The 72,089-nt window shown below is 39.8% G+C and overlaps 1 protein-coding gene across 2 annotated transcripts; it reads left to right on the top strand.

The window, feature by feature from the left end:
- The first annotated feature begins 19,214 nt into the window (after positions 1 to 19,214).
- Positions 19,215 to 53,267, top strand: sf3b3 (splicing factor 3b, subunit 3). 2 transcript variants are annotated; one of them, XM_061970263.1, is made up of 27 exons: positions 19,215 to 19,268; positions 21,190 to 21,330; positions 23,644 to 23,799; positions 25,199 to 25,369; positions 25,482 to 25,654; positions 25,849 to 25,990; positions 26,232 to 26,344; positions 29,227 to 29,364; positions 29,704 to 29,807; positions 29,919 to 30,084; positions 32,688 to 32,783; positions 34,362 to 34,434; positions 37,310 to 37,461; positions 37,629 to 37,784; positions 37,900 to 38,055; positions 38,649 to 38,792; positions 41,394 to 41,516; positions 41,627 to 41,781; positions 41,941 to 42,115; positions 42,448 to 42,653; positions 44,319 to 44,475; positions 48,405 to 48,530; positions 48,836 to 49,048; positions 49,405 to 49,503; positions 51,710 to 51,853; positions 52,297 to 52,401; positions 52,477 to 53,267. In XM_061970263.1, exons 2-27 carry the CDS (start codon positions 21,261 to 21,263, stop codon positions 52,615 to 52,617), a joined length of 3,654 nt encoding a protein of 1,217 aa, XP_061826247.1. In that variant the 5' UTR covers positions 19,215 to 19,268; positions 21,190 to 21,260; the 3' UTR covers positions 52,618 to 53,267. The 2 variants fall into 2 exon arrangements, with proteins under 2 accessions (XP_061826247.1, XP_061826246.1); XM_061970262.1 differs by having other exon boundaries at positions 19,226 to 19,362.
- Positions 53,268 to 72,089: the final 18,822 nt, after the last annotated feature.

The raw sequence follows: 72,089 nt of genomic DNA, 5'->3' as shown, positions 1-72,089 counted from the left end.
AATGATCAAGTATGACACATAGAATGGATCTGCTATCCCCGTTTGAATAAAAAAATGTCATTTAAGTAGGCCTTTAAAAATCACTTGCTGCGATATTGACCACTTTTCATAGAAAAAAAGCAAATTAATGTTGAAAAATTGGTCGACCATATACTGTCGACATCAGATTAATCAGGCACTTTTTAGTACTAATAGGAACAATGTTAACCAAGACTTGATGAGTTGGTCCATATGGACAAGTTGTCGATACTCGACTTTAGCGAGACCAACCTAAACAGGTTCCAATGTGCATGTTTCCCTTTCACATCATATTATGTAAATGTATTCATGCAGGTGCTTTCATGAAGGCTCCAAAAAAGACTCGACTGGAGGCCATGAACCCTGAAGCGGTATCTAAACTGCAGACACATGATTTTTTTTCTCAGCTCATCAGGTACTAAACTTGCTGTCACTACCACATTTGCTCACTTAAGGCGCCATGTAAAAGGTTTTTTGATTGATTGATTGAAACTTTTATTAGTAGATTGCACAGTACAGTACATATTCCGTACGATTGACCACTAAATGGTAACACCCGAATACGTTTTTCAACTTGTTTAAGTCGGGGTCCACGTTAATCAATTCATGGTACAAATATATACTATCAGCATAATACAGTCATCACACAGGTTTCACTAAGAAGTCTGCAGGTTAAAAATAGTCCATTTGAATCTCATTTCCAATGCAGATTTCTGTGCCGAAATTTAATTTCAGTTCTTATTGTCATGATCCGTGGTCCGGATCATGTTTTGTGTTTTGTGTTAGTTTTGGACTCCTTTAGTTCCTGTTTGTGCACCTCTGAGTTTGGCTATGTATTATTTTCACCTGCCTCTTGTGTTCGGGATGCTCACCTGTTCTTAATCAGAGACATTATTTAAGCTTGCCTTTGCCAGTCAGTCGGTCTGGCTTCTTTGTTTGCTTCACGCTCCTGTTACGGACGTTTTGCTTGTCTCCTAGCCCATGCTAAGTGTTTAGCTTTGAGTGCGATTGGCACGTATTTTCTTTCGACTTGTTTTCTGTTCTTGTTGGTGCTTTAATTTGTTCAAGATTACATAATGTTCCTACCTGCAAGTCCTGTCCGGAGTCGTCCGTTTGCATCCCGGGAGAACGAGCCGCGCAGTAAGCTGCAACCCCGCCGCAACACTTATATGTCTTGTACATGTTTAGAATGGACAATAAACAGCACCTTGAACCTTGTAATAATTTAGAATTGAATCCATAAGATTTAAAGCATACGTTGACTAACTGAAGTAGTTTTCCCCCACTTTCCAGAACCGCCAACCTTAAAGAAAATTTGAGTACCTATACCCCCTTTTATAGTTCTCGTTGTGAGCTACCACAACTCCTGTCTACTATTTAGCTTGTTAGCTTCCTTTCTCGGAGACGGCGTGATGGGGTTGGGAGAGTGGCCGTTCTAGCATCCTGAGGGTTCCTGGTTCGATCCCCACCTTCTACCAACAACGTCACGTCCGTTATGTCCTTGAGCAAGACACTTCACCCTTGCTCCTGATGGGTCGTAGTTAGGGCCTTGCATGGCAGCTCCCGCCATCAGTGTGTGAATGTGTGTGTGAATGGGTGAATGTGGAAATAGTGTAGGGCTGCAACAACTAATCGATTAAATCGATTAAAATCGATTATAAAAATAGTTGGCGATTAATTTAGTCATTGTTTCGTTGGATCTATGCTATGCGCATGCGCTGAGGCTACGTTTAAAAAAATATATATATATATTTTTTTTTTAACCTTTATTCATAAACTGCAACATTTACAAATAGCTGAGAAACAATAATCAAAATAATAGGGGTGTAACGTTACGTGTATTTGTATCGAACCGTTTCGGTACGGGGGTTTCGGTTCGGTGCGGAGGTGTACCGAACGAGTTTCCACACGGACATATTAAGTAGCGTACTGCACGTTGTGTAAACAATACTCAAAATGCCGGACATTTGAGGCATTTAAGAAACCCTTTTCACCGGACATGTCCTCTTTTGCGGCGCTGTCAGGGCGGTGTTTCTTAAATGCCTCAAATGTCCGGCATTTTGAGTTATGGTTGCGTGTATTAACAATTCAGGGTTAAGAAGGGGTTAAAAACTAAACATATTGTGCACGCAGCAGCATTCGTGAGGGAGGGGCAGAGACAGAGAGCGAGAGCGAGAGAGTTATGATAAACGCGCATGCGTCGCCAGGCTCTGCTTTTTATCGATAGATTTATCAGATTTAATTTTTTATTATCTATAGCAGGGGTGTCAAAAGTGTGCATTTTTGTAACATTTTCCTTGTTTTATTTGGCAAGTTGAAAGAACATGGCACCAGTATGCTGTTTTTTCCCCCCAATAAAATACTGGAAAGGATAGAAATGTAGTTTGTCTCTTTTATCCGATTATTAATGGATTAATCGAAGTAATGATCAACAGATTAATCGATTATCAAATTAATCGTTAGTTGCAGCCCTAAAATAGTGCCAAAGCGCTTTGAGTACCTTGAAGGTAGAAAAGCGCTGTACAAGTCGAACCCATTTACCATTTATCATTTATTTGTCACAAGCAAACAATGGTAATTAAAGAGACAGGGGGACTGTTATTGCAGCTGGAACTGATTGATGTTTTACAACAATCATTTTTATTGCAAATGTTGATCCGAAATTGGAGTAGAAGGCGCCCACGGAAAAGGACTGCAAGCCCACTAAACGAATCGTACAGGAAATAATGTAATACAAGCCGACAAATCTTTTGCGAGGAGGTGCACTGTCACGATGCCGCATTACTGGGGGAGTCGTGACCCCATCATGCGGAGACAGGAGACAAGGTGCCGGTGAGGAAAAAGTATTTAATTACCAACGAGTGCAACAGGGGTGTGCACAGGAAGCATACACACTAGAGATGCGCAGTTTGCGGACACAACCGCGGAGTCCGCGGATTATCCGCGGGTCGGGCGGTTGAAATAAAAAAAAATTAAGATTTTATCCGAGGGTCGGGTCGGGCGGTTGAAATAAAAAAAAAATTGATTTTAAATAGATTCAGGCGGGTGGCAGTTAAACCAATTCGGAAATATATATACATAGTTAAATGTTGTTACCCACATACGAAAAACGAGCAGGCACCTGCAGCATGCCACAACAGAAGAAGAAAAAAAAAGAGATGGCAACGCCGGCAGCAAACGAGGTACGCGACAAACTAAAAAAGGGAATACTAAAGACCAGAGGAAAAAAAGGCCAGAAAAGTTCAGCGTGGACTCGTTTTTATGAGGTTGTAAATCAGGATGATAGTAATGCTGGCTACGTGATTTGCAAGAGCTGCGACGCTGTTTATGTCTACGACAGTCACAAAACCGGGACATCTAACATGGTGCATCACATTTGTGCAAAACCCCGCACCTCCACAAACACCCTGAGCATGAGCAGTTTCGTCCGCCGTGATCCCAGAAGAGTGCCACAGGATGTTAAAACAAGATAGAACGCAGCTGCCTGCAGCAGTTTGAGTGGCGCGAGCGCGCTTGGAGGTGCGCTCAGCGCGGCTCCCAGATGATTGCGCACTGGTGTGCGTCTGGGCCGTGACAGCGTGGCACACATTGAATGTCTCTGCTGCATTGGATCAGTCTCCTTTCTTTAACAGGCAAAAGCTTTATAACCTCACTAATGCCTTGCATCGTCTATATTAGATATATAACAACGTGCGGGTGGCGGATGGCGGGCGGGTGCGGTTTTGATTAAATGTTAGTTTGGGTGGATGGCGGATGGTTGACGACTTTTGTGATGCGGTTGCGGATTAAATAATTGCCTATCCGCGCATCTCTAATACACACACAACGATCTAGCCCCGTCTGAAGGGCAGGGCTAACATATAAAGAAGCTTGATTGGCAAACTGGCACACCTGTTGCAGGTTGCCAATCAGGCCAGATAGGTGAGGCCAGAGGAGTGGTGGAGTCAGACGGGAAGTGTAATAAAAATAAGAGCGCTGTTACAAAAAAATGAACCGCAGGACACAGTCAGACCTGTCTGACAGGTCGTGACACGTCCCGCTACGCAAGGTTTTGCAGGAAGAGGAGGGAGCCGGTGTAGCGTTCATTGGTGCCTCCACACAGACCCATTAACCAGGCTTCAAAGACTTAACTCCAAACTGAAAAATGTTACGGTATTTTGCGGTCTGAATTTTTTATTGCATCTTTTACAAAGGGTTTTATTTCTCGCTTGTCTACACGACTCCCCTCCTAGGCTACTTATGTCGGCGGAATCACCTTCTTCCCTTATTCCTATTGATTTGTTGGATTTCCTAGACTACCATGACATTTTGATACGCTCTAATAAATAATTCACCATTTCCACAGACAATTGCGTGTGTTAGTGCGTGTGTCCATGGCTGGGTCACCAGTCGCACGCAGGCTCTGAGAAAACTTACAGCTTCAACAGAAGGGATTTACATTTCAAATCTGTTTCCAAGATTCTTAGAATGAACAGTGGTCTAATGAGTGTGTGTGAGTGTGTGTGTGTGTGTGTGTGTGTGTGTGTATGTGTGTGTGTGTGTGTGTGTGTGTGTGTGTGTGTGTGTGTGTGTGTGTGTGTGTACATATGGTTTAAATCCTATTACTGGCCTCTTTGCTCTGTGCTTCGACACCTTGATGACCCATGACCCCTGTTGGCTTTAGCTTTGTCCAGTTCAGTGGAACCAGTTTAAGTCAGCCCACGTTTACATTGACAACACTACCATCTCATCAAGTCCTGGTCTTATAAAATACAGTACAGGCCAAAAGTTTGGACACACCTTCTCATTCAATGTGTCTACTTTATTTTCATGACTATTTACATTGTAGATTGTCACTGAAGGCATCAAAACTATGAATGAACACATGTGGAGTTATGTATTTAACAAAAAAAGGTGAAATTACTGAAAACATGTTTTATATTCTAGTTTCTTCAAAATAGCCACCCTTTGCTCTGATTACTTTTTTGCACACTCTTGGCATTCTCTCAATGAGCTTCAAGAGGTAGTCACCTGAAAATGGTTTTCACTTCACATGTGTGCTTGAAGCTCATCGAGAGAATTCCCAGAGTGTGCAAAGCATTATTCAGAGCAAAGGGTGGCTATTTTGAAGTATAGTCATGAAAATAAAGAAAACACATTGAATGAGGAGAAGGTGTGTCCAAACATATGGCCTGTACTGTATATTCGTTAACTCTCACTCACTTGTATTTCACATTGGCAGTATGCTGGCCTGGCAGGACGTGATTATGCTAACATCACATGAGCAGCTTCACTATGCTGGCATGTCTATTTAAATCACTCTTTATTTTGTGTCTTTTCATTTTGCACTGGAAAAACATTGGATTTACAAAAAATCACCAGGATTTCAAAGCATTTACAGTATTTAAAAAATAATACTGTAACCTTACAACAAATGACACCCTTATAGATCACATCAATGAACTGTTATTTCACAGTAAATTAAATTAAATTGTAATATCTCAACAAATTAGTGGTAAATTCAAAGTGATTTCTCTCTTAAGAGGTTTTGTAGACTACATTGGACACACTTGTACAGAAAGTGGTGGTATGCTGTTAAAACGAGAGCGTATTTAACTACTGTGAAACAATTACAATTGAAAAAACCTACAGCATTTAGTTGTACCATGAATTGACTAACGTGGACCCCTTAAACAAGTTGAAAAACTTATTCGGGTGTTACCATTTAGTGGTCAATTGTACGGAATATGTACTGTACTGTGAAATGTACTAATAAAAGTTTCAATCAATCAAAACCGTATTTTTCGGACTGTAAGGCGCACTGAAAATCCTTTTATTTTCTTAAAACCCGACGGTATGCCTTATAACTCGGTGCGCCTAATGTACAAAATAATTTTGGTTGTGCTTACCGACCTCAAAGCTATTTTATTTGGTACATGGTGTAATAATATGTGTGACCAGTAGATGGCAGTCACACATAAGAGATAAGTGTAGACTGCATTATGATGGCAGCCACACACAAGAGAGAGGAGTAGACTGCAATATGACTCAAGTTCAATCAATCAATCAATCAATCAATGTTCATTTATATAGCCCTAAATCACAAGTGTCTCAAAGGGCTGCACAAGCCACAACGACATCCTCCGTACAAAGCCCACATACGGGCAAGGAAAAACTCACCCCAGTGGGACGTCGATGTGAATGACTATAAGAAACCTTGGAGAGGACCGCATATGTGGGTAAACCCCCCCCCCTCTAGGGGAGACCGAATGCAATGGATGTCGAGTGGGTCTGACATAATATTGTGAGAGTCCAGTCCATAGTGGATCCAACATAATAGTAAGAGTCCAGTCCATAGTGGGGCCAGCAGGACACCATCCCGAGCGGAGACGAGTCAGCAGCGCAGAGATGTTCCCAACCGATGCACAGGCGAGCGGTCCACCTCGGTTGGTTAACACCAACATTTTATATGTTCCATAGAAAATATAGAACATTACACAGGGTGCTCAAAAATCTATCAAAATGTTTTAGTACGACTTTGGTAAGCTATGAAGCCGCACCGCTTGATGGATTGTACTGTGCTTCAACATACAAGTATTATTATGGTGTGTGTATAAGGTAAGACATATTATCTGGCATTTTGTTTCGCAATATTATGCAAAAGCAACTTTTCTTACCTTCTGGTACCTGCTGATCTGTATTTGGGATCTGCATAAGTCCTTAATATTTGCGCGCATCCGCCTTTGTAGTCCGTGCCAACACCGTAGTCGATAAGCATCTTTTTTTCTCTATCTTCTTGTTATGGGACATTCATCCTCCGCTGTTGCCATTTCTAATATAAAGTAGTGTAAAGTTCTTACTTATATCTGTCAGTAAACTCGTCATGAAAGCGCTAAAACAAACCGATGCAGTGAATTTACATTATTCACCCAAGGAACTTTAGTCATTAGAGAGTTCCGGTCGAACGGTATTTCAGTGAGCCACGGACGAGAAGATGCTGCTCCGTTATTGATTGAAGTAAAGTCTTAATGTCATTAAAACAGTTAGCTCCATCTTTTGACACTTCTTCCACTCCCGTCCTTGCACGCTACACCGCTACAACAAAGATGACGGGGAGAAGACGCTGTCGAAGGTGAGCCACGTAAATAAGACCGCCCACAAAACGGCGCATCCTGAAGACTATCAGAAAGCGACTTGAAAATGATCTGTAAAACATCATCTATGCAACATTTTGACCAAAGAACCACCATTACATGTTATGTAGACCAGTGGTCCCCAACCACCGGGCCGCTGCCCGGTACCGGTCCGTGGATCAATTGGTACCGGGCCGGACAAGAAAAAAAAAAAATATATATATATATATATATATATATATATATATTAGAGATGCGCTGTTAGGCAATTATTTCATCCGCAACCGCATCACAAAAGTCGTCAACCATCCGCCATCCACCCGATCTAACATTTAATCAGAACTGCACCCGCCCGCACCCGCCCGTTGTTATATATCTAATATAGACGATGCAAGGCATTAGTGAGGTTATAAAGCTTTTGCCTGTTAAAGAAAGGAGACACCAGTGCGCAATCATCTGGGAGCCGCGCTGAGCGCACCTCCAAGCGCGTGGAGGTGCGATGTCCCTCGCACACGCGGCGGCTCCACCCGGGCTCGCGCCCGAGGCTTCAGCGCGCACCGCGGCGGCCATCCTACTCGTCGCGGCCTAGCCCTCGCGGCTCTCGCTGCCGGCGACGGCCGGGTATGGGCCCGACGCTCCAGCGCCATCCATTTTCAGGGCTAGTTGATTCGGCAGGTGGGTTGTTACACACTCCTTAGCGGGTTCCGACTTCCATGGCCACCGTCCACCGCGGAGTGACCCCTGTTACGCGCCCCCGGCAACGGGGGTGGCGGGCAGGTAAGCTGCGCGGGCGGAGCGCGCGGAGTGACCCCTGTTACGAGCCCGCGGCCACGGGGGTGGCGGGCAGTTAAGCTGCTTACCTGCTGCGCGTGACGCCAGCCGCAGCGAAGGCGGACGAGGCGGGGTGTCGGTGCGGTGGGCGCGGTGGTGACCCTGGACGTGCGTCGGGCCCTTCTCGCGGATCACCTCAGCTACGGCTCCCGGTGGGGCCCTCTCAGGGGAAGGGGCCTCGGTCCTGGACCCCGGGGAGGCGTCCCTTCTCCGCTCCGTAAAAGTGTCCATCTCTTTTTTTTTCTTCTTCTGTTGTGGCATATGCAGCAGGTGCCTGCTCGTTTTTCATATGTGGGTAACAACATTTAACTATGTATATATATTTCCGAATTGGTTTAACTGCCACCCGCCTGAATCTATTTAAAATCTAATTTTTTTTTATTTCAACCGCCCGACCCGACCCGCGGATAAAATCTTTTTTTTTTTTTTTTTTCAACCGCCCGATCCGCGGATAATCCGCGGACTCCGCGGTTGTGTCCGCAAACCGCGCATCTCTAATATATATATATATATATATATATATATATATATATATATATATATATATATATATATATTATTTTTTATTATTTTTATTAAATCAACATAAAAAACACAAGATACACTTACAATTAGTGCACCAACCCAAAAAACCTCCCTCCCCCATTTACACTAATTCACACTCATTTCCCCCCCCCAATGCCCGGTCCGCAGCTACAAAAAGGTTGGGGACCACTGATGTAGACCACAAGGAAGTGTTTTACATTTAGAAAAAAATAATAATATATGACCCCTTTAATGCGCCCTATAATCCGGTGCGCCTTTTGCATGAAAATAGACTTGACTAGACCCGCTCATCGGCAGTGCGCCTTATAATCCGGTGCGCCCTATGGTCCGGAAAATACGGTAATCATAATAATAAAAACAATGTATTTCAAATATGTTAATCACATTTTTAAAACGTCAAAACCCTAACTAAAAGGTTGCAATATTGTGTTGTTAAGTGCTTGTAAACATGCTTTAAGTAGCTTGAAGGTAGAAAAGCGCTGTACAAATTAAAACCAATTTTCCATTTTCCAAGTGTGTGTGTATGAGGCGGCAACGTTGGGTTTAGGGTGGGATGGGGGGCCCAGAATTTTGTGCTACGCCTCGAACAATAATCGAGGTAAATGTACAACAATGTACCCAGAGCCTTGTTGCTGGTGCCCGGGGTATTCAGAGCTCGATAAGTTTATTTTATGGAAAAAAACATCAGTGATTAATTCTGCTCAGTTTGCCTGCACAATCCACCCTTTGACATCCAGAACAAAGGAGGCACACACGCGAAATAGTGGAGGACTGTGCATTCCTTACTTGGTGTAGCATAGTAACACACAACATTACCATTCCCCCATTTTCTTATCGAGACTAGAACGCTCACCCTTTCTGACCTGTCAGCCTAATCAGACATTAAATGACCCGAGCAAAAGAAGAAAGGGTGTGGAGAGGAAGTCCCATTCCTGCCTCTGAGCAAAGTGCCCGGTGTTTTTCAACCGCTGTGCCGTGGCACGCTAGTTTGCCGTGAGATACGGTCTGGTGTGCCGTGGGAGATTGTGTAATTTCACCTATTTGGGTTTTTTGCAAACCAGTAATTATAATATGCCGTTGTTGAGTGTCTGTGCTGCCTCGAGCTCGGCAGAGTAACCGTGAAATACTCTTCCATATCAGTAGGTGGCAGCTAGTATCTAATTGCTTTGTAGATGTCGTGATCACAATATGCAGACGACAGCTGGAGGCAGCGTGCAGGTAAAAAGGTATCGAACGCTTAAACCAAAAATAAACAAAAGGCGAGTGCCCCTAAGAAAAGGCATTGACGCTTAGGGATGGCTATGCAAAACGACAGTAAAACTGAACTGGCTACAAAGTAAACAACAACAGAATGCTGGACGACAGCAAAGACTTACAGCGTGTGGAGCAGAGACGGCGTCCACAAAAGTACATGACATGACAATCAACAATGTCCACACATAGAAGGATAGCGTCCGCACAACTTAAGTAGTCTTGATTGCGAAAACAAAGCAGGTGCGGGGAATCGCGCTCAAAGGAAGACATGAACCTGCTACAGGAAAATACCAACAAAACAGGAAACGCCACCAAAATACAAGCGCAAGACAAGAACTAAAACAGTACACACAGGAAAACGGCAAAAAACTCAAAATAAGTCAGGGCGTGATGTGACAGGTGGTGACAGTACACCTACTTTGAGACAAGAGCTATAGTGATGCATGCTTGGTTATGGTTTGAATTCATATCCAACACATGAAATATCGCAGACTGTCAATATCAGCGGCTGAGTTTCATTTTTTTATGATTTCTGCTGGCGGTGCGCCTCTGGATTTTTTCAATGAAAAACATGTGCTTAGGATGAAAAAAAATGGCCTATCCTTCACTGCTCTCTGGCTTACTGCTGTTGTCTCTTAGCAACGCTGCAAGGCAAATCGATGAAGGGGAAAATAGAAAGACTTGGAGATAAACGCGGGATGATGAGACAGGGGGAGGGGGGGGTTAGAGGACAAATAAAAACGGGAAGAGGCTGCAGAGAGCAGATTGGTGTCAAGTGAAGACAGGAAGGAGAGGGAGAGGATGTTTAAAAGTGTCCATATTCAAGGTTAGGGGGCCATTGGGTTTAATGATGATTTCAGTGATACACGTTTATCCAACTATATTCTCCAGCAAACTACACCACCAACCTTCCTAGATTCCAGTGTCTTCATTCACATTGAAAAAAACTTTTTCAAAAGAAAATTTCATCTGGAAAAACAAGAGGTTAAAAAAGCGTTGTATCGCCATCTATTGGCCCGGCATGCATAGTAGTGTTTTTAGTGGTACGTACACATGGCTCTTTTGACCATCCAGGGGTGTCCAAACTTTTTCCAATTAAATGTGGAATGCCGCTGTCAGGTTTGTCACTGACAGTTTAGTTATGTTTTGAGTTTTTCCTCTGTTTGTCTTTATTTCCTGTCGGCGCTCTTATTTTGGTTATTTCCTACTTGTCTCCCCGAGTGCTGTGTCCCCTCAGCTGTGGCTGATTGGCACCTGGCCACACCTGGTGTCAATCAGCCAGCTGCTATTTAAACCTGCCTTCTCCTCCAGTCTGTGCTGGATTATTGTCGTTCCGACCTGTCGTGTCGATATCAGTGTAGCTGTATGCGGTAAGCTTTATTTTGTAACTGTTTGTAGCTTACTGTCTTTTTGTTCCTAGTCCCTGTTTGCTGGATCCCTGTTCACTGTTTCCAGTTTGTCCATTCCTAGTTCCTGGTTTTCCCGCACAATGCCTGCCGCCTTCGCTGCATCTTGGGGTTCGTCACCTACAAACTCTGACAGCCGCAGAAAGATTTGACGTGATTTCCATTTCTTTTTTGACTTCCTTATAGTGGGACCGTCTGTGCAGCTTGTCGTTCCAACTACATACAGGGCTTTTTAAAGGGGAACTGCACTTTTTTTTGGATTGTTCACAATCATTATGAAAGACATGATGATGGATGTTTGTTTTTTTTGCATTCTAAATATTAAATAAATGCGATCAAAAGTCTGCTTACAGTGGAGCCCATGGGAGCCACGCAATTCCACTTACAAAGCCCTTAAAAAAACATCCAAACACTTCCATTGAGGTTTTATATACATGATGTAAGCATAGGCCCCGATCCCGTCGGTGCTTCGGGGCCCGAGCACCCACGGGTAATGCCGAGCACCCACATGGGATTGATGGCAACATTCAATCTTTAAATTAGTTTTTGAAAAATCAATCTTGTCGTTACTTTTTACATAATAGATAAGTCACAGATCATAATGTCTATAATTAACAAAGCCTAATGAAGATTTTATTGTGCCCGATAATGAACTATTGACACAATCATCTTGACTGTGAATACAATACACACGAGCGAAAGAAGGGCATACTTAGTCAACAGCCATACATGTCACACTAAGGGTGGCAGTATGAACAATGCCAACACTGTCATAAACATGTGCCATATAGTGAAACCACACCAAACAACAATGACAAATGCATTTTGGAAGAATATTTGCACCGCAACACAACATAAACACTACAGAACCAATTCCCAGAATTCCCTGCAGCACCAACTCTTCCGGAACACCTAACATCCACTGTAATAATACCACGTACAATAGCGTATCGAGTCGATACTACTATGATTACATCGATATTTTTTAACATCACAAAATCTTCTTTCGTTTTTTTAAATGCATATTATGTTCATAAACTCAGGAAATATGTCCCTGGACACATGAGGACTTTGAATATGACCAATGTAACTACTTGGTATCGGATTGATACCCAAATTTGTGGTATCATCCAAAACTAATGTAAAATATCCAAACTACAGAAGAAAAAGTGATTATTACATTTTAACAGAAGTGTAGATAGAACATGTTAAAAGAGGAAGTAAGCAGATATTAACAGTAAATGAACAAGTAGATTAATAATTCATTTTCTACCACTTGTCCTTAATAATTTTGACAAAATAATAGAATGATAAATGACACAATATGTTACTGCATATGTCAGCAGCTAAATTAGGAGCCTTTGTTTGTTTACCTACTACTAAAAGACAAGTTTTCTTGTATGTTCACTATTTTTTTAAGGACAAAATTGCAATGATATTAATGAACCGTAAGATTTTTTAGTTAAAATAAAGCCAATAATTACATTTTTTGTGGTCCCCTTTAATTAGAAAAGTACCGAAAAGTACCGAAATACTTTTGGTACCGGTACCAAAATATTGGTATCGGGACAACACTAATACACACACACCGAGCACCCACTGGCAGTAATGTAGATCGCCGCCTATGGATGTAAGTATATAGGTTATTAAGTAACAGGCACATTTATATCGTTTAATATTTACGTATATTTACATCATTTTAAACATACGCGGCGCATTAACTTCAAAAACGCATCACGTTTGCTTTTTTTTTTTTTCTTCATCACTGATTATTGCTCACTGCAGACTTAATGACAGCCAACAAACATAATACAACATCACTTACTGTACAAGGTCTACTGTCATTAGGTTGCAGAGTGCTGGGTTGTTCATATTCCCATTTAGATGAATGACTCATAATTCTGAACAAAGAACCACCATTACATGTTATGTAGACCACAAAGAAGTGTTTTCAATTCAGAAAAAAAAATAAAAAATGACCCCTTTAATGCGCCCTATAACCCGGTGTACATTTTGTATGAAAATAGACCCTCTCAATGGCAGTGCGCTTTATAATCCGGTGCGCCCTATGGTCAGGGAAAATACGGTAACTTGTGTAAGCATGTACAAATATATCAAAAATACTCTTTTGCGGGTTTGTCTCTGTGCGATGTAGAAAATGACAACTTAGTGAGTATTCGAGTATATGTTCTCACGCAATTGCTTTTAGCTGCAGGCATTACACTACAGGCTTTTCTTGTCTCTCCTTCTCACAGAGAGATTAAACAAGCGCACCTTGTTACATACGTCACATACTTTCGCGCGTGCAACGTCGTACGCCCTGGCCGAGCAGAGAGGTAGCGGCATGGGTAAAGTTGCTGTGGCAGGTGGTGCAAGCGGAGCGGTGCGAGTGGTAATACGAGAGAGAGAAGGTGCGAATCTGGTAACAAATGGAGGAAGAATTCATTCCTAAGAAAAACAGCACGGGGTCCATCGTCTGGCGGTGGTTTGGCTTCAAGCGGGAAGATGTTGAACAGACAACCGTAATATGTCAAGTATGCGGCAAAAGCGTTGCTACAAAAAGTAGCAGCACTGCTAATTTGTAGCATCCTTTGAAAAGTCACCCGCTAGAGCAGGGGTGTCAAACTCAAATAAAGAGTGGGCCAAAATGTAAAACTGAACAAAGCCGCGGGCCAAGGTTGAACAATTTAACCTTTTAATAGAGACCCAAACAAGTTTTGCATTGAATATTGAACAAGCAAGGCTTATATAACTTTATAGTGACATGCAAAATCGAGTTTCAAATAATAATAATAATAATTAAAAAATATCAATGGCATATCAAATACAATTTAAATAAAAATTAAAAATGCCTCTTTTCTATTTGCAGCCTTCTGAGGTAAATATCAACATTAACTTTTTCCACAGGCTAATAAATTTGAAAATAAAATAACAATGAATAAACCAACCATTCAGGACTTTAAACTGCTCAGTTTGCAACACACTGATCTAATCTGATGTGCCCAAGCCAGATACCTGCCATCTTTTCTTGGATGCTAGTTCATTAATGTCGGGGCTCAGGCTTTGAGCTGAGGCAACCTTCATTATCGGATGAAGGTGTTCATCAGTCATTATATCTCGTAATCCACCCGGACCACAGTCTTGGGGGCGTGCCTTAAAGGCACTGCCTTTAACGTCCTCTACGAGCTGTCGTCACGTCCGCTTTTCATCCATTCTAACAACGTGCCGGCCCAGTCACAAGATATGTGCGGCTTCTGTACACACACACACGTGAATGCAACGCATACTTGATCAACAGCGATACAGGTTACACTGAGGGTGGCCGCATAAACAACTTTAACACTGTTAGAAATATACGCCACACTGTGAATACACACTAAACAAGAATGGCAAACACATTTCGGGAGAACATCCGCACCGTAACACAACATAAACATTACAGAACAAATACCCAGAACCCTTTGCAGCACTAACTCTTCCGGGACGCTACAAAATACACCCCCGCTACCACCAAACCCCCCGCCCCCACACAGACACCTTGTAGCGTGTGTGTGGGGGGGTGCGTTTTTTTTTTTTTGTGTCTTAAAAGAATACAATCATGTGTGCTTACAGACTGTATCCCTGCAGACTGTATTGATCTGTATTGATATATAATGTAGGAACCAGAAATATTAATAACAAAAAGAAACAACCCTTTTGTGTAAATGGGGGAGGGAGGTTTTTTGGGTTGGTGCACTAATTGTAAGTGTATCTTGTATCTTTTTTTGTTGATTTAATAAAAAATAAAAATGATTATTATTTATTTATTTTTAAATTTTTTTCTTGTGCGGCCCGGTACAATCGATCCACAGACTGGTACCACTGCACTAGAGAATGAAGAGTGCTTGAAACCCCACATGTCAACATCTCCGTTCGGTGCCACACCCACAAAATGCCGAAGCAACCAGCACTGACCCAATTGACGTCTTCCATTTCCAGATCAACACCGTATGAAAAAAATAGTCAAAAACAGAAGGAGATAACGTCCGCAGGAACCTACCATATAGCGAAGGACATACACCATTTGATTTCCTATTATGCAACTCATTTTTATTTGACAGTTATTGAAATATCTTGTGTGACATCATGCACAAAAGTGCACTTTATTTGTTTCAAACTATGGTAGTGGCGTTCTGTACAAAAAGTGCACTTCAATTTAGTGTTGTTTTGATTTGTCATCTTAGTGACATCATGCACAAAAGTGCACTAGTAGCTTGTTTTAAAATGTCTCTGACAATCTTGCATTTTCTGTTTTGGAAATGACATGAATGTTTGTGCCACTGCTTAATAACTGTTTAATAAATACAGTGTTGGTCAATTGACTTAGTTGTGCATGAAAGTTTAAAATGAGCATATATTAATGGAGTATGAACAAGAATGTTTTAATGTAGACACATAGAATCATCATACTGCTGTAATTCAAGGCTAAGGCAAAATATCGAGATATATATCGTGCATCGTGACATGGCCTAAAAATAATTAATATTAAATTAAATATTAATAAAACGCCATATCGCCCAGCCCTACCCACGTGGTTAACCAATTTCAAGGTTTCTTTAGTGTGCCTAATTTAATGGTGTCTTCACCATATACCAAATCTTAGTACCGTATTTTTTGGAGTATAAGTCGCACCGGAGTATAAGTCGCACCTGCCGAAAATGCATAATAAAGAAGGAAAAAAACATATATAAGTCGCATTTTCTGGGGAAATTTATTTGATAAAACCCAACACCAAGAATAGACATTTGAAAGGCAATTTAAAATAAATAAAGAATAGTGAACAACAGGCTGAATAAGTGTACGTTATGAGGCATAAATAACCAACTGAGAACGTGTCTGGTATGTTAACGTAACATATTATGGTAAGAGTCATTCAAATAACTATAACATATAGAACATGCTATACATTTACCAAACAATCTGTCACTTCTAATCGCTAAATCCAATGAAATCTTATATGTCTAGTCTCTTACGTGAATGAGCTAAATAATGTTATTTGACATTTTACGGTAATGTGTTAATAATTTCACACAAGTCGGCCAAACTATGAAAAAAAACTGCGACTTATAGTCCGAAAAATATGGTATACATGTGTGACGTCAGACACATCCATGAGTAATTCTACCACTTCCACTGCAAGGAAGTGAAGGTGGATGCCTTCACAATTAAACCTCACTTCAAGTCAATAAAGATGACATTCTACAAGAAAGACTCACCTTGCTGTACCAGGTGTTTCTTCCATGGGTTGCTTGAAGAGGCCACTCAGTCTGCATGTAAATATATATTGTTCTTCGCACTCTTTGAGTGAATTGAGACTCAGCGCTGATGAATGGAGGAGGAGATGTTAGCGAGTCCAACCTAGCTACGAAAAAAAAGACATCCGCTAGCAGATGTTGGAGGTGGGGGTGGTGGGTGTGGGGGGAGGGCTGAGCCCTTGTCAACCTATTGGATGAGGAATTATCATAAACAAAGGAGGGAGAATGTTCTAGTAGCCGGCCTCCACAGTCCCAGCAGGCGCGGTCCCCGTTTGGTTTTATTCCCTTGGAAGGACGCTCCTCCACGCATACGCTCCATCACACCGAAAACCACTGTTAGGTTAGCGGCAATGCGCCACTTCTGGTTTGACATTTTCAAAATAAAACGACGGAAAGGACGTGTCGTGGTAAAAGATGTAAAACAAAAATGTGTGTTTTCACTGTAAACAATGCTTTGTTTTGATAATCGGTCTTGTTACATGATTAAATGTCACGGTTAGTCCATTACATCACATTTGAGGTGGCGATGTGCAATGTATAATATGAGACAATGTAACCGTGTCAATAAATTAAAACTACTTCCGTTTATTATGTTCATAAATAAATTAAAGTCCAAAATAAATAAACAAAAGCAAAATCAACTATTGGCTGTCATTCAAATATTTTGGCTATTTTGCCCTCCAACACCCCTACTGTTTCCAATTATATATTCCCCACAGTTTGTAAACAATATACATAGCTATATGTTTTATATAGGTGTATATATGTCTTATGTCTTATACAAGTGTGTGTTCTTATACCCGTTACATATATATTCCGTGTTATGGTTTATTTCGAATATGCATATATTAAACTTTCCACGTTCTCTTTTCAAATGTTCGTTGATGTCTACATTTTATTATTTATGAATACACACGTAAACATACCCCAGTGGAATAAAATATAGTGATACGTTGCACAATTTTGGTCAGTTATTGAGTTAAGTTATCATTAAGTATTAAGTATCAAGAAACACATCAATAATGAATAAAGCAAAACGTGTGTGTGTGTGTGTGTGTGTGTGTGTGTGTGTATATATATATATATATATATATATATATATATGTGTGTGTGTGTGTATTTATATATATGTATATATATATATGTATGTATTTCTTATACCCGTTTTATATATATATATATATATATATATATATATATATATATATATATATATATATATATATATATATATATATATATATATATATATATATATATATAATGTGTGTGTATATGTATGTATGTATGTATGTATGTATTTCTTATACCCGTTTTATATATATATATATATATATATATATATATATATATATATATATATATATATATACATTGTATGTATATATATATATATATATATATATATATATATATATATATATATATATATATATACATTGTATGTATATATATATATATATATATACATTGTATGTATATATATATATATATATATATATATATATATATATACCGGGTATATATATACATACAATGTATATATATATATATATATATATATATGTATATATACACACACACACACACACACACACACACACACACACACACACACACACACACACACTAAACGTTTTAAATGTTGTACACGCATACAAATGTTTTAAATGCGATTTTCCTCTCAGGTTATATTTCTCCTCTTTTGTTGAGAAGAATTGTTGTACATTCTTGGGTAGCAGGTTGTAGTTTGCTTTGTATATAATTTTAGCTGTTTGCAAATGCACCAAATCATTGAATTTCAATAATTATGATTTAATAAATAAAGGGCTTGTATGTTCTCTATATCCAACATTATGTATTGTTCTAATTGATGTTTTTTGTAACACAGTTAGTGAATGAAGCTCACATTTGTAGTTGTTTCCCCATATTTCTACACAATAACTCAGATATGGTAACACTAGCGAGCATTAGAGAAGATGAAGTGATTTTTGGTTTAGAACATGTTTTGCTTTATTCATTATTGTGTTTCTAGCTACTTTATGTTGTGTATTTTTTTTTACATAAGATTTCCAGTTCATTTTATCATCAATACCTAGAAATTTGGTTTCATTTACTCTTTCAATGTCTTCTCCGTCTATTTGTATTTGTGTTTGACTTTCTCGTCTACTGTTACCAAATATCATTATTTTAGTCTTACTTAGGTTTAAGAACAGTCTGTTTTTGTCAAACCATCTTTTTAATTTAATTTCTTCTGTCATTATTTGTATTAGCTTCTGTGTGTTCTCTCTCTCTCTGTTGTATCATCCGCGAATAATACTAACTTTAAATATTTTGTAACTTGACAAATGTCATTCATTATAAATACTGAACAATTTTGGTCCTAGTATAACACTAGTGAGCAGTAGAGAATATGAAGTGATTTTTGGTCTCGAACATGTTTTGCTTTATTCATTATTGATGAGTTTCTTGCTACTTAATAATAAATTAACTCAATAACTGACCAAAATTGTCCAACGTATCACTATATTTTATTCCACTGGGGTATATATTTACGTGTGTGCACGCAGGAGCTATTTATTTTTTTCATAAATAATAAAATGTAGATATCAACGAACATTTGAAAATATGCATATGTATGCATATTCGAAATAAACCATAACACGGAATATTGCACTATTCCTATGGTGTTTGTCGACATCTACCGGATTTTTTTAGTTACAGCAGCAAGGATGTATTTCAGGCATTGTGTCGGCCACCTTATGTGACGCAGTAAAAGTTGTCGAAGGACCCCCCAAAAAACGGCGGTACGTCATCGGCTTCCATTCTTCTACCGGATTGCACTCTATATCGGTGCAATTGTATCAACTTAAAATCATAGTCATCTCAATTCACACACCGGTAAATATGATACTTTTTGAATCTACTGGTTACGTGCTATCAAACGCATATCGTATGTGTGCAAAATGCAGCAGAGCTCATGTAAGATAGAACAAACGTAGCGGATGCGTCTGACAAGAAGTAGCGCCGCGTATGAATGGGCTCACTCTAAGTAGATGTGTGTACAGGTTTGAAAAGTACCTTTTTTTAAGAGGAAGGTGACTTTTTTTTACCTTAAGCAACTCTTACTCGGAATACATTTTGTAACTTTTATTTTTTGGCGGCACTCGTTGTAATAGTATGTCAAAACGTCAACTTCGCCTGGCTAAGCTAGTAGTTGAGTCCGGATGTAAGGCTAGTGGTGTTGTGCTAGTTTCCAGTTACAAGCTACAGTAACACTGCCAAACAGAATTACGTGCAAACTTCGTTTCCAGTCATATTTTAATCATTGTCAGTGACTTTAAACGTAGCATAAATGTTCATGCAGTGGGTCGTTCTAGCGTGTAGAATGTGAGATATAACAGAGTAATGCATACATTTATATTTACTTTTCAAAATGCTTACAAAAAATTGGGACCCCAAACATTTACTGTGGGACCCCATTTTTTATGACTTGATGGGGTCTCTTGGATCCATACTTGCCAACCTTGAGACCTCAGAATTAGGGAGATATTGAAAAGGCCCGCTGGGGGGTGTATATATATATATTAAAGTTAAAGTACCGATGATGGTCACACACATACATATATATATATATATATATATATATATATATATATATATATATATATGGTAAATGGGTTGTACTTGTATAGCGCTTTTCTACCTTTTTAAAGGAACTCAAAGCGCTTTGACACTATTTCCACATTCACCCATTCACACACACTGATGGCGGGAGCTGCCATGCACGGCGCTAACCAGAACCCATCAGGAGCAAGGGTGAAGTGTCTTGCTCAAGGACACAACGGACGTAACGAGGATGGTAGAAGGTGGGGATTGAACCAGTAACCCTCAGATTGCTGGCACGGCCACTCTCCCAACTTCGCTAAGCCGAAATACTTGAATTTCAGTGAATTACAGCTGTGTATATATATATATATATAGCTGTAATTCACTGAATTTCAAGTATTTATTTTTATTGTATATAAAAAAATAAAATAAATACTTGCATTTCGAAACATTGCTTAAGAATGCTGCTTACATAAAAAAAATAGCGATCTCTGAATCCGGGAACATATCCTTCACGGATTTGTTGTAAACATCCGCAAATGAGAACGGGATGTTGCTTGCAGCTATCAGCATAGCCATCTTTGTCTCGGCATAAGTTACACCCTCGGGTCTCCATTTAACAAGGTGGCCCATAATACTGGGCTGTGACCTGTGTTGCGTTGCCGCAGCCTTGTGCTTCTCTGGCCGTTCATGAGTGACTATATCCGTTCGGCCACCGTTTTCAATGGAGAAGTCTGATCTACAAAATTTTCAGGCAGCATTCCCCTTCGAACTGTCCTGGATGAACTGAAATTTTTTTTTTCCAATCATTTTGGAACTTGCAAGCGTACTTCTTCTTACTCGTCGTCGCCATGTCTCTTCTTCTGCTTCGTCTTCTGTTCTGATTGCCGTGCTTGACTTCGAGGTGTAACCGTTATTATTGTCCGGCCGGAAACGGTGCCCAGTGAAGGATGGTGTAACAATATTGTTGTCCGGGTGGAAATCGTGAGAATGGTGACCCTGGGAGATTTTCGGGAGGGGCACTGGTGTAGCATACCTTGAATTTACTGCGGGGGGCACTACAATGTGTTATGTTTCCTCTGTTGTACTACAATTTGCATTTTTCCTGTATCTCTACAGATTGAGCTGGGCTAAGTGCACTTTTCAACCCCTGGAAAGGCTTGTGGGGAAGCCACCGTGACGACGCAGCCATGTTTTTGTACAACATCACACTACAGCGTGCCACTGGCATCACACATGCCATCCATGGGAACTTTTCAGGTGCGTTCACTGAACACTTGCCTGCTCTTGTTGGCCTTCTACTTGTTACAATGTCATTAGCTTCGTACCTCTGCTAGGGTTAAAGTTAAAGTACCACTGATAGTCAAACACACACTAAGTGTGGTAAAATTACCCTCTGCATTTGACCCATCCCCTTGTTCCACGCCCCGGGAGGGGAGGGGAGTAGTGAGCAGCAGTGGTGGCCGCACTCAGGAATCATTTTGGTGATTTGACCCCCAATTGTGTGTAAAGGTCGGTCGAAAGTGCTATAATAATTTATGGTGAGTAAATAGGACGGGGCGATATGGCTGAAAACTGTATCACAATATAAGTTTTTTTTGTATATTGGTTGATATGATTATTGATATTTTTTATGACCTATGGAAAATATAGACAAGGAGAAAAATATATTAAATGTTAACATTTTATTTTCATCAATCCCCTCAGCTATCAAGGCAGAAAGGAAATGTCAACACAACCATGGAAAACAATATAAACAAAATTAACTGAAATCACAAACACCTAACAATAACCTCTTGAAATTAAGGTGGAAAAGTAAGGATTATGTAAGAAATGCTTAAAGTGTAGAAAAAATAGTGCAAAGGGTGAAAATGTAAACATAGAGAAACCGGAAAAGAAAATGTTTTTGCAGGTCTACTGCCAGGATATTATGTGGTCTGTGTAACATTTAATTTAGGGTGTTCTTATTTAAGTATGAAAATTAATTTGTTATACAGGCCATGTCAGGACCGTGAAAAGGTTTATCCTGACCCGCAAAATGAGTAGTATAAAGTTTGAAAATTAGCTGCAATTTTTTCATTAAAAAAACTGTTGTTCTAAATGTGTCTACTGAATTTCAAAATAGCAGTGTAACACATCACACTGTTTTTAAAGATGACGTGTCAGCTGACTTTAGGTGTCCTCTGGATTGGCTGCCGCTACTTCAATCAGCACAGTTGCAAGCAACTAGGGTCATCCACTGTATGTTAGCATTAAGCTAGCAGCATAAGAGCCAACCTTTATCCTGTATGGTTGAAAGGCTTTTTTGGAAGTATATATCAAACTGTATTATTGAACATGATTTCTACATGTACCGTATTTTCCGCACTATTAGCCGCACCTAAAAACCACAAATTTACTCAAAAGCTGACAGTGCGGCTTTTAACCCGGTGCGCTTTATATATGGATTAATATTACGATTCATTTTCATAAAGTTTCGATCTCGCAACTTCAGTAAACAGCCGCCATCTTTTTTCCCGGTAGAACAGGAAGCGCTTCTTCTTCTACGCAAGCAACCGCCAAGGTAAGCACCCGCCCCCATAGAACAGGAAGCGCTTCTTCTTCTACTGTAAGCAACCACCCGCCCGCGTAGAAGAAGAAAAAGCGCGCGGATATCACCGTACGTTTCATTTCCTTTGTGTGTTTACATCTGTAAAGACCACAAAATGGCTCCTACTAAGCGTCAGGGATCCGGTTCATGAAAAGACGCAATCTCTCCATCCGCACACGGATTACTATTTCACAGCAACTGATATTCCTGTGAACCGCACTGTGGATACAACGGGAGCACGTACGGTGAATATTCGCACCACAGGGAATGAGAAGTCATCCTTCACTGTGGTTCTAGCTTGCCATGCTAATGGCCAGAAACTTCCACCCATGGTGATATTCAAAAGGAAGACCTTGCCAAAAGAGACCTTTCCAGCCGGCGTCATCATAAAAGCTAACTCGAAGGGATGGATGAAGAAAAGATGAGCGAGTGGTTAAGGTAAGTTTAAGTTTACGCGAAGAGGCCGGGTGGCTTTTTTCACGCAGCTCTGTCCATGTTGATATACGTATGTTTGTGATTGCACATTTGCGTACATTTTGGGAGTGAACAGAGTTGTTAGAACGCTGGTTTTTAATATATTATTAAAGTTTGACTGACCTATCTGACTGTTTTTTTGACATTCCTTTAGCGCAGTTAGATGCGGCTTACAACACCGGGCGGCTTATAGGTGGACAAAGTTTTGAAATATGCCGTTCATTGAAGGCGCGGCTTTTAACCCAGGGCGCCTTATGGTGCGGAAAATACGGTATGTACCACTAGTGGTACACATACCACAGTTTGAGAATCCCTGCTTTAATTTAAAGGACTGTTTACATATCGGCTGAACTAAATTCAAGTTTTCAGGAAAGGCAGAATAATGTATGTAAATAAACCAGAGGTGTACAAAGTGTACCCTATGGTACATTGTAGTTATAAAATAAGCTGCAAAAAAGTAATTTGCTCCGATTAAACTGCTGTTTGTTGAAAATATTTTTTCTTTTTAGGCACCAAAATGCAGGAGATTGTTGTTTCCAGGGGAAAGATCCTAGAGTTGCTGAGGCCAGATGCTAACACAGGAAAGGTGCACACTCTCCTCACGGTGGAAGTGTTTGGTGTCGTACGGTCTTTAATGGCCTTCCGACTCACAGGGGGAACAAAAGGTATGTAGCCTTGTGCATCTTCATTTTTTTCCCCACAAATTATAGTGGAGCCTCAATGGTTGAAGGCAATACAATTTAGGGTTTTACCATAACTTCTGAACATTTGTTTCTAAAGTCACTCAAAATATCCAGTGGAAGTAAATCGTCCCAATGCCCATTGTTGCTTTTTAACAGTTTTTTTGTATTTTACTATTCGTTGTGAGTTTGTTTTTTTCTGTAAATGTTGTGGGAATTTGCATCATCATTTCTAATAGTGGAGACGTTTTGAGGCTTATTTTTTCAATAACATTGCATCAGAGGGGGATTTTACTGATTTGTAGTTGTTTTACTGTAAAAGCAGTTAACATGACAAATGTTTTTTACATAAAATTCTTCAACAATGCATGTTTTTTTCCCACATTTTTTCTAGTGGTCCTCACACTATTTACGATGCAGACAAACAAGAACGCCTAGATTCACAAACATTTTCCTTGTTTATGGTATATTTTAAAGTTACTCGCCTTGTTTATTTTGGTACTTGTGGATCAGCATCAGTCATGGTCACTTGTATCATCTGCCCACACCATCGGGGCACGTTTTGTGGTTGAAAAGTGTCGGGCAAGAGATGACTCTGCTTGCGTCCCACCACAGTATTGCACATGGTGCAAAACAATTCACTACCAGTACCAATTTCATACAAAACATTAGGAAACTGACTTGCTGAATTGTTTGTTGACAAAAGTGTTGTCTGTAGCATTCTTATTGAAGTTTGCTAAATGAATGCGATTAATTGCGACTGTATGCCATAGAATGTTTCAGTAAAACAGAATTCGATGTTGTGTGATTCAAGATGGCTGAAGCAATGTTAAGAGTACCGTATTTTTCGGACTATAAGTCGCAGTTTTTTTCATAGTTTGGCCGGGCTCCAGTGCGATTTATATGTTTTTTTCCTTCTTTATTATGCATTTTTGGCAGGTGCGACTTATACTCCGAAAAATACGGTATGTCCACAGCTTTATTATCACCACAACATAAAGTATACCAAAGGTAAAATAAAACAATGACCTTGCACATCTTCATCGAATTGGTAGCAAGAAAGTAAATACGCCTGTGACAGTGCAAGTAAAATTTTCAGTGATTGGAAACAAATTGCACGGATGTTTAAGTGTGGGAATTGGCTGAGTATACATCACTTGACATTGTGAATTCCAGAAGGAATTAATCAATCAAAGTTTACTTATATAGCGAATCACAAATGTCTCAAAGGGCTGCACAAGTCACGACATCCTCGGTTTAGATCCCACATCAATGAATTGAATAGTAGTTAACTTCGTTTTACATTTGTCAAATAGTCTACAGCTCTCTGGCATGTTCACGTCTTACAACTGCTTTATTTAAAATAACTTGTTTGTGTTTGTAGATTACATCGTTGTTGGAAGTGACAGTGGTCGTATCGTTATATTGGAATACCATCCATCCAAAAACATGTTTGAGAAGATCCACCAGGAAACATTCGGGAAAAGTGGCTGTCGCCGCATTGTCCCAGGACAATTTTTGGCAGTGGACCCCAAAGGCAGAGCAGTCATGATAGGTATGTTCAATACATTTATTAAAGTATTTGGTAACTTAAATAATTTGCCTATATTTGTTAGTTATGTCTAACCAAAATAGTCTATTAACATGAAGTGTCTTCCCTTATGTAGGAGCAATAGAGAAGCAGAAGTTGGTTTATATTCTGAACAGAGACGCAGCTGCAAGACTCACAATCTCCTCACCACTGGAAGCCCACAAAGCCAACACATTAGTCTACCATGTTGTGGGAGTGGATGTCGGCTTTGAAAACCCCATGTTTGCTTGCCTTGAAATGGATTACGAGGTACTATCATATAAATTCAGCTTTGAATTTTATTGTAAATAATATGTGATGAGTTTATCATGTCTCTTCTCTGACCTTAATTGAGGAAACATTCAAAACCTCTGATTGAATAATGGCAAAACAAATACGAGGACTGCCTGATTGACATTTTGTTTATTTGTAATATCAAGTTTTTTTATAAAAACCCTTCTTAGGAAGCAGACAATGATCCTACTGGAGAAGCCGCCGCCAACACGCAACAAACGCTCACTTTCTATGAGTTGGACCTTGGCTTGAATCACGTTGTCCGCAAGTACAGCGAGGCTTTGGAAGAACATGGAAACTTTCTGATCACCGGTAAGCAAATTTTCCCAAGTAGTTTGACATTTGTGATTCAAAACATGTTTGCTATCATGTAATTGAACTGGTTGACTAATTTTATTTTGTTTTTTTACATTCATCAGAGTTTAAATGATTGCACATATTTATAATTCATTATGTGATTAAAGACATCTAAAGATCCGCTATCATACTTGAAGGTCACTGGAGAATGATAGAAAATATTGCAATTCCTTAAGTTGTCCTCTTGCGTATCTAGTTCCTGGTGGTTCCGATGGGCCCAGTGGAGTTCTGATCTGTTCTGAAAACTACATCACGTATAAGAACTTTGGGGACCAGCCTGACATTCGCTGTCCTATTCCACGTCGCAGGGTGAGTTATCCCATAGTGTAATGTCTCCTGCATCTGATTATATGAACATTTCATATCATGGTTATCATTACCATGTGTTCAAACAGTAATTCTACTACACACAGTGACATCAAGTTGGATTTGAAAATAAGTGTACCGGCAGACATAATTCCTTTAGGCTCAAGAAATATTATGTTTTCCTGAATGAAGTCTGCACACGCACAGTAACAGGGAATAGTCTACTGCGTGAGAAGGGATGGACGAGCTGTCAAACCGATAAGTATTGCTGAAACATTTTGATGTATTTTCAAGCTCACAAATTAAGACATAAAACACAGACACCTTTGGGCCACAGGCTGTCTGTGTTTGCCTAATGTGTTACGGCTGGCTCTCAACAAAGGGGAAGACGAGACTGTAGGTTCAATGTGCGCAATTGAATAACTTAGTTTCCTATTATTGGCTCTGATTGAAATCTTTTGGTGTTTTCCCTTGATGCCCTCTCGTATCTAGGGACTTATTTCCGGATTTTGAAAACAATAACAAAAACAACAAAATATAATATAATAAAATATTTTTTTGATAGGAAAAAGTATCGATCCAACCACTTTCGTATCAACCAAATAATGATATTGTACTTTATCGTTACTGTTGATATTTGTATCGATCCCCCCCACTTTTGTTTATTTTCAAGAGCTCAAGCGTGCAATTAGCATATCCTTCTACAAGATGTAGTGGAGCATGTTCGATACTTTGGAAAGACATAAGCCGCTAGTTCACTATCTAAGATGCTACCGTATTTTCCGCACTATTAGCCGCACCTAAAAACCACAAATTTTCTCAAAAGCTGACAGTGCGCCTTTTAACCCGGTGCGCTTTATATATGGATAAATATTAAGATTCATTTTCATGAAGTTTCGATCTCGCAACTTCGGAAAACAGCCGCCATCTTTTTTCCCGGTAGAACAGGAAGCGCTTCTTCTTCTACGCAAGCAACCGCCAAGGTAAGCACCCGCCCCCATAGAACAGGAAGCGCTTCTTCTTCTACTGTAAGCAACCACCCGCCCGCGTAGAAGAAGAAAAAGCGCGCGGATATCACCGTACGTTTCATTTCCTTTGTGTGTTTACATCTGTAAAGACCACAAAATGGCTCCTACAAAGCGACAAGGATCCGGTTCATGAAAAGACGCAATCTCTCCATCCGCACACGGATTACTACCGTATTTCACAGCAACTGATATTCCTGTGAACCGCACTGTGGAACGGGAGCACGTACGGTGAATATTCGCACCACAGGGAATGAGAAGTCATCCTTCACTGTGGTTCTAGCTTGCCATGCTAATGAAACTTCCACCCATGGTGATATTCAAAAGGAAGACCTTGCCAAAAGAGACCTTTCCAGCCGGCGTCATCATAAAAGCTAACTCGAAGGGATGGATGAATAAAAGATGAGCGAGTGGTTAAGGTAAGTTTAAGTTTACGCGAAGAGGCCGGGTGGCTTTTTTCACGCAGCTCTGTCCATGTTGATATACGTATGTTTGTGATTGCACATTTGCGTATATTTTGGGAGTGAACAGAGTTGTTAGAACGCTGGTTTTTAATATATTATTAAAGTTTGACTGACCTATCTGACTGTTTTTTTGACATTCCTTTAGCGCAGTTAGATGCGGCTTACAACACCGGGCGGCTTATAGGTGGACAAAGTTTTGAAATATGCCGTTCATTGAAGGCGCGGCTTTTAACCCAGGGCGCCTTATGGTGCGGAAAATACGGTACATTGCTTTGAGCACGTGTTCTTTCACTTGTACACAGCTAGAATGTGTCACCAACATGCAATATCACATTAGAACTATATTATTAAAAGCTTTATTGTCGGCCACATTTATATCACATATTGTCTTTATCGTGCGACCCCAGCTGTAATAAATCAGGGTTTTGAGATTTTTTTAAAAATTTGAAGCTGTAATACTAACCGTCGAGAGTTTTACTTTGGTGGTTACCGTAGTTTAACCTATCACCTATAAATAAATATGTCTGGTCTTTGTCTCTCTTACGCCAATACACTGCAACATGCCCAAGAACCAAATGATATGGCGTTTGGTTTTGACTGTAGAACAAAAGTGCAACATGTAATTTTAGTCCTTATTGACTATATTTCCTATTTTCCTAAGTTGTCTTTGCTTACAAAATTACACATGGCTCTGAGAACATATCCAATATTACAGGGGTCATAATTTAATTTTTTCTACATTTAAAATACTTCCTTGTGTTCTAGACAACATGTAATGGTGTTTTTTTTGTTCAAAGTTTTGTATAAATTATGTTTTACAGACTATCTTCAAACTGCATTTTGACCGTTGTTTTCAGGATGCGCCATTTTGTGGGTGGTCTTATTTACTGCGTCTTATTCTTGTCAGCTTTGTTGTGGTTTTTAGTGCTTCCATATCGAGTCTACTGACAGATATATGTTCGAACTTCACGCTAATTTGTATTAGAAATAGCAACAGCAGAAAGATGCATGTGCATTTATGAGCCAGTCTTCCCCACAACAAGAAAGTAGAGAAAAAGGAGCTTATTGATGACATCGACAGATTGCAATGGTGGACACGCGCAAAGCACTTTAGGTAAATTTCTACCTTATATCTAGTTATACGCTGATGTCACCAATTGGAAAAAGATAACAAGTTGGGCAAATTCCAAATAGCTTGTTCGAAGGAAGTATGAAGGAAGGCAAGATTGTTAACCTCCGAAATACCTCCATGGTTTGATTTAAAATTTCCGGGACTTATGCAGATTCCAAATACACAGAAACAGGTTCTCGTAGGTAAGAAAAGTTATAACAAGTTATAACATCATTCAATGCAACAATTTCCCAAACATTTTTCTTCTATTTTTCTTTCTCTTAGAATGACCTTGATGACCCAGAGCGCGGGATGATATTTGTGTGCTCAGCTACCCACAAGACCAAGTCCATGTTCTTCTTCTTAGCCCAAACAGAGCAAGGAGACATCTTTAAGGTTACCTTAGAAACCGATGAAGAAATGGTGAGCTAAGAAGACAGATTGGATGGTGTCTTTTAAAGAGGGTTTTCTCTGATTTTGTGGTCAATATGTCAAATGTAGTTTGCATTGGAACAAATCATTTTCCACTGCGATACACTGTAGCGTTAATTAAATAAGCATATCAATGTAATGATGAAAATTGAATCCATCCATACATTTTTTACCTTCTACATTTTCTATTTTGTCCGTCTCGGAGTTGTCGGAGGGCTGGAGCCTATCCCATCTGCACTATTGTTCCTAATCCAATATGCAATTATTTGTGGTTAAAATCGTGGTTTCAATGGGACAAAATATATGTGAATAATTGTGATGTATTTGTAGGTCACAGAAATAAGGCTCAAGTATTTTGACACGATCCCTGTGGCTACAGCCATGTGTGTCCTAAAGACTGGCTTCCTGTTTGTGGCTTCAGAATTTGGAAATCAGTAAGTGTCTGTACAACAGTTACTGAAATTAAGTGTGTATTGTATCCATTTTGTCTTCTGAAAATCTTTACTGGCTACTGCTTTCTGATGCCGTACGTCACTTTCTATCAGTTACCTTTACCAGATTGCCCACTTGGGTGATGACGATGATGAGCCTGAGTTTTCCTCTGCAATGCCGCTGGAAGAAGGGGACACATTCTTTTTCCAGCCCCGCCCTCTCAAGAACCTGGTGCTAGTAGATGAACAGGAGAACTTGTCACCCATTATGTCCTGCCAGGTGAGTGTGCATTTTAAAGCAGGCTTTTTCAGCGTGGATTTATCATAAGCCTGGGCTGATAACACATTTTGCTGGATGATATAATGTCTCACAAATTATTGCTGATAAACGATACTATTGTCAGCAAATATTTGAGACCAAATTTGGCACTAATGTAATCATAATATATGATAGCAAAAATAGGAATGATGTGAGTAACCCCTTCAAATGCAATACAATTGTATTTCTCATTAGTATTTTTTACAATTTGTAATCGGAAGGTCAACATTTAATTATCTTAAAAAAGTCAACTTTTAAAGCTCTGTTTGCAACCATGAATTTCAATAAAAAGTTAACATTTTGAAGTGAAGTTTTTTCCCTGTTGGAAAAACTGTCAGGTTGTTTGTTTTTAAAAAAAAAAGGTTTTGTTGCCATCACTTTTTTTTATAAATTTGGGCATACTTGCTTGTTCGTCCATGGTAATGGGCTAATCATGTTTACCGTATTTCCTTGAATTAGCGCCGGGGCGGTAATTAATTTAAAACCTCTTCTCACTCCGGCGCTTACCAAAGGCATGCGGTAAATTTAGGCATGCGCTAATTAATTTAAAACCTCATCTCACTCTGCCGCTTACCAAAGGCATGCGGTAAATTTAGGCATGCGCTTATAAATTTGAGTGTGATGTAAGAATACCATCATGACATCGCTTAATTCCGCAATAAAATTTAAACCACAATGAATCCTCCCGGGAGTTCTCTTTGTTTGGGTCTGAAAAGACAATTAAAATAACATTACCGCCTGTTAGCAGGTTTTCTTAGCTCATGATTTGTTTCTGAAATGTTACTCATACAACTGCATCAAAATGACTCATATTTGACACACACAGCTATATTAATAAAACATTTTTTCAAAATAAAGCGCTTTGAAAGACGCAACTCCAGCAACAAAAAGTCAGCTCTCCACCACTACAAACTAACACAATATTAATAATAAGAATTGCAATTACCTTAAATCCTACTGAATAGCTCTTTATCTTCTTCCCTTTATGCGATTTTAAATTATTGAAATTAGCCTCCTCCATTTTGAAAATGATGCCTTGAAAGGTGAAGTGTCACTCGTGACGTGACAAGTTTGACCCGGCGGTAATTCTAGGCATGCGCTAATTATTTTGCGAAACGAGTTTGACCCGGCGGTAATTCTGACCCGGCGGTAATTCTGACCCGGCGGTGGTAATTCCAGGCATGCGCTAATTATTTTGCGAAACGAGTTTGACCCGGCGGTAATTCTAGGCATGCGCTAATTATTTTGCAAAACGAGTTTGACCTGGCGGTAATTCTGACCCGGCGGTAATTCTAGGCATGCGCTAATTATTTTGCGAAACGAGTTTGACCCGGCGGTAATTTTAGGCATGCGCTAATTATTTTGCGAAACGAGTTTGACCCGGCGGTAATTCTAGACATGCGCATATTATATACCCGGCGGCAATTCAAGGAAATACGGTAGTTTGAATTTGCAACATTCCAACACAGGAACATTTGGTTTTGCGATCATATTTTTTCATCCTAATTTTTGTTACCTTTCGGTGCTTCCTACTAGCGCGTCGTGACTAGCAAGGCTCTTTCAGTGCATCGTGTTTTTGTAAGTTAGCTGCTGACAAGACGGTTTACTGCCTTTTATGTAATTATGCTATTGAACAAATGCGCTCAGGGGCTGAAGGCGAAGCACACATTGAACTAAGGTTTAACTTCATTGAGTGCACGCAGATACACATATTGGCTGTAGGGCTGCAACAACTAATCGATTAAAATCGACTATAAAAATAGTTGCCGATTAATTTAGTCATCGATTCGTTGGATCTATGCTATGCGCAGAGGCAATTTATTTAAATTTAAAAAAAAATTGTATTATTTTTTTTATAAACCTTTATTTATAAACTGCAACATGTACAAACAGCTGAGAAACAATAATCAAAATAAGTATGGTGCCAGTATGCTGTTTTTTCCCCCAATAAAATACTGGAAAGGATAGAAATGTAGTTTGTCTCTTTTATCCGATTATTAATCGATTAATCAAAGTAATAATCGACAGATTAATCGATTATCAAATGAATCGTTAGTTGCAGCCCTAATTGGCTGACTATCTTTTATAAGGCTCTTTTAGGTTTAATGCCTCCACACTTAAGTACTTTGTTACAAAGAAAAAAACAGCGGTAACGCTTTACGTTCTAACAATTCATATGCTTTAACTGTTCCTCGTGTACGGACTGAATTTGGCAAAAGAGCTTTTGGCATTGCTGCCCCTCTGGCATGGAATACACTACAAACAGAACTATCAGATTCGCACAGAATTACAGATCAGATATTTTTAAATATAGCTGGTAATTGATATTATTGGAATTTTTTAGTAGGTTGAGGAAATAAACAATTTTGTTGAGCATTACAACAATTAGATCCTAGTATGTTAAAGGCAGTACTTCCCTACTATATGAGCGTAAGAATTAGAAAGGTGATGTATTAGTGTCTCATAAAGGCCAACCATTGAAGTTACGGTATGTCATTTATGGAATTTCTGTTGAAATGTGTTCCATTTTCTTGTTTGTATCCACTCTTTTGTTTCCCTGTTAGATTGCTGATTTGGCTAATGAGGATACACCACAGCTTTACGTGGCCTGTGGACGAGGACCAAAGTCTACATTAAGGGTTCTTAGACACGGATTGGAGGTAAATTCATCAAGACACAAGGATATACCACACACCAAAAAGATTACAATAACAATTTATTTAAACACAGGTTTTACTAAATCTTTTTTATTATTACTTTTAAATAATTTGTGAATGTTCACTGCCAAATAGACATTTTTAGTTCCCAATGTGACTGGCGTATTTGAGAAAAACATTTTAGTTAAGAACACTGTCATCCTGAGTAGTCTTGGGTTCAATCCCGGGCTCGGGATCTTTCTGTGTGGAGTTTGCATGTTCTCCCCGTGACTGCGTGGGTTCCCTCCGGGTAATCCGGCTTCCTCCCACTTCCAAAGACATGCACCTGGGGATAAGTTGATTGGCAACACTAAATTGGCCCTAGTGTGTGGATGTGAGTGTGTGAATGTTGTCTGTCTATCTGTGTTGGCCCTGTGATGAGGTGGCGACTTGTCCAGGGTGTACCCCGCCTTCCGCCCGATTGTAGCTGAGATAGGCTCCAGCGCCCCCCGCGACCCCAAAGGGAATAAGCGGTAGAAAATGGATGGATGGATGGATGGACACTGTCATCCATTGATGTGAAAAACATGTCACTCAGTACATTGATTATGATTATTTTTTCTTACCAAGTGTACTTTTTTAGAAAGCATTCTAATCGTGGTGTCCCAATTCGTCCGAGTGGTCCGATATCAGCATAAAAAAATAACGGATATGTGCTTGCATGTAAAGTTTTCGATACAAGCAGTCCTGCAGCGTGTTTACTTGTGCATAACAGTACCGCCAGTTAACACCTAAATGTCCTCAATTTAGCACACAAGGTTGGCTTTTTGTTGTATTTTAGTCAAGTGGGTGCTAATCGCAAACAGCAAGGTAGCGCTCCTGAATGTAAACAAATGCTATGGGTAGATCTACACAGACATCAACTGTGACGATACCAAGTACAAGAGCCGTATACAGTCGATACTTCAATGACTACATCAATATTTTGTATTATCTCAAAATAATGTAATTTTTTATTGTTTATGAACTACGTCCCTGGACACAGGATAACTTTAAGTATGACCAATGTATGACCCTGTAACTGCTTGGTATTAGATTGATACCAGAATTTGTAGTATCACCCAAAACTGGGTATTGGATTGATACCAGAATTTGTAGTATCACCCAAAACGTATGTTAAAGTTAAAGTACCAATGATTGTCACGCACACACACTAGGTGTGATTAAATTTGTTTTCTGCATTTGACCCATCCCCCTGTTCACCCCCTGGGAGGCGAGGGGAGCAGTGGGCAGCAGCAGGTGGCCGCGCCCGGGAATCATTTTTGGTGATTTAACACCCAATTACAACCGTTGATGCTGAGTGCCAAGCAGGGAGGTAATGGGTCCCATTTTTATAGTCTTTGGTATGACTCGGCCGGGGTTTTAACTCACAACCTACCGACCTTAGGGCGGACACTCTAACCACTAGGCCACTGAGTAGTGGATTTTGATCGGTTGAGAGGATACTTGACTTTTCTTTTGGCTATTAAATCTGCTGCATAAGCAGTTTTGATAATATCCATGTACCGTATGATATAATGTTCTTGAAAATGTTTTCAACAGGTTTCTGAGATGGCCGTGTCGGAACTGCCTGGTAACCCCAATGCTGTGTGGACAGTACGCAGACATATTGAAGGTACCTTACCTTAACCCCTAGGTGTCAAAGTCAAGCCCGGATCTAGAATTAATTATCTATGGCCAACGGGATGATATTTGATTAGTATTAGAACCGGCCCGCAGGCCACAGCCGCCTGCTGCTGTTTTGCAGGCACCAATATTCCCCACAATGCAATGGTAGCCCGAGAAATCACTGCAGCGCCGCAAGTGGGCCTCGGCTTCATTATTCCTCACCATACAGGGCAGATGTCAACTTTTAGCAACCCCCCTCCCCAATAATGGCTAAACGGAAGGTGGACGGTGAGAACAAGGGGTATCAAGCCAGGTGGGAATTAGAGTACATGTTCACGGAGGTAAAAGGCAAACCTGTGTGTGTGGAGAAAGTGTGGCTGTAATGAAAAAATATAATCTAAGAATGCACTATGGAATGTCTAAGAAACACAGACAAGAATATGGACACGGAACAAAGGCTACAGAAGGTGGAAAAATTAAAATGAGGTCTTAAGTCCCGGCAGGCTCTGTTCACAAAGCTATGGTGTCGTTTTGATAACTGACACAATGTTTAATTATAATTGTAATATTTGAATGATGATAAATGAATGCGTTGTGGCAGTATGCGGATTTCACCAATGCCGCAGTTTGTGGAAACAATTTGGTTGCTTTCCCAAACATTTTTAATAAACTGCCAATGTTTGAATGCTAAACAGGAAGTGCTTAAAGTTTAATGGCTTGGTAAAACACTGAGACAAAGTCTAAGTTCATTGTGTTCTTCATGGTGTTTTTGAAACTGCACCAATTTTTCCCTCAAGAGTTTTCAATTTATGTCAAGTGTTTGCCAAGAGGATTATTTGTAATATGTACATTTGCAGAATGTACTTGTTCTATTTTTGCTCAAAGTGAGACAAAGAAAATAATCTGAAGTTGTCTTTATTTTTAAGTTATTATGCCATGATTATCTCAGCTGGGACAAGCGCTAGAAAATGGATGGATGGATGGATGGATATGCCATGATTAGAATAGATTTTCCTTCATGCAGCCCTTGAGCTAAAATTAGTTTGACACCTCTGCCTTAACCCTCCATCCATCCATCCATCCATTTTCTACCGCTTAATCCCTTCGGGGTCGCGGGGGGCGCTGGAGCCTATCTCAGCTACAATCGGGCGGAAGGCGGTTTTACACCCTGGACAAGTCGCCACCTCATCGCAGGGCCAACACAGATAGACAGACAACATTCACACTCACATTCACACACTAGGGCCAATTTAGTGTTGCCAATCAACCTATCCCCAGGTGCATGTCTTTGGAGGTGGGAGGAAGCCGGAGTACCCGGAGGGAACCCACGCAGTCACGGGGAGAACATGCAAACTCCACACAGAAAGATCCTGAGCCCGGGATTGAACCCAGGACTGTTTAGGACCTTCGTATTGTGAGGCAGACGCACTAACCCCTCTTCCACCGTGCTGCCTTAACCCATACACTATAATAACAATGCTGGCAGGATGTTCCATAGACTGGTGGAAAAGATCAACAATTTTATGGTTTAAGTTTACAGATTAATATCAAGAAGTCTAAATAAGGAGGGCCTGACGGGTTTTAGCCTCATATCTTTAGTTTGTCCTTTTTTTTGCATTTTTCGGGTGATCGTTTCCATGACAGACAACTTACTGGCTCTTGCCTCCTGCAATAATTTCCCGCCTTCATAAAAATGCTTGACACAATTTATTTTCCTGCTTTTTCTTTTCATGTAATTTGGCCAACAGGTTATTTACAGATATTGTCTCATTTGGCTTCCAACTATAATTGTTTCTTGCTTAAAGCACCCACACTGTGCATCATTATTTTTGATGTACAACAAAAGTGAAGGAAACCAAGCCCTTGAAAATGTACATGCATCCATTTTAGCCCTTTTGGGCTACTTTTGATGCAGTACAGCACTGAAAACTTATGTGCACCATATGTTTAGACAGAAGTGGTCAAACCACACAAATCGAGCACAGATCAAAACAAAAGAAAACAACCGTTCTAAATATTAATTGAACCATTGGAGTTCATTCCTGCCTTTAAAATACATCAAAGGTTAGTAGTTTTTGTAACATTCGTTATGTGACACAGGGAAAACAAACACATTGCTACATTTTAGCAAAGTAGTTCAAGTAGATTGCAAAATCTGTGATTCCCTGATGAAAGATTTAAATGTGAGCGATGTTAACATAATTTCTAGATAGTTATCATTTTATGCTTTATCATTTTTGTTTGCTTGACCAAATCATTTTCACTGGCACTCCCATTTTTCCTAGATAACGTGGTGGCAGAACTTAAGATGCAATATGAGACAGGCATGTTGAAATAATCATTTATCTGCTTTCGGCAAACATAAAGTTCACTATATCTTAAGATATAGTTTGGAGAAATATGACTGGAAAATTACATTTTTGTAGCCTTTTACGCAGTGATGCTGCAAATTTGTAAATAAAAATAAACAAGAGATACTGTACCGGTACTTTCATTTCATTGCATTTCACACAGAACCAAGTGAATCAAAATATCCCTGTAACTTTCCATGCATTCACACAGCAACACAATGTCCTGCCAGCAGGTGAGGCTATTAAAATACTGTCAGAAAGCAACAACTGCTTTCAGCACAACAGGGTGAGAAAAGCGAGTCTCGGGTGTTGAACTTAACCTTTGGCATTGCTGAAGACACCATTCCTCTCTGTTACTACTTATGTTACATCCAAGGCTAGAAAATATGCTTTGTACCCCCATTCTGTGTGTTAAACATATTTAATTAAGTTTTTGTCTTTTGTATTTAGTAATAATTGTAAAGTCTATCTTCAGGACAAATATTAGCTTTATATTAGTATAATCACTGCTATTTTCTTTACTTCACTTAGATGAATTTGACGCCTACATCATTGTGTCTTTCGTCAACGCTACACTGGTTCTTTCCATTGGGGAGACCGTAGAGGAGGTGACGGATTCGGGCTTCTTGGGAACAACGCCCACTCTCTCCTGCTCACTGCTGGGTGAAGATGCCCTGGTTCAGGTGTGTGATTTGACCTTTACAAATGATCACTGTTTTTGCAGGATGACCCCCATCATGTTCCATCTGAGGCAGTTGAAAGCTACTAAAGTTGAATTGACGGTGGTTAGAAGACCCCCCACAGTTCAAGAACGGTTAGACATGTTAGTAAATTGGCATACTTTGTTCAGGTGTACCCAGATGGTATCCGGCATATCAGAGCAGACAAGCGTGTAAACGAGTGGAAGACCCCTGGCAAGAAGACCATTGTCCGCTGTGCTGTGAACCAGCGTCAGGTGGTTATTGCACTCACAGGCGGAGAGCTGGTCTACTTTGAGATGGACCCGGTAAGAGCAAATATTCATCATCATTGTCACCAGTTTGTAATGTAGGAACATATTAAGTGTCCAAATTATTTATTTTAAGAAAATTATAATAGCTATTCTCATTCCTTCTCTTCAGTCAGGCCAGCTGAATGAGTATACAGAACGGAAGGAAATGTCTGCAGATGTGGTCTGCATGAGTTTGGCAAACGTCCCCCCAGGTGAACAGCGCTCTCGATTTCTGGCTGTTGGATTGGTTGACAACACTGTTCGAATCATATCTTTGGACCCTTCGGTATGAATAACCATACTTTTTATTCCCTAAACCCCTTCATGATGCTATTTTTATTGCCTACTTAACCATTTATGATCACGTTATTTAGTCTTTTGACACTTTGTCATGCATCAGTATTGAAATGTATTTTATTTCATAAGGAATATGTGTACATATACACCGTTTCAAGTTCCTGGTGCTGGCAACATCAATGAGAGAGCTTCTTAGTAAAGTTAATAAAAATATTATTTTGATGATCCACTTGATGTTGTTTTTTTTAAACTATGTTCAAAGCAGGAGCCATGGCAGACTTTGAGTCTCTGCTGCAAACATGAGACTAATTGTTATATCATTGGTCAGATGTGTGTTTAGATAATGGAATGTTGTGAGTTTGTGAAGCCCTTTGAGGCATTTGTGATTAAGGGATTATACAAATAAAATGTATAGTCTTCTGAAATTAAGTAAGAATTGATGATATATTGGTGCAGATATTTAATGTAATTTTAAAACTGGCGTAGGCGTTAATGCATTAAGTGCTACCAAGTGTAGACAACACTTAGGACCAAACTCATTCTCAAATTGATTTTTTAACATAATTGCAATCTCTCTTTCAGGATTGCTTGCAGCCACTGAGTATGCAGGCCCTGCCGGCCCAGCCAGAGAGTCTTTGTATTGTTGAAATGGGAGGGGTTGAGAAACAGGATGAGATTGGAGAAAAAGGAACCATCGGCTTCCTCTACCTCAACATCGGGCTTCAGGTAATAAACAATTTAATTCAAACAAATGTATTAATCCTTCAAGCGGCAATTCATTTTGAGCAGCAGGTGTTCATGGTTCGTATAGCCTACACATGGCCCACAGTAAATGGTCAATAAATACATAGACCAGTGATTCTGAAACTGTGGTATACAACGGCTCCATCTAATCAATCAATCAATCAATTCCTTTGTCATTGTCATAATAACATTTAAGTCATACATGTCAACGAGATTTTGTTTGAGCTTTGTCTAGCGGCATAGAAACTGCGTTGAAGTGCAGGTTGACTATAGTTTACAGTTTACCATTGTCAAGAAGATTGCAAATATAGGGGTGTGGGGGTGGGAACAGTCAGATGTCTGATGGGTGTTACGTTGATGTTGCAGCAATGCAATGTCCAGAGCACAATTTTTGAGGTGGTGAAGAGTGAGGTAATAAGATGGTCCGGGGCAGCAAAGGGGCAGGCTGTTCATTTAGCAGTCTCACAGCCTGGGGATACAGACTGTGAGACATTCTGGTGGTCCTGGCGCGAATCAATCTATACCTCCTTCCAAAGGGTAGCAGGTTGAAGAGGCCATGTGCTGGGTGGTATCTGTCCTTCAGGATGTTATGTACTCGCTTAAGGCAGCGAGTTGTGTACATGGCACTCATCTCTGGGAGTATCGTCCTTGTAATTTTCCCCGCTGCTTTAACCACTCGCTGGAGGGCCTTTTGGTTCGCTTTAGTGCAGCTATCAAACCACACTAAAGAGCCGTAAGTTAGGACACTGCTGATGGCACAGTTGTAAAAGTTTACCATTGATTTCTGCGGAATGTTTGCGAATTTTAGTTTCCTTTAAAAAAAAAAAAAGACTTTGTTGGGCCTTTCAGACTGTTATGTTCACCCCTAAATTTGTACGCCAAAGAATCACTCAAAGTACAGTGTTTTATTTTCCTATATTCAGTGTTACTGTAATGTTACATTGGCCAAAAACCTCTGCCTCGGTTTTAATGAATACTTAGGCCTACTGTGATACTGTATTTTAATGTTGGTCATTATGGTGGTACTTGGAGAGACGTTTTTTCTGAGGTGGTACTTGGTGAAAAAAGTTTGAGATCCACTGACAGAAGACAATACAACAATGTCAGACAACAACATGGAGCTTAGAATGAATGATAATAGTTTGTGACAGCCTACTGTAAAAGTAGATATAAACTGCAACTACATTGCTTTAAGAATTAAAAAATAAATAGATATGGGAGATTTTCTGGTTACAGGAGGAGCTTAAGTCTCTTAGTTTTACTCCGGTAATCTTGGAGCAGGACTCAACAATACTAGTCAAAAGTTTCTGTCTTTGACTAAAACACTGTGAAACCAACAAAGGAGAAACACATAAGGCTCTCAATAAATGCTTGATAAAAATGATGGAGCATAACAGGTCTGACAGAGAAATAATTTAGTTTTCTGAGAATATGAATTCCTCACTTCGCTATAAAATCTGTTCATATCAAATTTGAGATGGTCGTTCAAAAAAGGTCCCCAAGTACTTGTATGATGAATCCATGTCAACTTTTTTGTTATGTATGATGCACTCAGTGGGGATTCCCTTCGTACTGTTAATATTAATATTGGTGCCATACAACCTTTCTCTAAGAAAACATTTTCCATGCTTCTGTTTTCGGCGATAAACGTTCCTTCAGAGTTACTCAAGAGGTATTTAAAAAGGGCGGAAGAGTGCAAGATTTTACGAAACTATGACGAGAAAAGCAGCTCACAATCCAGTCCAAGGGAGCAGAGTCGATCAATGCATGAGTTTGCAGTGATCACTTGGTTAAAGGTTTGTTTGATATACTTTTAATGTTTAGTTTTTCCCATTTATGTATTATTCATGATATCATTTGTATTTCTTAAACACGTTTGTTTCGAGTATGTTTCAAAAAAGCACTAACTCGGCGTCTAAATAAAAGAAAGCAAATGTGAGCAACGGCAGCCATAATAAATGAAGTTTTCAGCAAATACACAATGTTGACGTTGTCTTATATTTTGATGGACAGGGAAAAACACGCTACTAAACGGCGTGTGCAACAGCAACAAACATGGCAGTAGACACAAACTTAAATCATGAAGTGCAACCTTACCCGAGCAAAAACGATGCATATTTATTCGGGTGAGCTTTGATACCAATTGCCTTTCCCAGCCATTGTCCTTAACCCAGCCATCTTTTTTGTCGTGTAGAATGGCGTCTGCAGCACAATTGTTTGGTATGTCTGAATACGAGACCAACATATAATCCTTGGTATCACTCGACAAATCTTTTTTTTCATAAATTATAGGAAGCTATTCCATTCCATGGATAGATTTATTTGCTCATATCTGCTTTTTGCAGGAATATTTAAGCCTCTTTTGTATGCAGATAGTTTGCGCGCAACTAGCTGTACAACAGCCATTTTGGCTTGGTTGACCACCACTTGTTTTCACTTCCGGGGAGAAGTCACGTGACGGAATACAACAATTTTCTCAAACATGAGTCCTTTGCATCAATTTTGTCTTGTTTGTATTCGGGAATGATCATGGATTTTGGGTCATGTCATTGAACAGTCTCTTGTTTTTGTTTTCTATGTCAGAATGGTGTGCTGCTGAGGACTGTGCTGGACCCAGTAACTGGCGATCTATCAGATACCAGAACTCGTTACTTGGGGTCAAGACCTGTCAAGCTTTTCAGAGTCAAGATGCAGGGCCAGGACGCTGTACGTTGTTCCAAATGTCCATAATATTTTTGTATTTGCAAAGTTTTTTTCAATATGAATGATCAGTCAAAGCTGCCAAATTTAGGCTCTAAATCTCTTCCCTCAATTAGGTTTTGGCAATGTCCAGCCGCTCATGGCTTAGCTACTCGTATCAATCTCGTTTCCATCTGACGCCACTGTCATACGAGACCCTCGAGTATGCCTCTGGCTTCGCCTCTGAGCAATGCCCAGAAGGTATTGTGGCCATCTCCACCAACACACTCAGGTAGAGTATGGATGTTTACATATTCCATTGAATTATTTGCTTTCAACCATTCGTTTGATTTATATGTCTGTCGCTCAGAGCCTTGTATTCCTCAAGTGTAGAAGGCTTTGTGTCTGTCTGACCATCCCTTTGATCTCCATCATGTCCTTTGTCTTATAGAATCTTGGCTTTGGAGAAACTAGGCGCTGTCTTCAACCAGGTGGCCTTTCCCTTGCAGTACACTCCCAGGAAGTTTGTGATCCATCCAGAGACCAGCCACCTCATTCTGATCGAGACTGACCATAATGCCTACACAGAAGCGACCAAAGCTCAAAGGAAACAGCAGATGGCTGAGGTATGAAGGATCATTTTCAGTAAGGTATATGGAGCAAAGAAAGTAATTATAGTTAACCCTTGGAGAAATAATTAAAATGTTTGTGTGGGAGTAGAGCAGGGATTGCGACAGGTTTGGTTAGGTCTGTAGACTGTCATTCCATCTCATATATGTTGCAGCTGTTGCAGGCTAAAAATAATTTTGATAATGAAAATGCAGACCGCATTTACCTCGCAGCATTCTGATAAATTTGCGCTTGCTGCCTCATCTCAAGATGAGTGTTTTGACAGTGTTTGTGTTTATGGCATGATATAGTTTTGACGTTTTGGTCTGCGTTGCTCTTGTCTACTCAGGAAATGGTGGAGGCTGCAGGTGAGGATGAGAGAGAACTGGCTGCTGAGATGGCAGCTGCCTTCCTCAATGAAAATCTTCCAGAAGCCATCTTTGGTTCACCAAAAGCTGGAGCTGGGCAGTGGGCATCACTGGTGCGGCTAATCAACCCCATTCAGGGTTTAACTCTGGACCAAGTGCAGTTAGAGCAGAATGAAGCTGCATTCAGGTAACTATTGCTTTGTGTTTGGACAGGAAATATCGATGGATGGACTTATTTTGAGAAATGGATGAACGCAAGATCAGATAAGACTGATATTGTTTTTTATTGTATACAGTCGCGATCAAAAGTTTACATCCACTTGTAAAGAACATAATGTCATGGCTGTCTTGAGTTTCCAATACTTTCTACAACTCTTGTGTTTTGTGATAGTGATTGGAGCACATACTTGATTGTCACAAAAAACATTCATGAAGTTTGGTTTTTTTATGAATTTATTATGGGTCTACTCAAAATGTGAGCAAATCTGCTGGGTCAAAAGTATACATACAGCAATGTTAATTAGGGCTGGGCGATGTATCGATATGCGCGATATATCACGGGTTTGTCTCTGTGCGATATAGAAAATGACTTTATCGTGATATTAGAGTATGCGTTCTCACGCAGTTGCTTTTAGCTGCTGGCATTACACTACAGGCTCTCCTCGCTCTTTCCTGTCTCTCCTTCTCACAGACAGCAAGCGCAGCTTCTACATACGTCACATACTGTCACGTCATACGTCACATACGTATACGCCCTCGCGCAGCAAAGAGGTAGCAGCATGGCTAACGTTAGCTGTGATGCTAGCGGTAATACGAGAGAAAGAAGGTGCGAGTCTGGTAACAAATGAAGGAATAATTCATTCCCCCAAAAAACAGCAGGGGTCCATCGTCTGGCGGTGGTTTGGCTTCAAGTGGGAATATGTCGAACAGAGAACCGTAATTTGTCAAGTGTGGGGCGAAAGCCTTGCTATAAAAAGTAGCATTACTGCTAATATGTAGCATCATTTGAAAAGTCACCTGCTAGAGAATGAACAGTGCTTACTCCGCATGTCAACATCTCCGTTCGGTGCCACATGCCCACACCATCAAAATGCAGAGGCAAACATTTCCAGATCAACACCGTATGAAAAAAATTGTTATTTTTTTTTTAGTTGTGATTTCCTTCTCTGCATGAAAGTTTTAAAGTAGCATATATTAATGCAGTATGAAGAAGAATGTTCTAATGTAGACACATAGAATCATCATACTGCTGTGATTATATGCATCAAGTGTTCATTCAAGGCTAAGGCAAAATATCGAGATATATATCGTGTATCGCGATATGGCCTTAAAATATCACGATATTAAAAAAACGCCATATCGCCCAGCCCTAATGTTAATATTTGGTTACATGTCCCTTGGCAAGTTTCACTGCAATAAGGCACTTTTGGTAGCCATCCACAACCTTCTAGCAAGCTTCTGCTTGAATTTTGACCACTCCTCTTGACCAAATTGGTGCAGTTCAGCTAAATTTGTCGGATTTCTGACATGGACATGTTTCTTCAACATTGTCCACACGTTTAAGTTAGGACTTTGGAAAGGCCATTCTACAAGCCCCGTTTCCATATGAGTTGGGAAATTGTGTTAGATGTAAATATAAACGGAATACAATGATTTGCAAATAAACAAAAAGGATGTGGATCGGTCAACATCTGCAGGGAAGTTGCAGAGTTACAAAACTGCATAATTGGTTGAATTTGTGTTAATTTGCACTGATGAGGCGTTACAAATTTCTGGAGGGACTGAAATTTGAGTTAAGCCATCTTATACTGTATGTGTATGTCACGTCTTCCCTTTTTCTGCTCTTTCCTAGTGTTGCAGTGTGTCGTTTCCACAACGCAGGAGACGACTGGTACGTTCTGGTCGGTGTGGCCAGAGATATGATCCTCAACCCTCGCTCAGTTGGCGGTGGCTTTATTTACACTTATCGTCTCACTGCTGGTGGAGAAAAGCTTGAGTTTGTGCACAAGGTAAATTTGAGTTTAAATTTGTTATTAAACTGATTTGAATCAGATGTCGCAATGCAGAGTAAAAAAAAGGATTCAAACAATTACATAGTATGTATGGGTGAGCGGTTGCGGGTGCTCAAAAAATTTATTCACATCCAAATCATGATTTTTATTGATTCTGATTCTAATTTGATTCATAATTTTTGCGAATTACGTAAAAAAAAGTGTGTGTGTGTATACATACACACAGCACTTTTTTAAGAATCAATTTTTTGTACGAAAAACATTAAACAACTTACTAAAATTCTTATGTATACGGTTGCTTTTATTCATTTTTGGTTTTGCTATTTTAGTATTGTATTTGTATGTCTTCGAAAATGCTTTGTAAATTTATATCTAAGTATTGTAAAGCTGGGGTTGGAGATGGGTTGCTCTATTTTCTTTGATTACATTCAGTAACATTCTGTAATTTTTGTAAATATTATTTTAAAATACATCTTTAAAAATGTTTGTTTTAGGCCAACACCTAAGTTGTACGTCAGCAGCCGAAAGGAGCTTTTGATTGCAACATACCTGTGGCAGTGAAGGCGTGGCTGGGGGGCTTGGTCAATATGACATCAATATATAATTTGCATATTACGTGTTAGAGAAGGCGTGGCTGGGGGGCTTGGTCAATGTGACATCAATATATACCGTATTTTTCAGAGTGTAAGTCGCTCCGGAGAATAAGTCGCACCGGCTGAAAATGCATAATAAAGAAGGAAAAAAACATATAAGTCGCACTAGAGTATAAGTCGCATTTTTGGGGGAAATTTATTTGATAAAAGCCAACACCAAGAATAGACATTTGAAAGGCAATTTAAAATAAATAAAGAATAGTGAACAACAGGCTGAATAAGTGTACGTTATATGACGCATAAATAACCAACTGAGAACGTGCCTGGTATGTTAACGTAACATATTATGGTAAGAGTCATTCAAATAACTATAACATATAGAACATGCTATACGTTTACCAAACAATCTGTCACTCCTAATCGCTAAATCCCATGAAATCATATACGTCTAGTCTCTTACGTGAATGAGCTAAATAATAATATTTGATTTTTTACGGTAATGTGTTAATAATTTCACACATTAGTCGCTCCTGAGTAGGGATGTCCCGATCAAGGTTTTTGCACTTCCGATCCGATACCGATATTGTTTTTGCATTTCCGATCCGATACCGATACTGACCGATACCGACCGATACTGGCCTATCCGAGCATGTATTAAAGTTTAAAGTTATTTAGCCTACTTAGTTGTCAGAATCATGTTGAAAAGGGTTTTAGTACTCTTGATAACAACTAGCCAGCTGAATTAGGGGAGTTTGAATAATACACAATGGCTGGTAACAAGAAACTGACCTGTTTATTCAAGGATAAACACAAAATAGACAAAATTATACATGACAAACAGAAATGGCATCATTGAACTAGGGCTGGGCGATATGGCCTTTTTTAAATATTGCGATATTTTAAGGCCATATTGCGATACACAATATATATCTCGATATTTTGCCTTAGCCTTGAATGAACACTTGATGCATATAATCACAGCAGTATGATGATTCTATGTGTTTTGATTGATTGATTGAGACTTTTATTAGTAGGTTGCACAGTGAAGTACATATTCCGTACAATTGACCACTAAATGGTAACACCCGAATAAGTTTTTCAACTTGTTTAAGTCGGGGTCCACTTAAATTGATTCATGATACAGATATATACTATCAGATATATACTATCATCATAATACAGTCATCACACAAGATAATCACATTGAATTATTTACATTATTTATAATCCAGGGTGTGGAGGGGGGCGCCTGATGTAAGTGTCAAAAAGACAGCCAAAAGAGTTTGATATAAGAATAAATCTAAAGTTAAAATATAGGGTAGAAATGCACCCATTTACAGGAAATGTAGTCTTGATTTTCAAAATGTTCTTTCAAGGCTTGCATGTCTACATTAAAACATTCTTCTTCATACTGCATTAATATATGCTACTTTTATACTTTCATGCAGAAAAGGAAATCACAACTAAAAAAAATCACAAATTTTTTCATACGGTGTTTATCTGGAAATTTTTGCCTCTGCATTTTGATGGTGTGGACGTGTGGCACCGAATGGAGATAAGCGTCTCGACAGACGTCACAATATTTGAACAATGATGACGAAAACTGTTGTCTCTGTCGTGTCCGTGTGTCGAAAATTGTTATGCGCTTATTTTTTTATTTGATTTTGTGCGTGGCATAGATTTGCCGTACGCAGAGGACGCTTGAGCAGGCGCGCACCTTAGCGGCTGCGCTAGCATCACAGCTAGCGTTAGCCATGCCGCTACCTTGCTCTCTGCTGGGAGAGGACGTATACGTATGTGACGTATGACGTGACAGTATGTGACGTGTGTAAGAAGGTGCGCTCGCTGTCTGTGAGAGGGAGACACAGGAAAGTGTGAGAAGAGCCTTGTCGTGTAATGCCAGCAGCTAAAAGCGACTGCGTGAGAATTGTGGATGTGTTGAAGGTGTGCTGGAAAATGCGGAACGGAAATTACGGAGCAGCAGAAAAGTGGAATGTATTATTTAAATAGGTGCGTTGGAAAACACGGACCGGAGTTTTTTTTTAAACTGGATCTGGATCGGCATTTTCCCATGCCTTGCCGATATGCAATTTTTGGCAAATATCGGCAGCCGATCCGATCCAAATATCTGATCGGGACATCCCTACTACTGAGTATAAGTCGCACCCCCGGCCAAACTATGAAAAAAAACTGCGACTTATAGTCCGAAAAATACGGTAGTTTGCATATTACGTGTTGGATTCAACCAGCATTTAATCCACATGTACTTTTTGGCCTACAAAGTTTTGTGTTAATTTTTAACTGTTTCACTTGTTTCGCTTTCCTTTTTAAAGTCAGTCTAAATGAAATGGGTGGGGATAGTTGAAACAAAGATGTGTAGGCCAAAATCTATATATCTATATAGATATATATATCAGACACGTACATAATATATCAAATGTTCAATATTTACCGTATTTTGGTCATTTTATCCATTACCAGAACTTCTTTCCTTAGTGTTTATTTCCGTTTCCATAGATGCGCACTTCCAGTAACAAATGTATGTTCCGACTTCCGGAAACAAAGGCGAGTGTGTTGCAATCATGGCAAACTTGGTAACAGACAATAAAGATGACTATTTTTGGACAAATGAGGATTTACTACCTTATCTTTTTTAACCTAAATATACGGAGGATGAACTGCTGCTTATAGATGCATTCGGATTTTCCCGTAAGTGTGTTGCGGCATCCGTTTTGGAGGCCGCACGTCATCGTTCACAATAGCGCAACATGGAATATTTCCGAACAATTCAGTGGAAAATAACATTGCTGTGATAAGATGGAGAAATACTGTAAGTCATTAGGTAAGAAGTCCCTTCGTCGCTATAAGGAACAAACAGCCATAATTGGATATAAGGATCTGTACAAGATGGACACGTCTGAGTGGAGCAGAGACCATGTGCGACATTCCAAAAAAGTGCAGGTCTCCTTTAAGTGGATGTGGATTTGTTACTATATTAGAATTTTGTGTTTTTGTGGTTGGATTTGCTTTTTCTGGCGTCCCTATTGTGCGGTTGCGTTTCTATGATAGAAATCATATGTCTTGATATAAAATTCAGCTTTGTTATATTTAAACTGAAACTAATTCTACTGTTCACTGAAACATTGACATTTGTTGAACTGGGGCATAGTTTATGCCACAACATTCTGGGGTACGTTTGTACTGCAAATTAAGTGTCACTAACAAACATCAAATCCAGATAGTACCATTAATTCATTTTGATTTGATTAGTTTTTGTATTGCCATCTGTCTCATATTCTTGTTTGTATCTTACTTTTGTCATTTTTCTGACAGACGCCAGTAGAGGATGTGCCTTTGGCAATTGCTCCATTCCAAGGGCGTGCCCTAGTGGGAGTTGGAAAACTACTTAGAATCTACGACATGGGCAAAAAGAAACTGCTCCGCAAGTGTGAGAACAAGGTACAATAATTTGCTTTTTGGCACGCAGTTAGCTGTCAGATCAAAGTCACGATGCAGCTTTAGCCAAACCTTTTTTTTTTTATCAATAATAAGCCATTTAAAAGTACTAACACTATATGAACATTTTCAGACGAAGTTATTACATTACATTTTCCAACAAAAAATAATAAAAATGAATTAAAAAATGTGTTCTATATAAGACAGTGAATTGCTAAGCTATTTTAGCATTTATGTAAATTGTGTATAATTCGACTTAGTAAAGTCTTCTACAGGATGTTACTTTTTTCCTTCTTCCCTATTCTCAGCATGTTCCAAATCTGGTAACTGGCATCCACACCATTGGCCAGCGTGTAATAGTCTCTGACGTTCAAGAGAGTTTGTTCTGGGTCCGATACCGGCGCAACGAGAACCAGCTCATCATCTTTGCTGATGACACGTGTCCCCGTTGGGTTACAACAGCCTGTCTATTGGACTACGACACTATGGCCTCCGCTGACAAGTTTGGGAACATTACCATTGTGAGTACTGCAATGGGACCTCTCCAAAAACATCACATCTAATGTTTGCAATCTGTTAACTCCCCACATTCCTTCCCTACTGCTGGTTGTGGAGAAAATGTGGCTGCCATATTATTTGATTCAAAGATGTCAGTGGTAGAAAAACAAAACATAAATTTGCAGGCAATAATGTTAGAACATCGGCCTGAATTTTTTTCTCCCGCCAGAGGAGCTGACAGCCTCCTCTGCATGCAACATGGAGAGCAATGCAACATTGTTCGCTTATACTATGCACTGAGAAATATTTTTTTTCTATCCACCCTCACACACAACATGAATAAATGAAAGATTGAATACGTCATTTATGATTTTCACAGGTGCGGCTTCCTCCCAACACAAGCGATGATGTGGATGAAGATCCAACAGGGAACAAAGCCTTGTGGGACAGAGGTCTTCTTAACGGAGCCTCACAGAAGGTGAGAATCTTTAACTCAGTGAAGTAATGATTTCACTCGGTTGCCATCTCTGAGCAAAGTCCTTGTCCAGCGTTGTTCCAGTCATAGTGCAGCAGATAACATTGTTCCAGAGTAATTGTTCAAATAGTGATACAAGCACCAAAATTGGCACATATACACCTTAGACACTACTCTTTTCAAAAAAGGAAGTAGGATCAAGGTAATAAAATAAATCAAATCACCATATTTTTCGGACTATAAGTCGCACCGGAGTATAAATCACACCTGCCAAAAATGCATAATAAAGAAGGAAAAAAACATATAAGTCGCACTACGTCACATTTTTGGGGGAAATATATTTAATAAAACCCAACACCAAGAATAGACATTTGAAAGGCAATTCAAAATAAATAAAGAATAGTGAACAACAGGCTGAATAAGTGTACGTTATATGACGCAAAAATAACCCACTGAGAACGTGCCTGGTATGTTAACGTAACATATTATAGTAAGAGTCATTCAAATAACTATAACATATAGAACATGCTATACGTTTACCAAACAATCTGTCACTCCTATTTGCTAAATCCCATGAAATCATATACCGTACGTCTAGTCTCTTACGTGAATGAGCTAAATAATATTCTTTGATATTTTACGGTAATGTGTTAATAATTTCACACATAAGTCGCTCCTGAGTATAAGCCTTACCCCCGGCCAAACTGAAAAAAACTGCGACTTATAGTCCGAAAAATACGGTAAGTAGATTTGAAGGTAGTTGCAGATTTGAGACACGAGACAGCAGTAATGTATAAGCTATTTGTAGATTCCTAATGAAGCCCTAGTTTGACGCTCCTCTACTTTCTCTTGCTCCCGCTTGCTGCGGCAACAACAAACAAAACTCCAGACGCTCCTCTTCGTTTTGTATCGTTTACTTGTGAACTCAATCATTCAAAAACGTAAAACAATAACGACGTGGGAACAAATGAATGGCAAAATGAAGCAAGTTTCTTACAGTAAAAAAGAGTAAGAAAAAGTAAGAGTGAGGTCAAAAAACTGTGTGGCTCAATTCCCCCGCACCTGACTGCCATTACCCATAATACCTTGTGTCCAAACTAAATTACCACACAGATCCTTCCGCCATATATGCAATTAAACACTTACGTCATCAAATTATTTAGACAAATGTAATAATTCCAAATAAAGTGTTCCTTATAATTATTCTAAGCATGCAAATGAAGTAAATAGTCCCATTTTAAAACAATTAGTTAAACGTGTTAACACAAATTCAAGGTGCCTAAATAGCCTTAATACTTCTCAAAGAAGCTTGTAGTCCTAGATAGTTTTATAAATATCTCTGCTGTGCCTTCATGTTTGATTTGACATTTAAGGGACTTATGGGCATCCCAAATACACAAAAAACATTACCAATAGGTAAGAAAAGTTGGTTTTGCCTTTTCGTGGGTACAAAACACAATGATTTTGCTTGGCTCAGGGGAGCACTGGAGGTAGAGTTTGGGTAAGTTTGGGCCACACCAAGTATTCACTTAAAAATAATGTTTTAACCACATGACTAGATTAGTTAACTACTTTTACCAGCAGCCGTAGTGACACAGATTTATGCTAGGCCTTAAAGCAATATACATCTAAAATTGAATTTAAAAAAATTACATATTTTGATATTGTTGAACAGGCCATGAGTTTAAAACTTATAAGGTAAAATGTTGTCATGCTCATTGAAAGCTGGGGGAGAGAGGAAAATCAATGATTGCAAACAAGGGAGGGAAATAACCGATTTTTCTATTTGACATTTGTTACTCAAAAACAGGCTGTCGGGACACATTTCTGTTAAACCTTTTTTAATTAAAACAAATGAAACTTGTTTAATTCCATTAAATTTGTCATTTAAACAAATATTTGTGAAGTAAAGCACACAAATGTTCATGTTTTCATGAGCCACATGAAATGACACATCGGGCGGATGTGATTCTGACATTTGTGGTTCACACTGAAGAGGAACGGATGTCACTTTCAGGTCAATGGTGGCGATACATGTTTTTGTCAGACTGTGACACGTTATCTACTTGCCACATTTTCCACAGCACTTTTTAACTGACCCCATTTTTGTTGTGTTGACCGCCTGCAATAGAAAACTAATGCAAACCTCGAATGACTCACTGCTGCACCACTGATGAGTCAGCACAATAAACCTCGGTGTGTTTTCCAGGCGGACGTGATCGTCAACTACCATGTAGGGGAAACCATACTGTCGCTGCAGAAAACCACACTGATCCCTGGAGGTTCTGAGTCCCTGGTCTACACCACCTTGTCTGGAGGGATCGGCATTCTGGTCCCCTTTACTTCACATGAGGTAATTTCTATTGCCGTCTTGGTATGAACAGGTTGAATGAAATCAATATGAAGTCAACAAAATTGACATAAATAAAAAAATATCACTAAAATGTTTTACCGGTACTCATGTTTGACAACTTAACAGCCTTTGACACACTTTTTTGCAATACTTTTCCAACTGCATCTCCAGGTCACTGGTGTGTGAGTGACAGGAAGAAAACTCTGTGAAGAAAAAGGAAATACATTTTTTTTCCTATGATACATTTTTTAAATTAGTGCCTCGGCATCTTGGAAAATATGCTTAAATTGTCACCCATCAAAGAGCTTTTTTGTGGCTTAATTGTTCCTCATATCTGATTGGCATTATTTCAAATAAATGTGGGCACAAAAATGTAAGATAATTGAAATGCCTCTTACTCCTGTTCCAGCCTATAATTAATTGGTGTTGGTTTCTTTGTCCAGGACCATGACTTTTTCCAACATTTGGAGATGCACATGCGCTCGGAGTTCCCCCCGATGGGTGGCAGAGACCATCTCAGCTTTAGGTCCTACTACTTCCCAGTCAAGGTTAGCTTGCGACGTGTGTCAAACATCCTCTGGCTCTCGTGCTCACGCGTCTCTTGTCCTTGTTTGGTGGCACAGAACGTCATCGACGGAGACCTGTGTGAGCAGTTCAACAGCATGGAGCCCCACAAGCAGAAGAGCGTGGCGGAGGAGCTGGACAGGACGCCGCCCGAGGTCTCGAAGAAACTGGAAGACATTCGTACCCGCTATGCATTCTAACTGCGTGACCCAAGATTCGTCTTTTACCTTCGGATTTTAATGAATCATGTTGGCGCCTTGCCTCCCTTCATCTAGGTTGTAGAGACGTCTGTGTGAACTTCGACCCCGGGTGTTTGTGATTCAGTCACCAAACACTGAAACATGGCAGGAAGATGTGTGTTTACTTGTATTTCAGGCCACAAACACCTGTATTTACAGTGTGTGAAGCGTCCCCTCACACAACACTTGGAAGCCAACTTTAACCTCCCACTGATGAGCGCAGTGCAGCTGGTCCACAATGTACAGACTTTTACACACCAATGAGAGGCTCATCGGCATTTGTTTTGATCTCAGCCTATTTTGTGAGGTAAGTGTTTTAGTTTGGATAAATTGTAATCACAGCATAAGGATGAATGGAAAATAACCGCCCTACTTGTTTGTCACCTCCTCCGCTAAAAGGAGTGTTGCCGTATGATGTGACATTAAGCAGCGGTTAAACAGACTAAACAAGGTCGGTGGCTGAACACCCAAAGTTGAAAGTGAGTTGTTTTTGTCATTTCTGTGAAATCCCCACCTCAGCCACAAGCAGTTACAGCAATTTCCTGTAGAAACAGACCATTTTGTGTGGGATAGCAGTCTGTATTGTAAATAAAGTTTTCTACGTGACAAAATGTTATCTGTGCTACCTGTCCATGATGAACAACCAAACGCTTCAATTGTCGAAAACAGTGCATCCGGAAATAATTCACAGCGATTCACTCTGTACACGTTATGTTAAAGCTTTATTCCAAAATAGAATTAATTCCTAAAAATTCTTCACACACAACCCTATAAAAATATGAAAGATTTTAGAGCTTTTTGCAAATGTATTTAAAAAAACAAAAAAACAACCAAATGACATGTACATAAGTATTCACAGCCTTTGCTCAATACTTTATTGATGCACCTATGGTAGGAATTACAGCCTCAAGTCTTTTTGAATACCATGCCACAAGCTTTGCACACCCATCTTTTGGCAGTTTTGCCCGTTTTTCTTTGCAGCACCTCTCAAGCTCCATCAGGTTGGATAGAAGTGGCGTTGCACAGTCATTTCCAGATCTCTTCAGAGATGTTCAATCGGATTCAAGTCTGGGCTCTGGCTGGGCCACTCAAGGACATTTACAGAGTTGTCCTTTCATATCTTGTCTGTGTGCTTAGGATCGTTGTCCTGATAAAAGACGAACCATCGCTCAGTCTTGAGTTCAAGAACACTCTGGAGCATGTTTTCATCCAAGATTTTGCTGTACAGGGCAGCTCGGTGGAAGAGGGGTTAGTGCATCTGCCTCACAATACGAAGGTCCTGAGTAGTCTTGGGTTCAATCCCGGGCTCGGGATCTTTCTGTGTGGAGTTTGCATGTTCTCCCCGTGACTGCGTGGGTTCCCTCCGGGTACTCCGACTTCCTCCCACTTCCAAAGACATGCACCTGGGGATAAGTTGATTGGCAACACTAAATTGGCCCTAGTGTGTGGATGTGAGTGTGAATGTTGTCTGTCTATCTGTGTTGGCCCTGCGATGAGGTGGAGACTTGTCCAGGGTGTACCCCGCCTTCCGCCCGATTGTAGCTGAGATAGGCTCCAGCGCCCCCCGCGACTCCAAAGGGAATAAGCGGTAGGAAATGGATGGATGGATGTTGCTGTACATTTCTGCATTCCTCTTTCCCTCTATCCTGACTAGGCTTCTAGTTCCTGCTGCTGAAACATATCCCCACAGCATGATGCTTCACTGTTGGGATGATGTTGGCCTGATTATTAACAGTCCCTGGTTTCCTCCAAACATGATGCTCGGCATTCACGCCAAAGAGTTCAATCTTTGTCTTATTAGATCAGAGAATTTTGTTTCTCATGCTCTGAGTCTTTCAGGTGTATTTTGGCAAACTTTTACGAAGGAATGGCTTACCTCTGGCCACTCTACCATATAGGCCTGGTTGGTGGATTGCTGCAGAGATGGTTGACCTTCTGGAAAGTTCACCTCTCCACAGAGGAATACTGTAGCTCTGACCATCAGGTTCTTGGTCACCTTCCTTACTATGGCCCTTCTCCGATCGCTCAGTTGAGACGGCCGGCCAACTCTAGAAAATGTCCCTTTGGTTCCAAACTTCTTCCATTTACGGATGATTGAGGCAACTATGCTCATTGGAACCTTCAAGCAGCAGATATTGTTCTGTACCCTTCCCTAGATTTGTGCCTCGAGACAATCCTTTCAATTCCTTTTACTTAATTGTTGGTTTGTGCTCTCCTATGCATTGTCAAGTTTGGGACCTTATAGACTTCCGAACAATGTTCAACCAACGGAATTTACCAAAGGGGACTCCAATTAAGCTGTAGGAACATCTCAAGGATGATCAGTTGAAACAGGATGCACCTGTTAGTTTTTATTTTTGATAAATGTGCAACAAATATATATATATATTTTAACATTGTCATTATTGGGTATTGTGTGTAGAATATTGAAGGCAAAAATGTATTCCATTTTGGAATAAGGTTGCAACATAATAAAATATAGAAAAAGTGGTCTGAATACGCTCTGGATGCACTTTGTCGCGCATTATTAGAAAGTCAAAAGTTTTTATTAGCGCCGGTCTGACAGTCAGGTCATTTTCAATGTTAAATGAAATCACATGTTAAGTTTTACGACTGCCCCCTCCCCGTGTGACCCTAAGCTGTAGAAAATGGATGGAAGGAAAAAAAGCATCTTGTTAAAGTTGTCTGATATTTCATTAGCTCCGACAAAGTGGGGGATTTAGTTTCTATGCATTTTGACATTTATTCCACAAAAGCCTTTGTACAAACCCAGGCCAAGATTAAATGCAGCAATGTACAGAGACATCCTGGATGAAAACCAACGCTTCCATCCAATCTGATGGATCTTGAGAGGTGCTGTCCAAAGATAGGTGTGTCAAGCTTGTGGCATTGTATTCAAAAAGACTTGAGACTGTAATTGCTGCCAAAGGTGCATCAACAAAGTATTGAACAAACGCTTTAAATACATCAATCAATCAAAGTTTACTTGTATAGCCCTTAATCACAAATGTCTCAAAGGGCTGAGCAAGCCACAACAACATCCTCGGCTCAGATCCCATATCAGGGCAAGAAAAAAAACTCAACCAAATGGGAACAATGAGAAACCTTGGAAGGGACCGCAGATGTGGGCATCCCCCCCCACCCCCCCATCTAAATGTAAGCGCGACACCTCTCACCAAGTGTAAAGAATATTTATATAATGACAATATTCCACCAATCCGAGGCCTCTTGGCCCCAAAGCCATGAAAGCCCCAAAGCCTACCAGTGCATTACACTCCTGCATCTCTCTTACTGCGTAAGAAGGAAACATGACCGGCCCCTAATGACAAATAATGCCAATAAACTTGCATATTTAAAACATTTTTTACCTCTAAACATATCAGTGTGTTGCATAAAGACAAATGCTCAGAGACCCGATCGCTTCACTTCCACGTTTGACAATTTAGAATTACAGGTAAAAGCCAGTAAATTAGAATATTTTGAAAAACTTGATTTATTTCAGTAATTGCATTCAAAAGGTGTAACTTGTACATTATATTTATTCATTGCACACAGACTGATGCATTCAAATGTTTATTTCATTTAATTTTGATGATTTGAAGTGGCAACAAATAAGCGGTAGAGAATGGATGGATGGATTAGATTTAACATTTAGGTCTATATTCAACATTTAGCACTCACATTTAGATATACATTTATATTTAAGATTTAAATTTAACAATTAGATATATTTAGAGTCAACGTTTAATTGTAACACTTGTGGGCAAAAAAAAAAATGTGATTTGATGTTCATTGTCGGGGCCATAGAAGCAGTTAAGTTACGTAACCACCGGTTCTATTTCATATCGGGTCACCATGTCACAGTTTGGGTCAACTGTAGTAAGAACATAAAGTAACTGAGGGCAGTCAGGAAATGTCGTGGGGCAAAAACACTTTGGAGAACCGTTCAACCTAATAAATGATTCATTAAGAAAATGGGTCGCATGCTCACAGGCAGTTATAGACTAATTTTTTCAGAGGGAGCCAATAAGACTTGGCAACAAACAATATTTCAGGTATATAAATGTTACTTTATAAACACAAAATGAAAAACATCCCCAGGGTACAACAATTCCTACTTATGGAAGCCCGACCTCTTTGTACAGTTTAGTCCACAATGGAATTGTGGCGAGACTTTGTACGTACTGAAAACCCTGCATCGCTCAGATTTGGGTTTTTTCTGGTTTCTAAGCGCAGGTGTTGAAACAAAAACCATGTCTGGAACATTTAGTGGGTTAAAATACTGACATACATAGGAGAGTGTAGCTAGAGTCCATCATAAAGGGGCTGTTTGCAAACTTTCCAAAGTGTTGTAAGCTTTATATCTTGGGGCTTTGAGCGTGTAAAATACACTCTGCCACATAACACACACACACACACGCACACTCACACTAGCTTTGTTGTCAGTTAATGATAACGTTAGCTCTTGAGGATGATATATTCTATAATAACAACATGGTAGAGCAATTCTTATTAAGCTAGCTGATGGTATTCTTGTTATATTTTGTTGATCTGAAAACTTAAAAATTTGAGCAAGTTGTAAACAGCCCCTGTAATCTATGTGTAGCAAACAGTAGAGGGCTCCCTTCCCAAATAATTAAGTAAATTGCTTTGTGGCAGGAGTGGCCCCTTTTAGATATCCTCTGTGCCTGGGACCCTCCAGCATGCTTCTGAGGCCTGTGTGGTTGTTGTCACCCTTGAGCACACTGGGGCACGTGTGACCCCGTCTCTGAGGCCCAGGGCAGTGGTCCACCATACCAGTGTAGGGAAATAGGGCAACGACACAGAGAAAGCTGTCCGGCCATCCTTGTGGGGCCTCACACCACCGCTGCAACCACAAGGGCACAACCTGTGATGCCACCAGTATGAGGTCCAATGTTCTACGGTAACACGACACTGATGTGCTTGCAAACAGTCTTCTGTGACAAGTCCTCTATTAGCACTTTAACTGCAGGGTGGCTCTCGTCAAGTTTGAACCCAGAACTAAGCCTAAATATTCACCTTTTGCACTGGAGCCAGGCAACTCTATTCTAGGCCAGACCGAGGTTCTCGGGGTGGTTCGCCACCTTCACTTTTTAAAGTTAGGCCTGATGCTCTGTCTGGAAGCAAACAACCAATCATCCAGGTAATTCAGGATATGAATACCAGAGCTACTTTCTGTGGCTTTTGCAAATGTCATGTGGAAGTCACATAGGTCCACCAGTCTCTGTGGCATGTGGATGACAAAAGTTAAAGTACCACTGATAGTCACACACACACACTAGGTGTGGTGAAATTACCCTCTGCATTTGACCCATCCCCTTGTTCCACCCCCTGGGAGGTGAGGGGAGCAGTTAGCAGCAGCGGTGGCCGCGCTCGGGAATCATTTTGGTGATACAACCCCCAATTCCTACCCTTGATGCTAAGTGCCAAGCAGGGAGGAGGCACGCGGTTCAAATCAGGGCATGTCATTGGGACTTTGAGACACTTGTGATTAAGACCTACTGTATATAAATCAACTGTAATGATTGATTAATTGATGACAGAAGGCTTGACAATCGAAGCATGTGAAAAGGGCACTTAAAAAGCCATTGAATCTTTTTCAGGTAAAGATAGGACAAACACTACTGTTCTTCTTTGGAACCAGAGAGTTGGTCAAATCAAACCCCAGGTGCGCCTCGGTGCTTGGGACGAATGTTATTGCACCGTTCTGCGGAAGAGTCCTGACCTCTGCCAGGAGGGACTAATGACCTACTCTGCTGTGCAGGAGAGTTGAGTTGAGTTTGAGTTTATTTCGAACATATATGCATACAACATGATACATCACAATTTCCAATTTCTCTATTCAACATGTTCGAAAAGAAGTAGGAGTGGAATGGATACCAAAAAAATGTTGGCAGTCTGGTCCTGAACTGGAATCTGTACGCTGACTCTAGCGTACTAAGTAGCCAAGGACACTGGCGTCAGTGAGCCAGGTCATGAAGAGCGAAGTGCGATTAACTGTCATTGGCATGGCTCTCCACCAGCTGATTCAAATCTGGTGGCCCCTGGGACAAGCTGACCCACCGCCGCCATTGTGAAAGGAACATTGGCGAGCCCAGATACCTCGACCACGGAAGCCCTGGGTGGCAGGTTTTGATGTCATGGAGGTTATAAAGTTAGCTGGAAAAGACTCATGAGTCCAGTGCAACCGTGAGGCTGGTACACCTCTATCAACAGAGTGTGTCAGCTCCCTCATTCTATGAGACTGGACCAAGGCTATCTCACGGGGGGGGGGGGGGGCAAAGACCTCGTCGGCCACCACTGAAGCGGCTTAATGAGGTTCAACCATGCCAGCAAGACGAGGCGGAATGACGGCATGACCAATGACCTGTGCATGAGCACTGATTAGGTTAGAGCTTTTATCCAATCAGAATTCAGCTAGCTTGTTACCAGCACTGTATGAAATCTTCCAGAGGCCTTCTGAATCAACAATGTGGCGGTCTTTGCAGTGTAGGTGAACGGGGCACATCCACTTGATAGACAGTTGTGATAGCCAATCAGATCACCAGTTGTTGACAGTAGCCCTTCTAGGTTGCCACACGTTAAACCGTTGCCTGTGACATTGACAGCTTTCTGTGATTGGATACTCACTTGTCACTCACAATTGAGTATCCAATCACAAGTTGCGAGAGCAGAGAAATCTGATATAGACTTAGACAAACTTTATTGATCCACAAGGGAAATTGTTCAAATCTTCTCTCTTTTTAACCCACAATTGCTGAAGGAGAGCAACACGTCGATTCGGTCGATGTTAGGCTCGGGATCATTCTGTGTGGAGTTTGCATGTTCTCCCCGTGACTGCGTGGGTTCCCTCCGGGTACTCCGGCTTCCTCCCACCTCCAAAAACATGCACCTGGGGATAGATTGATTGGCAACACTGAATTGGCCCTAATGTGAGTGTGAATGTTGTCTGTCTATCTGTGTTGACCCTGTGATGAAGTGGTGACTTGTCCAGGGTGTACCCCGCCTTCTGCCCGGCTGCATCTGGGCTAGGCTCCAGCAACCCCCCGCGACCCCAAAAGGGACAAGCGACAGAAAATGGATGGATGGATTTCAAGAGAAGCTAGATCTCGTGAGATGAGGTCGGCCGATCCCAGAGTGCGCTTACCTGTCCCCGCCGATAAAAAGGTTTGTCCGCCACTTCCAATTGAGCTTACGGCTTCCGATGGGTCCTAAAAATTGCGAGTTCAAATCTAATTCTCTATTTTTTTTTAAAACTTTTTATTTATTCTTACAATTATTTAAATTTTGACAGTACTACGTATGTTTTAATTGCTGGTGCGGGTTTATAAATATGAACTAAAAAACCATCAAATCAGAGGAACCTTTCTTTAATTTCTATATTTCACTTTGCTTGTCTTAGTAAGAGAACATCTTCACAGGCAGAATGTTTTCTCTTTGCCTGCCAAGCATGATCGCTTTCGCATGCAGACACCAAGTGTGTGCAACTTTCATTCGCAGAGAGGATTATTGCTTGCACACAACAAGAACAAACAGTTGGCGCGAGTAGTACAACAAGCCCTTACATCTTGCTTCAACACCCCTTGACAAGCGAAGGGATTAGAAAAGAAAAAAAGCAAATAACTTGGCCGGAGGACAGTTCTCGTGTATAGTTTTTCTCTTTTTAAAATTGTAAATACAATGTGGGGTCTTAAACATAAAAAAAAGGCTTACTTCCTGTTGAACAAAAATGTCCTTTTTAATATAAATCACTGGTTTCTCGTGCTGTCGGATTAATTCATTTATTGGAGACTATTTTGAGAGGAGTAGGATTGCCCTTCGGACAGACACAATCTTGTGACACTGACATAAGATGCTGCTTTTGTTTTTACAAATTGATTTTCACTTCCAACTCATTGGTTTCTGGCCGTGACTTTTACAAATTTAGAGTCCTACAGTTTTACTGCACCGCAGCCTAATTTCAAAAGATAACCCCCGAGTGAGAGAGAAAGCACTCTTGCATCCGAGGAAGAAAAATCTGCAAACACATCACCAGCTACTGGATTATGCTTTCTTTGCCACATATGACCGGAATCTGGTCTGGTTTTAGTTTATCAGAATGTCTGAGGTCCGGTTGCAGATAACTGCATGAGACTCAGCCTGTGGCATTCGCAAACCGGCATGTAGGACCATACTTGCCAACGCTCCCGAATTTTCCGGGAGACTCCCGAAATTCAGCGCCTCTCCCAAAAACCTCCCGGGACAAATATTCTCCCGAAAATATCCCGATTTTCAGCCGGAGCTGGAGGCCACGCCCCCTCCAGCTCCATGCGGACCTGAGTGAGGACAGCCTTTTTTCACGATGGGAGGACAACAGGGTGACAAGAAGTAAATCATCCAGACTAGAGATAAATTGTATTATGTTTATCTTACCTAAAAATAAATATATTTATTAGTTAAAAAAACAAAAAACTACATGTTTACTATATTTTGCTAAAAACATAAATTAATTCTATTTTTATTTGTATTTTTTCTGACTCCTTATTACATCCAGCCATAGAATTATACATTAAAATAAACATATTTGAAATAATTAATTTTAAATTATCATAATAATTCATTTAAAATGACCATATTTAATTATTAAAATAATTGCTTGTTTATCAACAACTTTAGCATTTTATTCATTACATTTTGAAGCTCTCAGAAGCCAAGTTATGTTAAGTTATATTCCTTAATATGTATTTATGCAAGTTTGAAGTATCAATTATCTAAACACAGTTTTGTTTGCATATTTTCAGGATATATATATATATATATATATATATATATATATGAAATACTTCCATCCCATCCATTTTCTACAGCTTATTCCCTTTTGGGGTCGCGGGGGGCGCTGGAGCCTATCTCAGCTACAATCGGGCGGAAGGCGGGGTACACCCTGGACAAGTCGCCACCTCATCGCAGGGCCAACACAGATAGACAGACAACATTCACACTCACATTCACACACTAGGGCCAATTTTTAGTGTTGCCAATCAACCTATCCCCAGCTGCATGTCTTTGGAAGTGGGAGGAAGCCCACGCAGTCACGGGGAGGACATGCAAACTCCACACAGAAAGATCCCGAGCCCGGGATTGAACCCAAGACTACTCAGGACCTTCGTTATATGAAATACTTGACTTGGTGAATTCTAGCTGTCAATATACTCCTCCCCTCTTAACCACGCCCCACCCCCGACTACGCCCCCCACCCCCACCTCCCGAAATCGGAGGTCTCAAGGTTGGCAAGTATGTGTAGGACACACCTACCAAGTTGCGCAATAAAATCAGTCCTTTAGTTCTGATAACGCTGATAAACATTGACACTCCAGCATTAACATGCTCGTATTCACCATCAGATAAGACAATACAAGCAATACAACAGTGAATAATACAATAAAATAAGAGCACATTTTTGTTAAAGACTGTTGAGGTAAAAACTACATAAAAACAAAGTGTTTTTTGCGGAATGCTTGAGAATGTGAATGTAAAATTTCAAAATGATCTAATGTCGTGGTTCTCAAAATGTTTTCACAAAGTACCACCATAATGACTAACATTTAGATACAGTAGGCCTACGTATTCATTAGAGACAAGACAGAGGCTTTATTTAACAAGTATATTTAAAATGTTGGCCACTGTAACATTACACACAGTTTGAACAACAACACTGTGTTTGAATATAGGAAAATAATTCACTCTACTTTAATAATGACTCAAATCTTTGGCGTACCACTCGATCAGAGGTGGCAAAGTTGTTTTCAATGAGGGCCACATCGCAGTTATGTTTGGCCCCAGAGGGCCGCTTCTAACAGTGAATAGTATTATTAAGCAATATTTTAAAGCATTTTATTAGACTTTTTAAAAACTAAAATGTAAAAAATATATGGTAAGTTGCAATAATTTCACCTCAAAATGTTGTGTATATTACTGTAAATTAAACACAGTACTGCTGTTTTTATGGTTGAAAAAAATACTGTAAAATTGACTTGTTTTTTATTTTAAATTAAAAAAATGCAATTTTACAGTAAAATTTTGGCACCTGATCTGCCAGTTTGTTTTACCGCAAATCAACAACTGTAGATTTTTCGATGTATTACTGTAAATGCCAAAACGGCACCACCAAAAAAAAAAGTAGTTTTTTTCATTTAGAGAAAAATGCTGTAAAAACCACAGTAAATTTCACAGTTTTACCATGAAGTCTATTGCTACTTTTACATTGCACAATTTGATGGATAACCTATCAATCAATGTTTATTTATATAGCCCTAAATCACAAGTGTCTCAAAGGGCTGCACAAGCCACAACGACATCCTCGGTACAAAGCCCACATAAGGGCAAGGAAAAACTCACCCCAGTGGGACGTCGATGTGAATGACCATGAGAAACCTTGAAGAGGACCGCATATGTGGGTAACCCCACATATAACTTGCTTTGAAATCATTACTAGTATTTATTTCTATTCAAAAAATGGTTTGAATGTTTGATAATATATTTTTTGTATAATTAGACATAATTTAAGTTAACACCCTCCGGGTACTCCGGCTTCCTCCCACCTCCAAAGACATGCACCTGGGAATAGGTTGATTGGCAACACTAAATTGGCCCTAGTGTGTGAATGTTGTCTATCTATCTGTGTTGGCCCTGTAATGAGGTGGCAACTTGTCCAGGGTGTACCCCGCCTTCCACCTGTGTGCAGCTGGGATAGGCTCCAGCAACCCCCGCGACCCGTAACGGACAAGCGGTAGAAAATGGATGGATGGATGGATAATTTGCGATTACATGAAGTACATATATATTTTTTCTCCCAAACTAGAAAGAAAGAATACATTTAGTAAGAAAAGTTCCAGTACTTTATTGATACATATTATTTCTAGGCTTTCAAGGGCTAAATAAAATGGCCTTGAGTTTGACACCTGTGCACTAGATGGAGCCCGCGCACCACAGTTTGAGAATCCCTGCTGTAATTTTTGAACAGCCCTAATGTGCAGAGGAAGTTTGTTCCATAATTTAAGGGCCACTTCTGGTGTTGAGTCCGGAGCGTGGGACAGACCGGAGCAGTTGGTTTGCAGACCTCAATGCTCAGCCATTTCAAATATTTGGATGATCTTTGCTTTTGTTAAAGTTTAAAAAGCTTGGGCTTTTTGTATTGAATTCAGGATATTCAGTCATTGTTTGCTTTGAGTTTGAGCGGTCGATCGTCGGCAAAACTGAGCCTTGAGGCAAGCCGCAGTTTTTACTCAATTGAGTTGGTAATAGTGCGGAATGTAGACATTTTATGGTTCAATCCGTTCTTTTAAACCACTAGTGGTAACATATGCTAGCTGCTGGTGTTCTTTTTCCATTTTTCCAGTGACATACAGCACCTTTGAAGTACAATGGTAGCCTGGTTTCTGTTCTAAAAAGATCCTTAAGAAAACTGAATCGTACAAATAAAACAGAGCAATTTTCCCCACAAGAACCATGCAAATGCAATTAATCCATTCTAGACATGCAAAAATACTGTTTATGGACAATTATGGGTTTACATGTGAATGACATAAATGAAAATGTAATATCACTTTTATTTGATTGACTTTTATTCATAAAGAATAACTGGCAAATTCCCTGACAAAATGAAAATTGCAAAAGTTGTACCAATTTATGAGAACGGAGACATACACCAGTTTACTAACTACAGACCAGTTTCATTACTTCCGCAATTCTCCAAAATCATGGAAAAACTATTCAATAGCCGATTAGATATATTTATCAACAAAAGTGGGACGCTCGTGGAGAACCTATATGGATTCCGAGCAAATATCTCAACATCAATAGCATTAATCAAAATAACAGAGGAAATTACCAATGCAATAGATGGTAAAGAATGTGCGGCCGCAGTATTCATGGACTTAACAACAGCATTTGACACAATTAATCAGGATATTTTAATACAAAAATTAGAACGATATGGCATCAGAGGTTTGGTTCTGAACTGGGTAAGAAGCTATTTAACCAACAGGAAGCAATATGTGAAGATGGGTGAAAATATGTCAGCACGGCTAGATATATCCTGTGGTGTACCCCAGGGATCAATACTGGGACCAAGATTGTCTAATCTTTATACAAACGACATTTGTAAAGTTACAAAGGACTTAAAGGGGAACATTATCACCAGACCTATGTAAGCGTCAATATATACCTTGATGTTGCAGAAAAAAGACCATATATTTTTTTAACCGATTTCCGAACTCTAACAGGGACGATTCAAGTTGCACCAGTGGCCCAAAGATGCGAAAGTGGCAAGAAATTGGACGTTTGTTCCGCACACTTTACAGACGAAAGCTATGCTACGACAGAGATGGCAAGAATGTGTGGATATCCTGCGACACTCAAAGCAGATGCATTTCCAACGATAAAGTCAAAGAAATCTGCCGCCAGACCCCCATTGAATCTGCCGGAGTGTGTGAGCAATTCAGGGACAAAGGACCTCGGTAGCACGGCAAGCAATTGTGGCAGTTTGTTCCCGCAGACGAGCGAGCTAAACCCCCTGGATGTCTTGGCTCACACCGTCCCTTATGCCACCGAAGATGATCAAGAGAAGAATATCGACCCTAGCTTCCCTGGCCTGCTGACATCAACTCCAAAACTGGACAGATCAGCTTTCAGGAAAAGAGCGCGGATGAGGGTATGTCTACAGAATATATTAATTGATGAAAATTAGGCTGTCTGCACTCTCAAAGTGCATGTTGTTGCCAAATGTATTTCATATACTGTAAACCTAGTTCATAGTTGTTAGTTTCCTTTAATGCCAAACAAACACATACCAATCGTTGGTTAGAAGGCGATCGCCGAATTTGTCCTCGCTTTCTCCCGTGTCGCTGGCTGTCGTGTCGTTTTCGTCGGTTTCGCTTGCATACGGTTCAAACCGATATGGCTCAATAGCTTCAGTTTCTTCTTCAATTTCGTTTTCGCTACCTGCCTCCACACTACAACCATCCGTTTCAATACATGTATAATCTGTTGAATCGGTTAAGCCGCTGAAATCCGAGTCTGAATCCGAGCTAATGTCGCTATAGCTTGCTGTTCTATGCGCCTTGTTTGTTTGTGTTGGCTTCACTATGTGACGTCACAGGAAAATGGACGGGTGTATATAATGATGGTTAAAATCAGGCACTTTGAAGCTTTTTTTTAGGGATATTGCGTGATGGGTAAAATTTTGAAAAAAACCTCGAGAATAAAATAAGCCACTGGGAACTGATTTTTAATGGTTTTAACCATTCTGAAATTGTGATAATGTTCCCCTTTAAAGTTAGTTTTATTTGCAGACGACACAACTGCTTTCTGTTCAGGAGAGAACACACAGAAGATAATACAAATATTAACAGACAAAATGAACAAATTAAAAAAATGGTTTGATAAAAACAGACTATCTTTGAATCTCAGTAAAACTAAAATAATGCTATTTGGTAACCGTAGAAAAGAGCATCATACACAAATACAAATAGACGGAGTAGATATTGAAAGGGTGAAAGAAACAAGATTTTTGGGAGTATTAATAGATGATAAAATGAACTGGAAATCTCATATACAAAACATACAACATAAGGTGGCAAAAAAAACATTTCAATAATGAATAAAGCAAAATACGTCCTGGGCCAAAAATCACTTCATATTCTCTACTGCTGGCTAGTGTTACCATATCTGAGTTATTGTGGGGAAACAACTACAAATGTGCGCTACATTCGCTAACTGTGTTACAAAAAAGATCAATTAGAGTAATACATAATGTTGGATATAGAGAACATACAAACCCTTTATTTATTGAGTCAAAAATATTAAAGTTCTGTGATTTGGTAAAATTGCAAACAGCTAAAATGATGTACAAAGCAAACTATAACCTGCTACCAAAGAATGTACAACAATTCTTCTCAACTAAAGAGGAGAAATATAACCTTAGAGGAAAATCTAATTTAAAAACATTTGTATGCACGTACAACACTTAGAATTACACTTAGTGGAATTAAATTATGGAATGAATTAAGTAAAGAAGTTAAACATTGTACTGATATGATCCAGTTTAAGAGGTTGTTCAAATTATTTATATAGCGCTTTTCTCTAGTGACTCAAAGCGCTTCACATAGTGAACCCCAATATCTTTTTTTTTTTTTTGTATCTGAACTAAGTTACATTTAAACCAGTGTGGGAGGCACTGGGAGCAGGTGGGTGAAGTGTTTTGCCCAAGGACACAACGGCAGGGACTAGGATGGCGGAAGCGGGAATCGAACCTGGAACTCTCGAGTTGCTGGCACGGCCACTCTACCAACCGAGCTATGCTGCCCTAAATTAATAGTGCTTACAAAGTACAAAGAAGAAGAATTATGAGAAATATTTTCCACCTTATTGAAAATAAGATATTCTTCATCTCAGTATGTTAATAATGACTGAATTCATTAATTACATATTACAAAACTGTTGTGTATACTAATTCACAGATGTTATTTTGTTATGAAAAGGTCAGTAAATGATGTATATATTTGTAAACGCTCTGAAGTGGGAAAGGGGTAGAATTAAATAAGCTTTGCTTCTTCCTACTCCTTTTCGGACATGATGTAAAGTGAAATGATATGAAACTGTGTGATGTATTATACTGTAAGTGTGTTCATGTTCGAAATAAACTAAAGAAAGAAAGAAAGAAAGAAAGAAGGCAATGATTGAAGAGGGAGAGAAAGCGAACGTCACCTTTGTTGTTTGGTACAAATTATTTCTTGAATTCTATAGTATTTTTCACCTTCTTTATCAAAGTGATGGCACTCACAACTTTCTTCGGCCCCATGGTGGCTTATTTTTGTTACATGCAATGTTTGGCTATGCGATAACTGAGCCAGAATTGGGGAAAAATTGTCAACAAAAATGTTCACCGGCATTTAACAGATTCCATGAAAAGTGGGGCGTACGAAAACTGACGTACCGTATTTTTCGGAGTATAAGTCGCTCCGGAGTATAAGTCGCACCAGCCGAAAATGCATAATAAAGAAGGAAAAAAATATATATAAGTCGCACTGGAGTATAAGTCGCATTTTTTGGGGACATTTATTTGATAAAAGCCAACACCAAGAATAGACATTTGAAAGGCAATTTAAAATAAATAAAGAATAGTGAACAACAGGCTGAATAAATGTACGTTATATGACGCATAACTGAGAAGGTGCCTGGTATGTTAACGTAACATATTATGGTAAGAGTCATTCAAATAACTATAACATATAGAACATGCTATACGTTTACCAAACAATCTGTCACTCCTAATCGCTAAATCCCATGAAATCTTATAAGTCTAGTCTCTCACGTGAATGAGCTAAATAATATTATTTGATCTATCCAAAGTCAAATTGCGAGGACGCCATTTCTGTACTCGTTTGTTGCCGTATCTTTTTCGTCTCAAAAATGAAGGACAGTGCAACACGGTTTGCGTGAGCTAACATCGTAGCCATCTTTGTTTTCGTACTCACGCGCTTACAACACTGCGCAACATTTGTGCACATGCTCCGGGAACACTGCAGGAACATAATTGACCCTTACAACTTTATGCATGCATTGAGCACATGACATTACAATTAACTAAGGTTGTCCCGATACCAATATTTTGGTACCAGTACCAAAATATATTTTGATACTTTTCTAAATAAAGGGGACCACAACAAAATGGCATTATTGACTTTATTTTAACAAAATATCTTTGGGTACATTAAACATATGTTTCTTATTGCAATCAAAGAACAATGTTGTCCTTAAATAAAATAGTGAACATACTAGACAACTTGTCTTTTAGTAGTAAGTAAACAAACAACGTCTTCTAATTAGTCTGCAGTAACATATTGCCATTCATCATTCTGTTATTTTGTCAAAATTATGAGAAACAAACTGTAAAAATTGATTATTAATCTCCTTGTTCACTTACTGTTAATATCTGGGGTTTTTTCGGTTTCAACATGTTCTATCTACACTTCTGTTGAAATGTAATAACCACTTATTCTTCTGCTGTTTGGATACTTTACATTAGTTTTGGATGATACCACAAATGTAGGTATCGGTCCAATACCAAGTAGTTATTACAGGGTCATAATTTAAGTATCCAGGGAGGTATTTTCTCAGTTTATGAATATAATATGAATTAAAAAAGATTTTGTGACGATAAAAAATATTGATGTAATCATAGTATCGACTAGATACGCTCTTGTACTTGGTATCATTACAGTGGAAGTCAGGTGTAGATCCACCCATGGCATTTGTTTACATTGTGACGCCGATGAGCTATTGTATCCTCCTACGGCAGGGGTGTCAAACTCAAATACAGAGTGGGCCAAAATTTAAAACTGAACAAAGCCGCGGGCCAAGGTTAAACAAATTAACCTTTTAATAGAGACCCAAACAAGTTTTGCATTGAATATTGAACAAGCAAGTCTTATATAACCTTATAGTGACATGCAAAATCGAGTTTCAAATAATAATAATAATAATAATTAAAAAATATCAATGGCATATCAAATATAATGTAAATAAAAATGTAATACCTCTTTTCTATTTGTAGCCTTCTGAGGTAAATATCAACATTAACTTTTTCCACAGGCTAATACATTTGAAAATAAAATAACAATGAATAAACCAACCATTCAGGACTTTAAACTGCTCAGTTTGCAACACACTGATCTAATATGATGTGCCCAAGCCAGATACCTGACGTCTTTTCTTGGACGCTAGTACATTAATGTCGGAGCTCAGGCTTTGAGCTGAGGCAACCTTCATTATCGAACAAAGGTGTTCATCAGTCATTATATCTCGTAATCCAACCGGACCACAGTCTTTGGGGCGTGCCTTAAAGGCACTGTTTATTTCTAACAGTGTTAAAGTTATTTATACGGGCACCCTCAGTGTAACCTGTATTGCTGTTGATCACGTATGCGTTGCATTCACTTGTGTGTGCGTGCAGAAGCCGCACATATTATGTGACTGGGCTAGCACTCGTTGGACGGGATTAAAAGCGGACGTGACGATTTTAGGTAGGGGCACTGAAATTTGGGAGTTTCCCGGGAGGGTTGGCAAGTATGAGAATTAACGGTGAATGCGGTGTTACCGCGGCACCGCCGCTGTATATAATCGGCGGGCCAGCTCTAGTGTTAATTTGATATCGCCTCAAGGGCCAAGTGAAATTACACGGCGGGCGAAATTTGGCCCGCGGGCCAGAGTTTGACACCCATGTCCTACGGTGTGTATGTTTAGCTATTCCTCGTCCTGCAGGGATGATACTTGTAAGAAACTTACTTTAGTTGTCGCCATGGAGGCGAGGATTAGTGATTTAGAAGTAGCTGAAACTGTGCCGATTGCGGATGAACGTTAGCCGCTAACTAGATAGCCATGTTTTAAAGCACCTCTTCCTGTGGGGTTTTCAGTGTTATATCTTCACCTTTATCTTTAGTTTTTAAGCAAAAATGCGTCCATTCTCCCTTTTTTGTCTACACAGTGGCATAGTGGTTAGAGTGTCCGCCCTGAGATCGGTAAGTTGTGAGTTCAAAACCCCGGTTGAGTCATACCAAAGACTATAAAAATGGGACCCATTACCTCCCTGCTTGGCACTCAGCATCAAGGGTTGGAATTGGGGGTTAAAAACACCAAAAATGATTCCCGGGCGTGGCACCGCTGCTGCCCACTGCTGCCCTCACCTCCCAGGGGGTGAATAAGGGGATGGGTCAAATGCAGAGGACACATTTCACCACACCTAGTGTGTGTGTGACAATCATTGGTACTTTAACTTTAACACTGTGTCTGCTTGTAAGTACTCTGTGATTGTGCGCTGCCGAACATGCTCCTCTGCTTGTAAAACCAGCAATGTCACGACGCGCCGTCATACAGTCAATACTTGAGGTTGCGGTGGGCACGACATACCAAACACTTGAACGAACCCTGCAGCATTGCAAGATGTTTTCCTCGTGTCGCTCAACACGGCACACACAAAGACACAAGTGTTTTACAGAAGGAGAGAGAGACATCTTGGAGTCATCAAACTGCTTGACTCGCTCACTAAAGAGGAAAATGTTGTGTCACAAGGTGGAAGATAATCACAACTGCATCTGAGCATACCCATAAATATTAAACCACATGAATGCCAACTATGCTCACTAACTACAAGTACAAAATGCCATGTAAATGTCAAGTTCATCGTACATTTTTGAGGTTGCACAATAGTATTTGGTGTCGGGATGGAGGTTTAGGATACGCTCAAATATTGACTACTTCCTGGAGACAGTGGAATAATCTTATCCTTGCTACAAATTGACTTAATTACATTTTGCCTATAAGAAGGTTTTTTGTACGGTTTCCAATTAAATGCTAAACCTAATAAAAGAGTGTGGCAAATTTCTGCTTCGGGGGTTTATTGTGCCCAGATGAGAAGATTTATAAAAAAAAAATTTAAAAAGTGTTTTTTTGTGAAGTCGTGTACAAACAAAAGGACTGAGATTTCTGTGCTACAGTATTAACAGCCAGTTGAAGTTCTCCTATTATGCAACTTTGTTATATATGGATAGATAGATAGTACTTGATTGATTCCTTCGAGAGAGTGCCCTCAGGAAAATTAAAATTCCAGCAGCAGTGTACAGAATTGAGAACGAATTTAAAAAGTAAATAATGATGGTATAAATGGAAATAAAATAGAAAATATAACAATAAAATTAAAAATAAAAAGCAACAAAAAGAATAAAAATATAAAAGTAATTAAAGCTGCAAGCAGCGATGGACGGGACCGACTTTGACGGCACATAAAATCCAAACCGGAGCAGTAATTAAAACTCTTTGGTCAACTTTTAATCAGAAGGGTTCAATCTCTCTCCTGTGCTAGTTTGAAGCCGACACGACAAACGCGCTCAGAGGAGATAATGTTTGAAAAAAGGTGACCGGTTTTTACAAAACTTTTGTTTAGAAGGGGGAATTGCAAACTTCCTGTTGATTTTTGCTGGGGGTTGTCAATATATGAAATGTAGGTCTACATAGAGGTTTTTGTTTCATGTCTCTAAGACATTCCTACTGGAAGTTACAGGCAGTTTTGTCTGAGTTTTCTTCCTAGGAGCAGTTGTGTCTGTGTTTTCTTCCTCGGGGGCGCTAGAGCGCAATTTTGAGTTTGGTTTTTTTAATTTTTTTATTAGATCTCAATTTTTGCCAGTCTTGATGTGTGTGTCCAGTTTGGTGAGTTTTGAAGCATGTTAAGGGGGTCAAATTACAGCTCAAAGAGGCAAAAGTGACTGTTTTTAGTAAACTTGTTTTGAAGGGGGAATTGTCAACTTCCTGTGGATTTTTGCTGAAGGATGTTAATGTATGAAATCTAGGTCTAAGTCAGACCTACATAGAGGTTTTTGTTT

This window comes from Nerophis lumbriciformis, linkage group LG10 (genome assembly GCF_033978685.3).
Source record: "Nerophis lumbriciformis linkage group LG10, RoL_Nlum_v2.1, whole genome shotgun sequence".
Lineage (NCBI taxonomy): Eukaryota > Metazoa > Chordata > Actinopteri > Syngnathiformes > Syngnathidae > Nerophis > Nerophis lumbriciformis.
Note: the sequence above shows the minus strand (reverse complement) of the source record. Positions and strands in the feature narration are given on the sequence as shown.

Coding starts and splice junctions, on each gene's coding strand:
- sf3b3 (XM_061970263.1), top strand. CDS start 21,261: ATGTTTTTGTACAACATCACACTACAGCGTGCCACTGGCATCACACAT. Junction 25,991..26,231: donor TGGAAACTTTCTGATCACCG/GTAAGCAAATTT, acceptor TTGCGTATCTAG/TTCCTGGTGGTTCCGATGGG. Junction 42,116..42,447: donor GGAAACAGCAGATGGCTGAG/GTATGAAGGATC, acceptor TTGTCTACTCAG/GAAATGGTGGAGGCTGCAGG.